The sequence below is a fragment of the Nicotiana tabacum genome, chromosome 2, assembly GCF_000715075.1.
Source record: "Nicotiana tabacum cultivar K326 chromosome 2, ASM71507v2, whole genome shotgun sequence".
In the NCBI taxonomy this organism is placed as follows: domain Eukaryota; kingdom Viridiplantae; phylum Streptophyta; class Magnoliopsida; order Solanales; family Solanaceae; genus Nicotiana; species Nicotiana tabacum.
In genome coordinates, this window is record NC_134081.1 from 77,393,941 (window position 1) to 77,466,029 (window position 72,089).

Here is a 72,089-nt window from a genome sequence, read left to right on the forward strand (position 1 = left end):
TATGACATGATGTTGTATGCCGAGCTAGCTCCTAACCGTGTATCACACGGGGCTTCACGTGGACAATAGTTTATACGTATATACATAATTTTAAAACTTTTATTTGTTGGTTATTTTAGTTTAATAAAAAATAATTGTTAACTAAAATAAGATATAATAATATTATCACTCTTGTTGCTTTTGTATATTATTTTGCTTGAAAATATATTATATTACCGTACGTGGTAGAGTTGAAAAAGTTCCTTCCATTATTCACACAAATCCTTCTATGATCGTATAGGCTGCCTTGATCCCTATGATTAATGGAAGAAACACTAAACTTATTCCAAACTTCTCGCTGGCTGATGAAAATAAATAATTATCGGAATATTTATTTATGTTACTCCCTCCGTTTTAAATCAGATGAGATACTTTCCTTTTAGTATGTTCTAAAATAAATGACATATTTTTAAATTTAGAAATAATTCAAACTTTAAATTTTTTATTTTACTCATTTTATCCTTAATGAGAAAATTTTATAATCACACAAATATCATGGTTTCACACAGCTTTTACCCCTTAAGCTTTTAATATCACAAGTTTCAAAAGTTTTTTTTTTCTTAAGCTCTGGACCGAGTCAAACTACCTCATCTAAATTGAAACGGAGGGATTACTTCGTTTGCATTATATTGGTTTGTACACGAATGCATGAATAGCAATTCTTTAGGTGTATTTGCATTAGATTGAGTGCTTTCATACCCGGTAAAACTGAATAGAGTTCTTTTGCTTGGATCAAACGAAAAGGAAAGAAAACAACTGCTAAACTTCCATGCTTAATTCAACAAGATTATACCTCGTTACCTGTAGTTACTTAATTCAACTAAGTTTGTAAAGAAAATGGCTCAACTAATTAAAATAAACTTCAGGTTGATGCTTATAAATTATCTGGTATTTGAAACTTACTTGATTCTATTAATTAAAATTTGGTCGAATAAGACCACTATAAAAAATAAATAATTCCTCACCAAAACATTCTCCATCACCCTTACTTGGTGGTTGATGTCTTTGTTTTAAAATCTTTATAGTGCAGAGAAGCTGCTAAAGTCGTAACTGTGTCCTTTCGCAAAAGCCACGAGCGCCCTTGCTTGTTGTCTAGAAAAGACAAACGAATGAATAGTTTAACAATTAGATTTATAGGTTTTTTTATTTATTAAGGCTTTATATACGTCAGTTACTGAATCATCACCTCGTCCTCAACTATTTCTTTTTTTTTTTTTTTCAAAATCTACTGCGTCCTGTAATTTAAATCAAGTCAAGAAATAGAAAGAAAGAAAAAAGAGAGAAAAAAGTAACTTAGTGAAGACAGTTTTTTCCAATTTAAATCTATTTAACACGTACTGTTCTTCATCTGTCGCTTTATCATTCCTTTATTTAACATAATTTTGGTTATTAGGTCAAATAATTAAATTTAGGAGATTAAGGCCACAAGCAATATGATTAAATCAAATTTAGTTCATCCTCCCCTTAAATTTGAAAAATTATCATTCTCCTCATCCCCCTCCCCCATTTTATTCTATACAATGTCTATTTTACCCTTATCATTTTCAATTCCTCTATGTAATACTCTCTTTTTTGTATATGCTATTTTTTAAAATGATTTTACCTATAATTATGCTATTTTTTAAAATGATTTTACCTATAATTAAAGTATTGTTATACCTCATCATAAATTATAATTCAAATTTATTAAAATTATAAATAAAATGATTCTTTAAAAAATTTATCACAAAATTTACCATACTTCTAGGATTTTTATTTTAATATAACACATTAAATATATATTTAAGTTATATCTTTCGGCGGTAAATAGATAATCTTTCAGAAGTTCGTTATAAAATCTACTTTTATTTTTAATAATTATAAATTTTTGTATTACCTGCATTGAGTATGTGTTTATAAGGTTCTCATTGTTTTTTTCTTAATTGTGTAAATAGATTTTTGAAATTTGATTGCTATTAATTATTGATCAGCAAATTATTTGATTTCAATTTTATTTTGCTCATCCTTTTCATTATTCAACGTCATTAATTATATGCTTGATTACCATTTTTTATTTTTCTCATTTTAAAAATAAAATTTAGTTATCATATAGGTAAGTTCATGGCATAGATATTAGGGGAAAAAATTCATGATACTAAAATGGAAAAAATAAAGAAGGAAAATTTAAAATGCAAAAATCTTCCATTAGAATATGTTAAGCAATACGAATTAAACTTTCCACTCAATACGAAAATATGTTAAGCATCCAATTTGTCCTACTTTCCTTTTACTTGCTAGCTGCTGCCATTAGAATAATCAAAAATCTGTTAAGCGGACAATCTTTCCCAACTTCCTTTTTACTTGCTCCAAGTAGAATACCCGAAAGAATGACAAAAGAAGGAAAAGGAAACAGAAATATCTGCTATTATTTTTTGATAACCATTGTTGTTACTTAATTTTTCTACCTCTAATTCTTCTTTTTTCTCTTTGTTATAAAATAAAAGGTCGATACTATACTTTAACACTTCCAAAGTCAATGGAGAACTTACCTGGAAATTAGTTAGGATACACACAAACACACACACATATATATAGCCCATGATTGCGACCTTAGGAAGTTCAAAGATTCACCTTTTGATTACTTGATGAGCCATGATATTGAGATGATTGCGACCCTTAGGTTGTTCAAAGATTCTTTTAGCCAAGTATCTTCAATTTATTACTTATCATTTATACTTAGCAAGAATATTTGTGGAAATAAATACAGAACTGATCTTTCCATTGTAGCATAAATCATGAATAATGGATAGTAATATAAGTATTTACAAATTTCTGTACATAATGTTTTTGAAGTAAATACATAATTACATTCTTACACACATAATCAAGAAACTTTGGAAGGAATTTGAAAGCAATTTTGCAGCATAGTGTATGGGCAAAGATAGAGCTGCAGTTCCTATAGAGATGGACCACTGTTTCATTCCTAACTTTTTCCAGTGAGCAATCTTTGACATGATCTGGATCAGTATAACTTGCAAAGCAACAGTAATTCCTACAATTACTACACCAGCTACAAAAAAACATTTTCTCCACTGATTTCTTCTGATATTCCCTTTGAAGATACTTGTCTTTGTGATCTCAATGGCACTGATGATCAACACAAAAACTTGGCATAGTACGTAAGAATTGAAGATCATGGTTCTCAACAATGTCTCATCGAGGCGAAAAATCACCCTTCCCTTCATGCTAAGTATCAACAGAAGTGTAACTTGAAACATAGATTGAACAGCTATGTTCATTAACATATTCTTGGTTATAATAGGTGCACCCGTACCATAATTAGTCGTCGGCTTAGAACAGTTCATCATGACTTGATGAAATTCCAAAGACTCAGGCTTTACGGCTGATGTTATGATTGCCAAAAACAAGGCACCAAGAACTTCCATTATTAGATTTACCCACAACAACTGAAATGGTGTCAATTGTTCTTCACTCGCGGGATTGAAAATTATGAGAATAAAACTTGAAGTGAATGCAGAAATATTGAGTATCAATTGCAACTGTATGAACTTGTCAATGTTTGTGCAAACATACCTGCCCAAGATTAATATGGCTGGGATCATACCAAAATTTGAGTCCACCACAGTAATATCAGCATCTTCCTTAGCTAAGTCCGCACAGTTTTCACCAATAAAAATCCCAACGTCGGCTTCTTTGAGAGATGGCAAGTCTCTAATGCATGTACAAGTTGCTGCCACGAGCCCGCAATTATTAGCTCTTAAGCAATGTACCAAGAGGAGTTTATCAGCAGGAGTGCTATTAGCCAATACTTTGATTTTGTGAGACATACTTATTTGGGCTTCCTTGAGGCTGCTTCTAAATTCAGCAGCTTCAATTATGGCTCCTTGTAAGTCTTCCTCAATTCTTAGAATTCCAGAATTAAGAGCCATCAATCTTGCAGTATGCAAGTCTTCATCCACCATTAATTTGATCTCAACTCCTGATTCTCGACACATTTGAATCGTTTGCCTCAACTCGGGTGGATATGGATTCTTTAGTACTACAATGCCTTAAAAGCTCAAGCCATCTTTCGCGAGCTCAAAGAAGAATAATTCACCTTCTTTTTCGGTATCAACGGGGCTTTCTTCTTTTGGTTTTACTTGTTTATAAGCAAAACCAAAGCAGTACACACCGTCGGATACTATTCTATCGATTATTCCATTGAACAGCTTTCTTTTTTCCTCATCTAGGGTTTGCATGGTGCCGTTAATGTCATAATAGTGAGAACACATAGATAGAACCAGCTTTGGTTCTCCTTTCCAATGCACATGCATAAATTCTTCACCTTCTTTGTTTCTCTTTATTAGCAACCCGCATAGTCCTTTGCTAGGATACAAATTATAACGGCTTAGGATTGTACAACTTCCGTGCAATTCATCAATATCACCGCCAAGCACTTTCTCAGCCCAAATAAGAAGAGAATCATCATTGACACCACCAGTTATATTCATGCAAATTCCTTCGAGTAAGGCATTCAGGACTTCCTCAACAGAATCTGCATGCAGTGGTGGAGCCAAGAATCTTAATAAGGGTATTCAAAAATTCTCTACCTAGCTAGAAACTTCCTTTATAAAGGGAATTCATCAACAGTTTATATACATAAAATAGAAAAGTTTTTACCCTATATACTTGCACATAGTAACTTCTAGATGATGGGAATTCAACTGAACTATCTACTTACCTTCAGCTCCGCCACTATCTGCAGGAAGGTTCAAAATTTTCTCGAAACCAATCCATAAATCCGCCATCATTTTATGCTTCACAACCAAGTCAAGTGTTTTGCCGAGGCAGAGGGTGGTAACAAGGGCTACATTAGCGTCCGTCGGAAGCTTATGAACTATGGTTTGATGAGCCTTTTTCATCTCCTTCGATGCATATAGAAGAATAATGAAAATGCCTAAAGATAATCCATCTTTTAATGAAAATAACAATATGCAAAGCATAGCCACCAAACCATTAACCTTATTGGTGCCACCTCGCTTCCTCCTCATGTATTTTGTGGCCTCGTTCATTATTTCCTCCACTGTGTTCTTCATACCCTTAGGATCTGGATTGCGATCCTTATCACAACACCATGATTTCCACAAGAAACATCGGAAAACTTGCACGACAAGAATGATCAAAGAGAGACTCAACCATAGTTTCTCCAAGACTGAGCTCATCTCATCAATTGATCGATGAAGCTTTGACATATCATCATGTTGGGAACTTGCCACCAGTTCCATCAACTTGCATCTTTCAGTGTTTTTGCCAACTGCAGTCACGAGAAACTGGCAGTTGCCTTCCACTAAGTTTGTACCAGTAAACAACGAGGGGTGTTCTGAAAAGTGTTCATCGATTAAACCATCATCGAGCTTGAATGAGTTGCCATGAATGAGAATCCCATCAGCCGGGACCTCATCGCCTGTTTCCAAGAACAAAATATCACCAACCACCACTTCAGAAACTGGAATTTGTAAAATCTGGTGGTGTCTAAGAACCCGGACTACCTTTTTCTGCTTCGCCATTTTCTTCTTCATCCATATGGCCTTGAAAAATCTATAGGTAACGCCAAAATTAACAACAATCATTATTGGCAGAAAGATTAATAAAACATCAAATAATCCTTCTTGGAGACCATTCATCTTAATCCCTATCACAAGAGAAAGTGCGGCGCAACAAAGAAGAAGAATAACGGTAGTGTCTTTGAATGCCTCAAGTATCAGTTGATGGAAACCTTTGGTGATGAAAGAAGGTGATCGGCCTTCTGAGTTTGTATTGGAACCAAAGGCTTTGCGGCGACGATAGAGATCGTTTGAATCTCCTGATATGCCGGAATCAGTATTTGTTTCCAGTGCATGAAATAGGTGTTGAATAACAGAAGTACTTTGACACATAAAGCCCTTATTATTAGAGTTGTTCTCGACGATATGTGCTAATTGCTTTACACTAATGGAGAAGTTAGAGACGTTCTCATCGTCAATGGGAGTTGAAAGACAGGAGGACTCGGAGTTTATCATTTGCAACAATCTAGTCTGGACTAAGTGGAAGCAGGGAGGATTTTAGGAAGATAAATTAAAAATGGAGTTTTGTCTTATTGAAAGATCGATTCGTGGTGTATCAGATAGGAAAAAGAACGATTTATTTAAAACCAATGAAGACTTCTGGCTTAGGGAGGAAAGTTACTTTTCATAAATGGAAATGAGACGATATTAATTGAGACTGAGAGTAGGTACGAGAAGTTATATTTATACTAAACAAACCATAGTTTAGGTGGTATTGGCACTTTTTTTATTACCAGCACATTTATATACTATTCCTACCTATAAACAGTCTACTAATGGCAGAGAAAAGGGGAGAGCCAATTGGAGGACTGTATTTGGGTAAAGCGCGCTTGCAAGCTAAGAAACTTACAAGGAAAAACATCATTCCTAGAAACGCCGACTTTCTCTTAGCTTTCAGTAAAGACACGTTGCTAGCAAGACTAGAAATTTCTACAAAAAAAAATCTATATCTATATATTAATATAAAGCAGAGCAATAAAAAAGTGATGTGACACCTCTATATAATCAAAAAGCTATTTATCTTTTTTCTCATTTTTTCTTTTTTTCCCTTCATTTTGCGTGTTCAATATCTGTTTTCTACTTCCATAACGAAGAAATGCAACGGTTATTATAACGGTGCATGCAAATATTACTCCATATAATTTAAGAGGACGCCATTCAACGGTTAGGAAATGCTTGGCAACTGACAATCATCATATTTTTTGCTAAGTTCTACGATAGTCTTCTTTGAAATACCAAGCCACCAATGCTATGTACGTGTTGTTTGATTGTATTAAATATTTAAAAGTTAGCAGTTCTTTTATCGATAGTGACAAGCTTTTTCAAGTGCCGTTGTTCAATTTTAATAAATATATAATAGTTTTGATTGGTAATTAATTTAATATGTAATGGTATGTAGTTTATTCAATTTATAAACAAAAGTTTTCTATTTCACTATGTTGATCAGTGAGATGTAATAATATGGATGTGTTTGTTTCCTCAGGATTTTGACTGCAATGACTATATCCAGGTATGAACAAAATTCACGGTTGAATATATCAGGCTTTCTTCCTCCATTCTTTTCACCAATTATGTTTAAGAATTCAAAAACGCTCTATTAAATATTTTTCGCTTCCTTATAATGAATATTTATTAATATGTAGTTAATATTGCCTGAAATTCAGGGTGTAAGAAAATTTCAAGAGCGTTTAGCGCTATATGAAAAACAAGGTTGAAAAAGCTCTACTTTCATGGAGGAAGTCCGAGGGGACCGAAAAGTGAAGTCGAAGAAGTTGAGATATCTTATTCCAATCTCTTAGAGATGTTCTAAGGAGGTTGGTAGTGATAATATATCGAAATACACATGAGTTTGAAAGAATTGTCAACTTATTTACGAAATCAGAATTTGAAATTTATGGGTTCGAGATTCTAAACTTTTTAAGTTATTGAATTCTAAATTACTAATTTGTATATATTAATAAATTTCATAAGATAAATAAATGGTTTGGACCAAAATTACTGGATTCGACGAACCCGTACCGTCTATTCTCGGTTCCGCCCCTGCTTATCTATATTCTGATCAGTCGCAAAAATGGTGAAAAGTTTAGACTTGGAATCTGCAGATATGAAACATTCAATAAGACAATAATAATACTCCTACGGAACTTGATAGTAATTCGTTTGCACGAGAAGAAAGTAATGATAAAAGCAATAACAACTAAAAAATGTTCAGGCAACAAGTACTACTCACAATAGGTAAAATTGAATCCTTCTTTACGTTTTTGTTTTAATTTTCAAATACAATTTAACAATGTTTGAGCAAGATTTGTAATTCTACTTTATCAAAAAACGGGTCCTTCAATGACTTTGGAAATTGCAATTATTAATTAAAAGTAAAACTCTTTTTCAACTGCGATAGGATACCATTCCGAAGCAACTAATAAATAGAGTAGGCAAAAATAGGCAACTATAAGGATAGAAGAAAAATAAAGGGGAAAGCAGGAATGAAGGGAAGAGAAGGATAGATAAAAAGAATAAATGTGTAAATTTGGGTTTGATAATTGGTTCTGTCATTGACGAAACTATTTTTCTAAATAATATACATGTAACCAAATTATTTACTAAGCAGGATAATACAACTATCGTAGAGTTTCTAAAACAATTTAATAATTTATTTATTCATATGTATGTCTTGCCTTTTATTTATTGTTTTGTTTTGAGAAATTTATGTGTTCAGAAGAAGTTTTAAGTTAATAAGAAATAGATGTATAAAGTAATTTACCATATTATGCACAAACATAATTGAGGGAAATGGAAAGGATTTGAAAGGACAACGGATATGGAAACGCATTGATAGCGATAGAAGCATAGGGTGGCCGGTGATACCGACATTTATAGTCTGTTTGGCCAAGCTAAAGAAATCAGTTTATTTTGAGAAATATTTTTTTTCAAAAGTATTTTTAAAAAAAATATTTTTGAAGAGTAGCAGTTTGTGTTTGGCTAATCACTCTGAAAAATACTTTTGAGCAATAATTTGTGTTTGGCCAAGTTTTTCAAAAAATACTTTTAAGTATCAAATTATCAATAAGGACATGAATAAATTTACTTAATAGTTAATATTATAAGTAAATAAATAATCTTAAAAATTTGTTATTACATGCAATAATTAAATCTTTTCATTTTATTTAAGTAAAATATGAAAATAAAATTTAAAAGTACTTAATTCTTTTAATATAAGTTAAATATATTAAAAATCATCCAACAAATATAAAAATATTCACCCCTAAAGTCACTATATATTAGAAAGCTATCCTAAAAATAACAAGAAATATTTTATATATTAATATCCTAAGTATTAGATTTAACAGTTATTTTGTTATATACTATATTTTGTTAAGGGTATTTTTGGTAAGAAGAAAAGTCAACTGTTTTTCTGCTTTTGGTAAAAAGCGACTTTTTTCTGCTTCTTCCCCAAAACACTTTTTTCCCCAAAAAAGCTTGGTCAAATACCTCAAGTTTGGCAAAAAAAAGTGTTTTGGAAAAAAAAAAAAGAATATTTTTCGCAAGTTTGACCAAATAGACTATTAATAAGCTCTTTTCCAATTTGTTCAATACTATATCTTCCATGCATAACTCTTCTAGAATTGTTTTGACAAAAGTAGAATGGTGGTCCTTGGGCAATCTCGACTGTTCAAATCCAAATGGTCCTCTCTTCATACAATAGACAACAACATATTTTCATATTTTCATATTTTTCAAAGGAAAGTGTACGGGTTGGTTTACACTATAAGATATTCATTGAAAAAAAATTCCAAGACGTAGGGCCAAAAGATGTGGAAAATCCCGTCAAATGCTGATTAACTTTCCAATTCTTAAATCCATGGATAATTTCCCGGAAGCTACACATAATAGTGACAAAGAGTTTTCAAGTTGAATTCCATGGGATTAATTAAGTTACAAAATTAAAACACAGGCCAGCCGTCCAGACCTGCATGAAATTATCGTCTTGTACATGTTTAAACACCTGATCAACTTAATTTGTTGATTTTGTTTCTTTTTTCTTTATAACTTCTGTTTATTGAGTTCGAGACTTTGGTCAATAGAACAACAACAACAATAACAATCCAGTAAAATCTCACTAATGGGGTCTGGAGAGGGTAATATGTACGCAGACCTTACCCTTACCCGAAGGAGTAGAACTTTGGTCAATAGAGTGCTAAGTATAAAGAACGCGCAGAGTAGTGTTGAATTTTAACTGAATTTAATTTCCTTGCCTGAAAGGTAGTACTTGTTGATTCAATATAAGTTAAAGTAACGTAGACTGATGTATATATTATATACAGTATATACTAGACCATGCGTGCATGTCATAGTCATTAATTTAGTCATACCCCAAGTAGCAAACCTTTTATCATACGTGGACCTATAGTCAGAGTGACGGTTATTTCAACAAACCTAGTCCACCAACTCGTATATCAAGGGAAATATATAGTGCTGCACTCCCAAAACAGCTCGTAAAAAATCATATATACTCAGCAAACTCCCCCTTAATTAATTGCGTCAAAGCAACGACAACAGCATCACAAATATTAATGTAAGAGAATACATTTGAACTCTCTTTAAACCACGATTAATTAGCTTATCGATAATAGAATACAAGTTAGCTTTGCTAACGTACGGACTAGAGCTTTATTTACACGAAAAATTAGTTGCATTAACTAAAGCACGCGCTCTCTTGTAATCACACCTAAAGCTTTGTTTCTAAAAGTTCTCTCGTTTTGCGTCTTATCATCATAGACCGATTAGCAGACAACTTCTTCTAAATTAAGCATGTGATGTTATGAACATGTGCTAAATAGCCTCTTGAAGGACATGGATGAAAATTTAATTAGCAAATTATGTACTCCACATAAAAATAGGAGTAGGAGCATGTGAGGCATGAATTAGGTGAGGCGAATAATAAATACTACATATCGGATAAGGATAGGCAAAACTAGGTAGAGGCTAGCACTGTTGAGTGTTCTCTGGTATCCTGTTTCTCTTATATTTCCTCTTAGCTTTACTGTTATATTACTGAGATTTCCATATTGTTCAATCATTGTTCGCATTTAGGTATTTGTTCTTCCTTATTGCCTTATGCATTGTGGGTTTGGTTACATGTAACATTTATATTTAAAAATAACATATGTAGGTTGGGTGTAGTGAATCCATGCTATATTGAAGTGGATAATAGGAATCACACACATAAATATAAGAGTTCATCTACGGACATTACAAATATTCCAAAACTAGAAACCAAAACTTCTTAGGGAAGAAGAAAATAAAAAGGGAAAAAAGGAGGGAGGTTCGATATCTAACAAACTAAGGCAAATAAAATAAACCAACTTCCTAGCATAGCCCTAATAGAATATGTCCTCTACTATATATAGTACTACTTTCAACTAGGGTCCCAAATGTAATTTGACAGAATCCCAAATGAGTCCCACATCGTGGCTATATTTGTAACAATATACCCCCATCGACGGACGAATCCACCACTTCAGAGAGGGGTATACCTATGTTCAAATTTCTTAAATTAGGTTAAATATCCGATCCTGCCACCCGCAGTCGTAAATTAGATAAATGTGCCATGACTAATAGACTTTTTTGAAAGCTTTTCTCGTGTGTAAATTCAAGTTGGAATTTATCTTGAACTTTGTTTGACTTCCCCTTTTCTTTGGGCTTCTCATTTCTTTTTATCCCAGTCATTTCCCTTTTTGGATGCCTCCCAATTTTTTATTTGTCGTATTTTTATTTTTTATATTTTTTTTCTCTATTCTATTATTTTATATGTGGTCTCTAGCAAGAACACTAAAAAAACTCCAAAACTTTAAAACTATATAAAGCAAACATTCCTCTTAATCTTAAATTTATGATTTTTCTTCTTTCAAATCCGAAAAAACTTGGGTCTTAATGGGAATTTTGGATTGAGATAAAAAATATTTCAACTTTTTTTAATTATATCATATATTTTTTATTATAATAGTTATTAAATATTATTTAAACCTCTTTTATTAAATTATGATGAAAATTTCGTAAGCATTGTTTAAAAAACATGAGATTTATGATTTTGATTTTTGGGAACTTGTGATTTATTTAATTTTATACTTATGGGGTATAATTTATCTATTGAAGATATTTTTTTTAATTTTCTTATTCTGGTTGATGTAATTCCCTTATTGAAGATGCTATATTTTTACTATACAGAAAAAGATGTAAGTTTCTAGTGAACGTATTGATTTAACTTTTGTTGTTATAACAAAAGTGTTATTGCTTATTTAAAATGCTAATTACGTTTGTTTTTTGATATTTAAGATGTAATTTTTTAATTTTCAAATAAAAAATACCTATTAGGTTGATCCGAATAAACTCAAAGAAACAGAATAAATATTCCTAACAAATTTCGTATTAGTCATTACAAGGTATACATTAAAGAAAATTATGGCACCAGTCACCTTCAAATCCTAGATCCACCTCTGCCCTATCCTTAATAAGAACCTTGTGATCAGGGTTCGAGTAGAGCAATATCAATACTACATCAATGATTGTCACGGACGCAACCCAAAGTAAAGTTGATAAACATTCTACATGGATTTTAACAACAATAACTGTAAACGTCTTAGCAAAGTTAATCATCCCCAACCGTGGATAGGACCTTAAGAAGCATCGTGTAACAGCCAAATATACAGCTAAGTTTTCAAACATAATTTCTGGAGGAACTTCATTCTGGTCAAGATCATAGACAACACCTTCTTTACCAAACAATAAATATGTTTGAAGATTACTGCAACTCTTTTAAATATTTCCAAACAATAAATATGTTTGAAGATTAAATGGTTTGTAACCCCTACGTTGTACTAGCGATGATATTTAGGTGTTGTTATGGTAGGTGAAGTGATCTCTGTATTCTAGAGTATCATAATTCATTAGTACAGTGGAAGTTATCTGTTTATGTATTATGTTTTCTTGTTGCGTGACAGGAGGAAATCCAGAAAAAACTGGCTATATTGTCATGCGGGCTGAGGGAATATACGATGTTGATGCAAACACTTCTATTGACCAACTCTCTGAAGATCTCAATATTAAAATGCCTCAGGTATACTACTCTTTTAAGAGCTAAATTTGAGGAAAAGCCCAAAACCATACATGATTTTTGGCTTTAGACTCAAAGTCATACATATTTATCTAGATATCCAATAGTAAATATACATAAATGGAACGAATTTATCATTTGCAACAATCTAGGAAAAAGAACGATTTATTTAAAACCGGTGGACTTCTGGCTTAGTGAGGAAAGTTATTTTGCATAAATGGAAATGAAACGATATTAATTAAGACTTTGAGTAGGTACGAGAAGTTATATTTATACTAAACAAACCATAGTTTAGGCGGTATTGTCACCTTTTTTTATTACGAGAACATTTATATACCATTCCTACCTATAAACAGTCTAATAATGACAGAGAAAAGGGGAGGGCCAATTGTGGGACTGTATTTGGGAAAAGCACGCTTACAGGCTACGAAACTTACAAGAAAAGCATTATTCCTAGAAACGCCGACTTTTGTCGTAGCTTTCTTTAAAGACACGTTGCTAGCAAGACAAGGAATTTCTAACCAAAAAAAAAATTAAAATTAAATACATTTGGAGGAATCAGCATCTCCAATTATTCTCCATATACACACTAAAAATAAAAGTACAAGGGGTGAATTGTAACCGATTTAAAAATCGTAGTTGACTAAGTGTGAGTTTAGTCGACTAGACTTTGTGTAGTGATTGATTTATGTAAAGATAAACTAGATGAGCAAAAGGATAAAGAAGACACAATAATTTTTATACTGGTTCAATACCGGTGTGGTACCTACATCCAGTTCCCTTGGGTCACAAGAGTTCTCTTAAATCTTTGATAAATGTTTACAGCAGTGATGGTTTTAGTTCGTTCACCACCAACGATATACATCGACAGTAATTCTTTCCAATGTTGACACAACTCTCGTTTTGTGTTCTAACTCTTCCTATCTTTTGTGACACTTTTAGACCCAAGAATACAGTGTTTGTACTGTAAACTAGAAATGTTTAGAAACAAATGATGTAATTGCGTAATCGTCTTCTTGAGTTTACTAGTCTTCTTATATGAGAGTTTTGAGTAGCCGTTGCAGATTGACCTTTGATTGAGGCATAGAATATTATAAGAGATTTGACCCAAGGGGTACCTCCGAACCCTGCACAAGAGATGGGCTGAATTCGTTTATGTCCTTCCCTCTCATATCCATAATCAAGGGAGTGATTTGTGGTTTGATTTGATTGATCAATTTTTAGTAACTCCAAATTCTAAATCAGTCCTTGAAGTAGGGCCTAATTTCCTTTAGCGGTTGCACTTGATATGTTTCCTTTTTGATAGCCTCGACGTCCTTTGATTTAACGTCTGGACTTGATTTTGTTTCCTTTTTGATGGCTTTGGTTTCCTTTGATTTAGCATCGTTCTTGTTGCCTTTGATCTCGTTTCTTTTCTGATGTCCTTACCAAAAGGACTTCCTTTGAAGTAGTATTGCCTCCTAATTTTCTGCAATTAAATAAATACAATTAGATTTGCACTATTGTCATCATTGAGATTTAGGTGTAACAATCTCCCCTTTTTGATGTTGACAATTAAATAGAGTAAATATAGTATACTTCCCTTTCATAACTTAAGATGACTGCTCCCCGTGAGTTGTTTCTTTGGTTTACTCATCACTGCCCCCATGAGTTGTTGCTCTGGTTTACTCAATCATATTTTGTCCCACTTTGACATCATCAAAAAGAAGAAAAAAACAAGTGCAGACAAAACAAACGTAATAATATAGATAATAAATAAAGTAGTTAGGGTAGCAGAGGTTATGCCTTCATCAAAGGCACATATTGATGGTTCTTACAGACCAACGCAAAAGTAGTTCACAAAATAAAACAAGCAACGACAAAAAAATATTTTAAATACACACTGTCTTAGTTCTTCCCCAGAACGCACTTCAGTGTATTGATCACTTTGGTGGAGAAAGAGTCATAGGAGGTTTTAACTTCTTTGGTGATTTTGTTCATTTTTTTGTCATAGAGTTGAATGCCCTGATTCCTTGCCTCCTCGTAGATCCAATGTCCATCTTGAGCTTAGCCATATCTGTAATTATTTCTTTGTTGACTTCCCTGATCTTGTCCACCTGTTCTTTCATTGCAGTGAGCAGGATTTTTACCCCATCTAGACTTTGCTGAATCTACTGTAGATTGTTAGTGGCAGTCAACTGAGGCTCTATTGGTTCAGTAGGTGCTTCGACCTGTACTGGAGCACTTTCAACCTTGGCACGTTTGACCCAACTATCGTCACTTAGGGTGTAACCCATCAGAGCAAAGGCTGTCTTATCATAGGTACTAGTAATGTGCTTAGGCGAGAAATGTGCCAAGTCAACCTTCATGACTTCAAGAATATGTGAGATGAGCAAACCATGGGGTAAACAAACAGTAGAAGAGGATATATCCCTGATACTTTCAAGCATATACTAACGAATCCACACAAACCAGTCAAGCCTTTTATTGTTCACAAGACAGTAAAGAACAAAGATATCTCTAGTAGTCAAGGTGCCGAGGGACCCAGTTCTAGGAAGTAAAGTAGAAGCTATCATGTGGGCTAAAACGCGGTGTTCAAACTTGAGATTTTTAGGACCAATGTCAGGAGGGTTTTCAGACAAAAGATTTTGCCTCTTCTAAAGAAACTTCAAAGTCTTTAGGCCCTGAATTTTGCACAAAAACATCATAACCATAAAACTTAGCAGAAAATATTTTCTCAAATTGATAGGAATCAAGAACAATCCGAGTGCCTAAAACCATTGACTCTAAATCATCTTTGTCATTAATAAACTGATTTTCATAAAACATCCACACATGCTCTCCATACACATAATTTCCAATAGTATCAAACATAGGAGAAAGATGTTAAAAGTCAAAAATATCAATCATATCACAGTGCAAATTTTTCATAAGAGAGAGACTTACAGAGCGTCCATAATCCATAGATTTAGACTTGTAGGACTCAAACCTTGATTTTTCACTTGGTCCGTAGAAGTTCAGTTTGTCCTGTGGCCCAAAACCTGTGCTTTCCACTTTCCCTTTCTTGCATGCAGGCTTTTTGGTGGGTTTGCTCCATAGGCCTTTTTCCTACCTTTTTCTGGCTAATAGGAAGATCCTCCGATGAGTCACTTCTTTCATTATCGGTTTTGTGGAAGTCAGAATCGAGGGATGATTTAAGGTCCACGGTTTCTTTAGGGTTGTGGGTTTTCTGAAATCGTCTGCTTCATCTTGTGGCAGTGGAAGATGAGAGGTTTCTCTTTGCCATGGTATAGAAATTTTGTGAGAAGTTATGGAGAATGAGAGGATGGGGGTACTTATTTAGGAGGAAATGTCAGGTTTAGAAGGAAGTGACACTTCTGAGGAGTTGCTTCGGTGGTACCAATGGAAGTGTAATAATAATACTCATATCAATTTAATACACTCATCAATTAAGCAAACTAAGAAAGGAAGTAAAGTATTTTATAAAGATACGAAAGATTTTTTTACATAATAGAAGTAATACCAATCTTTTTACGTAGTAGACAAAATCTTTTTTCCAAAAGAGATTTTGTAAAAATATCAGCAAATTGAGACTCAGCACTAATGAATTCTAACACGATATCACCTTTTGTAACATGATCACGAATAAAATGATGCTTAATTTCTATATATTTTACCCTAGAATGATGCACATAATTTTTTGACAAACATATAGCACTTGTATTATCACAGAATATAGGGGGTAGAGGTAACATGTAAGGGATAAATCATAATCGAGAAGTTGATGCATGATCCAAAGAACTTGTGTACAACAACTTCCAACAGCTAAGTATTTCGCTTCAGTAGTTGACAAGGCAACGCAATTTTATTTCTTGCTATGCTAGGAAATTAGAACATTTCCCAACAATTGGCATGCGCTACTAATACTTTTCCTGTCAATCCTATCACTTGCAAAATCTGCATATGAAAAGCCTTTTAAAACAAAATTGTTAGAATGAGCATACCATAATCCTAATTCAGTGGTCCCAAGGAGATATCTAATAATGCGTTTAACTACAGTAAGATGGGATTCTTTTGGAGCCGACTGAAATTTTGCACACTTACATACACTGAATATTATATTTGGTCGACTAGCAGTGAAATATAATAAAGATCCAATCATTCCTCTATACATTATTTCATCAACACTTTTTCCATTGTTTTCTTCATCAAGCGTAGTTGTTGGACTCATTAGAGTCCCAATGGACTTTGCATTCTCCATACCAAACTTCTTTATAAGTTCCTTGGTGTACTTGGTTTGGCTAAGAAAAATTTCTTAGGGAGATTGTTTGATTTGCAGTCCAAGAAAGAAAGTTAGCTCTCCCATCATGCTCATTTCGAATTCTCCTTTCATAATATGAGCGATTCTTTACATAAGACAGAGTTAGGGCTTCCAAAAATAATATCGTCAATATAAATTTCATTAATAAGATTACCTGAATTTGAGTGCTTAATGAACAAGGCTGTGTCGATATTACCTCGTTTGAAACCTTGATTTAGAAGGAAGGAACTTAGTCTTTCATACCTGGCTCGAGGAGCTTGCTTGAGTCCGTATAGAGCTTTAGACAACTTGAATACATAGTTTGGGAAGTTGTCACTTACAAAGCCAGGAGGTTGTTTCACATATAATTCTTCAGAGATGTATCCATTCAGGAAGGCACTTTTTACATTTATTTGAAATAATTTGAATCCTTTATGAGCAGCAAAAACAAGTAGTATTCGAATAGATTCTAATCTTGCTACAGGTGCAAATGTTTTATCGTAGTCGGTTCCCTCTTGCTGAGAGTAACCTTGAGCAACTAGCCTTGCTTTTTTACGAACTACTTGACCAGACTCATTCAACTTGTTTATGAAAACACATTTAGTTCCTACAATGGAAGCATTTGATGGTTTTGGAACCAAATCCCACACTTTATTTCTTTCGAATTGATCAAGTTCATCTTTCATAACTTTGACCCAATAGTCGTCTTTAAGGGCTTCATCAACCTTTTTTGGCTCAAGTTATGATATTAAGGCCATGTGAGAATTGAGCTTCTGAGATCTTCTAGTAGTGATACCTTCATGTGGATTTCCAATAATGAACTTATAGGGATATCCAGGTTCACTTTTTCATTCATTTGGAATATTTGTGATTGGCTTCTTTTCCACAGTGGTTGACTGTTCAGTAGAAGATGGATCCTAGATTTCAATATACTCCTCAGTTGACTGATTCTACTGATTGGTCGACTGATCGTGACTGCCTTTTCCTATAACAATAGAATTTGGGACAATAGAGATTTCCTCATCTTCAGAAAGTTTTTCATTCCTTGAGGAAGGGTTAGTATCCACAAAAATAACATGAATGGATTTTTCAATGCATAAAGTTCTTTTATTGTAAACTCTATATGCCCCACTTGAGGGAGAATATCCAAGAAAAATACCTTCGTCACTTTTAGGATCAAACTTACCTAAGTTGTATTTTCCATTATTGTGAATGAAGCATTTGCATCCAAATAGGTGGAAGTAACTATTGTTGGGTTTCTTACCATTCCATAGCTCACATGGAGTCTTTTTAAGAATGGGTCTAATTAGACATTTGTTGATAATATAACATGTTGTGCTTACAACTTCTGCCCAGAAGTGGTGAGATAGAGAGTTTTCCACAATCATGGTTCTTGCCATGTTCTGCAAATTTCTGTTTTTACATTCTACCACTCCATTTTGTTGAGGTGATCTTGGCGAAGAGAAGTTGTGAGAGATTCCTTGATCATTGCAGAAGTTTTCAAATGCTCTGCTCCCAAAATCTCCTCCATGGTCACTTATAATAGTAGAGATGTAGTATCCTTTATCACGTTGTACCTTCTTACAGAAGACTTCAAAATTTCTTAGAGCTTCATCTTTATGATTCAAGGAAAATAACCCAAGTGAAACGAGAAAAATCATCTGCGATAACAAAAGCATATTTTCTACCACCAATACTAGCAGTTCTAGTTGGACCAAACAAATCCATATGCAAACGCTGAAGAGGTTTAGTAGTAGATATAATGTTTTTGATTTTGAAAGATGAACGAGTTTGCTTTCCTAATTGACATACATCACAAATATGATCTTTTGAAAAATCTAGTTTGTGAAGACCAATGACAAGATCGCGTTTAAAAGGTTTTTGAATAGTATACATGCTAGCATGGCCAAGCTTTCTATGCCATACCCAGGGATCAACATTCATAGAAGCTAGACAAATTTGATTACCAAGACTATCTATATTACTGATAGTATAGACATTCATGTCTCTATTTTTAGAAAGAATAACTTTACCTAATTCATCTTCAATAAACCAATCATGAATTTTTAAAACGAACCTCATAGTCATTGTCACATAGTTGACTGATACCGAGAAGGTTGTAACCAAGTTCATCAACTAGGTATACTTCTTCTACGTCACATGTTGAGTTGAGAGGAACTCTTCCAACTCCAATTACATTTCCTTTTGATTTATCTCCAAACGTGACAGTTCCTCCTTCTAATTTGGTGACCGTCTTGAACAGTTGTTTGTCTCCAGTCATATTTCTAGAACATGCGCTATCAAGATACCATTTTCCTTTTTTATTCTTCTTGAATTGTTTCTGCAGAAAAAGAAAAATTACTTGTTTTTAGGTACCCAAGCTTGCTTGGGTCCTGAATGGTTAGTACTAGCTTAACTAGAGGGCTTGGGTCACCAGATCCATCTCCTGTTGTTCTTGAACCTGCAATGGTTAGAGGTATGACCAAGTTTTCTACAATAGAAACATGAGGGGTTATTAGAGTTTTCAGAGGCTTTTTCTCCTCTGATTCTAAACATGCAATGGTTAGAGATGTGCCCATTTTTACCACAATGAGTACATGAAAAATGATTTCTAGTTCTAGGTGGAGGATTATGAGGAACAAACTGATTTGATCTAACTGAGCTATGACTAGTGGATTTTCGTAATCCATTCAGTTGAAGTTGAAGTTCATTAACTTTATCTTAAAGCATATCTCTCTCAATTTCACATAATTCAAACTTCAAAACCCATTCCTTCTTTTCTCTTTGGATTTTTCGAAGTTCATTCAGAACTTTCTCAATATATGCAAAAGCAATGTCAATAAATTCTTGAAGTTTATGACAGTTAAGACATGTAGGAAGACACACCTCACTTCTACCTATAACTACCCGATCGGTCATTTTGAGCATTTACACTCCTTTCAACTATTTGAAGTCTTGAATAACTTTCTACGAGGTATTATCACTTGTGAGAATTGTCGATTTTGGTTTTAAGGTTTTTCGGAGTTAGCTTGGAAGAATGAATTTCATGTTGGAATTTAAGTTAGAAAAGTTGACCGGATGTGGACTTATGTGTAAACGACCTCGGATTTAAATTCTGATGATTCCAATAGCTCCGTATGGTGATTTTGGACTTTGAAGCGTGTCCGGAAAAATATTCGGAGGTCTATAGTAGAATTAGGCTTGAAATGGCGAAAGTCGAATTTTTGGAAAGTTTGACCGGGGGGTTGACTTTTTGATATCGGGGTCGGAATCCGATTCTGAAAATTGGAATACCCCCGTTATGTCAATTGTGACTTGTGTGAAAAATATGGATTTTTTTTGGAAAACTTGTATTTTCATATGGAATTAATTCCAATAAATTTTATTGACTGAAACGAATTATTTGTGACTAGATTCGAGGCATTCGGAGGCCGATTTGCGAGGCAAAGGCATAGCAGAGTACAGAATTTTACGTTTTGAGGTAAGTAATAGTTTTAAATATGGCCCTGAGGGTATGAAACCCCAAAATTTTGTGTCATGTGATTATGTTTTAGGTGACCCACATGCTAGGTAACGGGCGTGTGGGCGTGCACCGAGGGGATTGTGACTTGGTCCGTCCCGTGGAACTGTAAAGTTAAATAACTTGTTAGCTATATGCTCTCTATGTGTTGAAGAAATTTGACTGTAAATCATGTTAGAAATCATGCTTAGGCTATGTGATGGTATTGTTGGGACCCACAGAGATCGCGTGCTTGTTGAATTATTTGCTAATTGTTGTCTTGTACCCAGTCATGATTTTACTTGCGTATCATACCTCATTCTTTCTTGATATTTGTTGATACATAATGTTATCTTTGTTTGGGTTGATCTTTGTGATTTTCGAGAGCCCGAGAGACTAGAGAGGTTGAGGACTGAGTAAGGTCGAGGGCCTGTCGGTGAGGTAAGGCTATTATAGCACGTGAGTTATCTGTGCAGGATATTATAGCATGTGAGTTGTCCATGCAATACGTGAGTTGTCCGTGCGGATTATGGCACTTGGTTGTAGGAGCCCCTCCGGAGTCTGTACACCCCAGTGAGTGCGGGTACCTATTGAGTGTGAGTGCTGAGGGCTGAGAGCCGAGTGATTGAGTTGTTTTGATGAGTTGAGTGACTGTTTCCCTGAGAGGTTGTACTTGCTTTTCATTTGTTGTTGCAGTTAGTTGCTATCTGTCATTGTTGTGAAATTCTCTTAAAGATTTTATATCCGGATTACATGAACTTGAACTGTATAAAATTAATTTGACTTAAACTGCTGGATTTGAAAGCATGTCTATTCTTTGCTGGAATTACTGAAAGTGAACTATAACTGTGTAGCTCGTCACTATCTTCGGTTCTTTATTTATTATTGTTACTTGCTGAGTTGGTTGTACTCATACTACACCATGCACTTAATGTGCAGATCCAAGTATTTCTGGACATAGCGGGTGCTAATTATCTCGCACAGTTGATTTTTCGGAGATTTAGAGGTAGCTGCCGTATTTCGCAGACCTTGTCTCTCCTTCCATATCTCTTTGTTTACTGTATTTGATCTCAGACTATTATTAACCGTATTTTTCCAGACTTGTATTCATATTAGATGCTCATGTACTCAGTGACACCAAGTTTTGGGGAGTGTTCGTATCAGTATTTGTGGGATTTTGTATAGTATTTAAATATTACATTTTCAAACTTAAGAGAAATTATAGTTTGTTGAGATTATCGACTTTCCTAGTATCGAGATAGGTGCCATCACGACAGATTGAGATTTTGGGCCGTGACAAGTTGGTATCAGATCTCTAGGTTACATAGGTCTTACGAGTTATGAGCAGGTTTAGTAGAGTCTTGCGGATCGGTATGGAGACGTCTGTACTTATCTTTGAAAGGCTACCGAACCCTTAGGAAAATTTCACTTTCTTGTATTCTATCGTGCGGAATTGATTCAACTTAAAACATAACTCTTTGAACTCCTTCCACGCATTCGTATGCGCACATGAGTGCTCAGTATCAGCTGTGCATCGCCGATTTGTGATTCCATGAACGATGTTGGAGATGTGTATTTCTTGTTCTGGTGATGGGCCAGTCTGGAGGACTTGAGGCTAGGTTTAGACTACAGCTTTGGCTTGGTAGCTTCAGTTGTAACCTGTACATTTGGACTCATATGTCCAGTAATGTCCCTACGAGTGAAATTTGTGGCTCGATGAGCGGTGGAATGGCTTTGTGATGAGTATGATGTAACTGCGGGATGTGTTAAGATGATTTGGATGTTTTTTTATTCCAGCTCAGTATGATTGCGAGACTGTGCACGGGTTGCTACGATGGTTCTGCATTGTTATCGCACAATATTGGTGTAATGGTAAGGTGCTCGTTATATGTTGAGGCAGTGAATGGCTCAAAGAGAGGATTTCTCAGTGCATGATTAAGGGGTTCAACAATTAATTCCAGCGGAGGAAAGACAATCTGGTTGTTAAAGTAACAAGACTTGGTATTTGCGAGCATGGTCGAATTTTCATTTTGATGATGTATCGCCGTCTTTGTTTTGAATGCATTATGGTCCGCCGGTGTTACGGTCTTCTTGGATTTTGCCTTTGGGGCAGGGTGTTATAAAATGGTGCATGAAGGGTGGTTGCCAGAGATAGCTGTGTGCAGCAGTTCAGAATCGAATGGGTATTTCTAATGTTGATGGCTCGAGAAAGATGTTCTTTGAAGAGTCTTAGAGTCGGTAACAATTTATTGGTTCAGGTGCTATAGAGATGCATTTTGATTTGATGCAACAGTTGGACAACAAATTATGAGGGAAGACATGACGGGAAGTGTTTCGCGGTGGTTGAAGTACTAGCAGGTCAAGTGGGAGAAGTAGAGGTTAAGAAATTTCTTAAAGGAGATTGTTTAACCGAAGTAACAGTGGCACATTAGCATATGGATTCTGTGGTAGGGTAGTCGCATGCCTTGAGAAAGTGTAGAATGGTTTGGAATCGTGATAGAATATGATTTGGCCTACGTACTTTATTTGGAGTGATGGTTACTGTAAGAAGAAAGATTGAATATGACTTGAGTTCGGAAGGCATTGTTGAACTTTCAGTTAATGTCAATAGGGAAAGTGTAAACTTATACAAATGGTGGGCGAGCATGAGCTCAGGAGAATTTATTGATCACGTAGTCGTTGAACCCAGTGCATCGTCGTTGGAAGATGTTGGTAAGTAATTCCACAGGTGGGTTATCTCTGGTGAGCAGTTAGCAGTGGCGTGATGTTGATGAAGCTTCTGCGAGGAATATTACTTGCTACCCAGTAAGAGGTCGAGTGTGTGACTGTGGCTGGTGATTCAGAATGTTCATGAAAATATTAACAAAAGACTTCGAGAAGTTTGGCAGGTTAACGGTGCAAGATCTTGGTAATTGAGAAGGAGAAATACTTGCGGGTTCTAATTTTATATAATTGCAGCTTAAGCCTAAGTGGGGAAGCCTGCTATTGACAATTTGATTTCATGGTTATGTGTTAAATTTTAATTTTGGTCTGAGGCATACTTGTTGTTTAGTTATGACTTACAGAGGTGGAGATTGAGGATGACCCGGGTAAGTAAATTCCTGGATACGGGTTATATTGCACTTTATGAAAATATGAAAATTATGGAATGATTAAGTTGTTATTTTGGAAGATATAGTGCACACGAAGTATGAATTTGACTGGCCATGTTAAGGCAAGGTTACTTATTTGAGTGTTGATTGTGCTAAATGAGCACATGTCTTTAGGCCCATTTGGGGAGGAGTAAATTAGATTTGAGCAGAGTGGATGACTCTCGAGAGTGTTCTAATGGAATCAAAATGTATATGTGGAAATTGATTTTTTTTTTAAATTTATATATCACTAGAATCAGTTACTTACATTGGATGGTATCAGGACGTGCGATAATTCTGTTTTACTATGGATTCTACATTTCAGTATAAGAAAGAAAAGAGGAACAATTTTAAATTTACATAAGGTATTTTCTGAGTGAGTGTTACGGTTGGGGTATTTATGAAGGTGCTTAAGAAGAATACAGTGGCTTATGGGCCTTAGGGCGATGTGGTTTTATGTTAGGATGTCTTGTAGTGAGCTTTGGGTAAGGATAATAGTGTTTTGACAAGGATAAATATCAACATGAGGGTGATTCAGAAGAAACTCGGTGAAAATAGGACAAATGGGTAACGTGCTGGATCAATATGGTAATGGTATGCTATGTTCTTTTGGTTCTTATGATGATGTGGGGCTTTACGGGTGTTTTGTGGCAATACTCTCGGATTTGGCAACTTGTGTGGCTTGGTGGAGTTAGATGAATTCAGTTCTGATAGCTTGCTTATGTGCATATGGATTTCAAAGTGTTCATGATGGTTTCTATCATGGTTTGACCGGATATTTTCTACCGATGTATGGAACGTGTTGTGTATTGTGATTTCCTCCTGGAAAGAAGCAAGAAAGAGGTTTCTAACTAATAAGGTATGTAATTTGCTGGTGACTCAGTGTTGTTAATGGATTCGTGTGCTTGTCACATGATGGCATAATAGATGTGTTGTGTTGTGCGGGATTAGGATTTACATGTACAAGGTGACAGTTCAGTCTTGAAGAGAAGGTAACGAATGTTGGACAACATGGTCAGTTTCAGATATTTCGATGAATGTTATAACTGCTCGGTAATTCCTGAGAAGGGTGAGCATTTTAGAAGGCGCATTGTGTTTTGACTTACGGATGTTCATCGGTATTGCAGTACTCACCTGGTTGATAGACTGTTGATATTCAAATTATTGCTATGTGGCACGGAAGAATTATGAAAGTATTCCTTATGGAAAGATCGTGAATGGAAGATGTGTTAGTCATTCTAGTGCTGGAGTTGGGATCAATTACGGTGATTCATGTGTTGGATGAATTTGGAGACTTGGAGTTCTCAGAAGTATATTGTTTCGTGTTGCGGCCTGTTTGAGGTGAGTATTTTATTTTAACTCAGTGGAGGTACTAGTTGCGTTAATTATTTGTGATAGCTACGCGCTATAAGTGTGCATATATGTGAGGTTTGAGCCAGTGTGCGGGCATCGGGGCAAGTATTCATACTCGAAAGAATGCTTAGGCTATGATATGCCTAGACTTGACTGTTAAGCATAAAGTTATAACGTTTCTAGTGTTCGCACCTTTGTTGAGAACTATCTGGGCTACATTTGAGGTAACAAAGAGGCTAATTCCCCAGAATAAACGGGGTACTTACTATTTCCGTGTTAACTTGCCGATTTGAAGTGTGATAGCATACTTTGCACATGCTTACGCTATGGCGTGTTATTTATACCAGTACAAGAGCATAAGAATCTTATTTCATTATCATATACATGTGTACTTGTTTAATTGCTCATGTATGATATGCTGGGACTGGAGGCCTGTGACCATGCTAGGCGATTTATATTATTGGCACGTGAGTTGTTTGTGTCGTGTGTGGGAATTCTATTTCCATGATAATTTATCTGATTTATTAATTTCCTTCCTCTACAATTGTGCATGCGCCTACAGTTATCCTCTTCACGAAATTTGAGGAGTTGGTTGTAACATTGTGGTGGTGGTGGTACTTGTTGAACTTGCAATACGGTTCTCTTCCTTGAGACATCTCCCATATTTGTGTACACGGATTGCGCAATTGTGGCTTGAGTTATATTGATGTGGCGCGTCTGTGTATAGTTGTGTTTAATAATATAAGGTTATTGGACCTAGAATAGGTACTATCAGGCTTGATTATGGTATATTCGGGAGGATAATATTGAAAGTCGGCTTAGGAGAGGATTATGGTTCTGATTGGGGCGAGAGAGCTCCATGGCTAGTTGATCTGATGAGTGATTATGAGTTTTGATTGTTTCTTTCATCGGTGGCAGTGTACGAAGGTTTTGGAATGAGGTTTGGCTGGATATGAGGTTTAATACTTGTACTTGGTTGGTTTGGAGTAATTACTGTGATCGAGAATGGTGCTGCGAGTATGCGAGTTGTGTAGTATGTTATGTAATTATATCTGGGGTTATGGTTATGGCTTGATACAACTTTCCTCAAACTTATAAGGTGTATAGATGTGAGACTCTGGTCTTGTAAGAAATTATGGATGTTGGAAGTTTGGGTTCTAAGTTTTACGGACTAAGGTTAACGTAATGATCTTCAATTGTGTTGTGTTGTCAGGTCTATGGATTATAGTGGCATGGGATCACCCCCAGGTATGTGCATGGTAAGGAGGAACAGTGATCCTTTGAAGCTAGATTGAGATTTAGGTAATGGGCCATCAGACAGAGACTGAGTTGGCGGGGAGGCCGGCTCCACCGGTTGGTTGCCGAAGTCCACGGGATTTGACTCTAGGGAAGCTCATTCCTTGGATAGATCATAACTTATACAAAGGACAGTCTCTGTAAGAAGGACCAAAGCGCACTGAAAGAACCTACCGATTCTTGCCAGTCATAACAACCAGAACGGAGCTTTCCCCTTAAGACTGGACCCTTCGTTCGGAACTGCCCTTTTCCTTTCCAAAGTGGAATTCCTCCTTGCTTTCCCCTTTGACCCCTGCCAACTCCACTTTTGCTGTTACCAGGTGGAATGATTCATTTAACCTCGGCCCTAATACTACTACTTGTATTTCCTTTACTACTCTTTTTCTCTCCAAGCTTATGAACAACTCTTGGCACGTTCGAGGACGAACGTATGTTTAAATGAGGAAGATTGTAATGACCCGACCGGTTATTTTGAGCATTTACGCTCCTTTCAACTATTCAAAGTCTTGAATAACTTCCTACGAGGTATTATGACTTGTGTGAATTGTCGGTTTTGGTTTTAAGGTATTTCAGAATTAGCTTGGAAGAATGAATTTCATATTGAAATTTAAGTTTAAAAAAGTTGACCGGATGTGGACTTATGTGTAAACGACCTCGAATTTAAATTCTGATGATTCTAATAGCTCTGTATGGTAATTTTGGACTTACGAGCGTGTCCGAAAAAGTTTTTGGAGGTCCTTAGTGAAATTAGGCTTAAAATGATGAAAGTCGAATTTTTGAAAAGTTTGACCGGGGGGTTGACTTTTTGATATCGGGGCCGGAATCCGATTCTGAAAATTGAAATACCTCTGTTATGTCAATTATGACTTGTGTGCAAAATTGAAGGTCAACCGGACGTGATTTGATAGGGTCCGGCGTCGTTTGTAGAAATTAGAAGCTTCAAAGTTCATTAGGCTTGAATCTATGTGTGATTCGTGTTTTTAGTGTTGTTGGATGTGATTTGAAGATTCGACTAGGTTCGTATGATGTTTTAGGACTTGTTGATATATTTGGTTGAGGTCCCGGAGGGCTCGGGTGAGTTCCAGGATGGTTTCAGATCATTTTCCTTGTTTTGCAACTACTGGAATTGATATCTGGTATTGTTCTTCGCGAACGTGAAGGGTCTCCCGCGTTCGCGAAGAAGGAATTTTGGGCTGCTGGGATTTACCCATCGCGAACGCGAGCAAGGAGACGCAAATGCGAAGAAGAGACTGAGGAAGCCTACGTGAACGTGAGTGGGCTGACGCGAACGCGAACGCGAAGAGGAAAGGGTGTTGGGGCCTGCCTGGCATTAAGCCTTCACGAACGCGGCTCGTGTCTCGCGAACGCAAGGGCAGAGGTAGGAAGGCATCGCGAACGCGATGAAGAGGTCGCGAACGCGAAGAAGGAAGCTTGGCAGCACATTTTTGTGCTTCGTGAACGCGATGAAGGCATTTCTGGGCAGAATTAAAAGTTCCAAAACGGGATTTTGAGTTCATAACATAAAATCAAATTGGGAGCTCGATAAAAGGCGATTTTGAAGAGATTCTTGCGTCGGTGTTTGGGGTAAGTGATTCTTATCCATTTTTGGATTAATTTCCATGATTATGACTTTGAATCCATCATTTAATGGGTGAATTAAGTTGAAAATTTTGGAAAACTCTCTCAATTTAATTTGAAGATTTGAAGGTCGAGTTGGGGTTGGATTTTGGTAAAATTGGTATTGTTAGTCTCGTGGTTGGGCTTTCGGATTTTGTAACTTTTGTTGTGTTTCGAGACGTGCGATTTTTGAGCTAAAATTCGAATTTTTATGGAAAAATTGTATTTTCATATGAAATTAATTCCAATAAATTTTATTGACTGAAACGAATTGTTTGTGACTAGATTCGAGGCATTCGGAGGCCGATTTGCGAGGCAAAGGCATAGCAGAGTAAAGAATTTCATGTTTTGAGGTAAGTAATAGTTTTAAATATGGTCCTGAGGGTATGAAACCTCGGAATTTTGTGTCATGTAATTATTTTGGAGGTGACGCACATGCTCGGTGACGGGCATGTGGGCGTGCACCGAGAGGATTGTGACTTGGTCCGTCCCGTGGAACTGTAAAGTTGAATAACTTGTTAGCTATATGCTCTCTATGTACTCAATCATGATTTTACTTGCGTATCATACCTCAGTCTTTCTTGATATTTGTTGATACACTATGTTCTCTTTGTTTGGGCTGATCTTTGTGATTTCCGAGAGCCCGAGAGACTAGAGAGGTTAAAGACGGAGTAAGGCCGAGGTCCTGTCGGTGAGGTAAGGATATTATAGCACGTGAGTTGTCCGTGCAGGATATTATAGCACGTGAGTTATCCGTGCAACACGTGAGTTGTCCGTGCGAATTATGGCGCTTGGGCTGTAGGAGCTCCCCCGGAGTCTGTACACCCCTAGTGAGCGCGGGTACCCATTGAGTGTAAGTGCTGAGGGCTAAGAGCTGAGTGATTGAGCTGTTATGAAGAGTTGAGTGATTGTTGCCATGAGAGGTTGTACTTGCTTTTCATTTGTTGTTGCACTTATGTAACGAATCGGCCGGTCGTTTCGAGAGTTATAGCCCTGTTTCCCCCATTTCTGCTTCTTTATGTGTTGTTTAGCTGTATTGTGTTGTACGGGTTGGTTGGTTCGGGTCCGGAGTGGTTTCGGAGTGGAATGAGACACTTAGTCTCTAAAGTAGAAGCTCAAGTTGGAAAAGTCAACTGGATGTTGACCTATTTGTAAACGATCTCTGAATTTAATTTTGACGGTTCCATTAGCTTCGTTAGGTGATTCATGTTTTCATGCTCCGGAAGTATATTGGAGATTCGTCCTATGTTTTTTACTTCAGCACGGTTCAGTTAAAGGGTAATATGACTTATGATGTGGAGTCGGTGGCTATTTTGGATTGGCAAGTTCGAAGGATAAGGTCAAAGGACATAGCTTCAGTGAAGGTGCAGTGGAGAGGGCAGCCGGTGAAGTAAGCCACCCGGGAGACCGAGCGAGAGATGCGGAGCAGATATCCACGCCTATTCGAGACTCCAGGTATGTTTCTAGACCCGTTCGAGGACGAATGGTTATCTAAGAGGGGAGGATGTAACGACCCGACCGGTCATTTCGAGAGTTATAGCCTCATTTCCCCTATTTCTGCTTCTTTATGTGTTGTTTAACTGTATTGTGTTGTATCGGGTTGGTTGGTTTGGATCCGAAGTGGTTTCGGAATGAAATGAGACACTTAGTCTCTAAAGTAGAAGCTTAAGTTGGAAAAGTCAATCAGATGTTGACTTGTGTGTAAACGATCTTGGAATTTATTTCTGATGGTTCCACTAGCTTTGTTAGGTGATTTTGGACTTAGGAGTACGTCTGGAATGTGATTTGGAGGTCCGTAGTAGAATTAGGCTTGAATTGGCGAAAGTTGAAAATTTGGCAATTTTGATTGGCAGTGGAAAAATTTGATATCGGGGTCGGAATGGAATTTCGAAAGTTGGAGTAGGTTCATAGTGTCATTTGTGATGCGTGTGCAAAATTTGAAGTTATTCGGACGTGGTTTGGTTGGTTTCAGGATCGGTTGTCAAATTTGGAAGTTTAGAAGTTCTTAGACTTGAATCTGAGGGTAATTTGGTGATTTGATGTTGTTTGATGTGATTCGAGAGCTCGATTGAGTTTGTATGGTATTTTAGGACTTGATGGTACCTTTGGTCCAGAGGCCTCGGGTGTGTTTCGGGGTGAGTTTAGAGCGAGTCCTGGCATTTCCGGAACTCACGTATGGTTTTGGTGCTTTAAATTTCGCGGACCTCAGTAGAATTTCGCGGACCTCAATAGAATTTCGCGGACCTCAGCAGAATTTCGCGGACCTCGGCAGAATTTCGCAGACCGCATAATTTTGCCGCGGCCGCACTCCGGGGAAAGGTTTTGCAGATCTGCTGGTCCGACTTCGAAAGCCTATATCTTTTGATATACAAGGCATTTTGAGATGATTCAGAAAATAAAGTTGTAGCCCTTCGTGTCTAGTTTCCAGAAAGGTAAAGAAGTCATCATTTGGACATCTGTAGAGAAAGGTATGGTCAAATTACTAAAGCATGGCAGTGCAACCAGCAAAAAGTGCGGCCGCACCATTTTTTCTCGACCGCGGGACCTGGGAGGCATGGCCGCACTTGGAATTTCGCGGACCGCATAGTGGGAGTTCAGAGGGTGCACTATATAAATGGAGTTTAGGGCAATATTTCGCATTTTGGACCTAGGAAGCTCAGTTTGTGGCAATTGTTCGTGGGTTTTTCAAGAAATTCATCGGGGTAAGTGATTCTAACTCGAATTTGGTTAATATACATGCATCAATGATTTCATCATATGATTAGTACTTTGAGGTGGAAATTTGGGAAAAATTGTAGAAACTTTATAAAATAATTTTATGGGATTTGAATGTTGATTCGAAGTCGTATTTGAGTGAAACTAGTATGGTTGGACTCGTGAGTGAATGGGTGTTCGTAATTTGTGACTTTTACCCGATTTCGAGTCGTGGGCCCGGGGTCCGGGTTTTAGCCAATTTCGGGTTTTGGCCTAATTTTGTAGTTTTTCTTGTGGAATTCATTCCATTAGCGTATATTGATGATATTGTAGTGATTGTGAATAGATTCGGAACATTTGGAGGCCGAGTCAAGAGGCAAGAGCCGCGGAGTAGGGACTTGATCGGTTTGAGGTAAGTAACGATTGTAAATCTAGTCTTGAGGGTATGAAACCCCGGATTTCGTATCATTCTACTATTTTGAGGTGACGCACATACTAGGTGACGGGCGTGCACTGTTGGGAATTTTTACTTGGTCTGTCCCGTAGCAATTGTAAAGTTGCATATTTTGTTGAAACTATATGATACTTATATGTTTTAGAAAGAGTTTCTATAAATTGGGATGAATGCCATGTTTTGGGCCTTGTGCGAGTGTTGTTTGGACCCTTAGGGGCCTTTTCTTACTATCCTCTCACTGTTTTCAATTGAAAATCTATACTCAGGCATGGTTATACCTGTTTACTGCATAACTCAGTTTTATTACTCTAGTTTGATGCATATAAATGTTGTTTTGGGCTGAATACCCTATATTTACTGAAATGTTCGAGTGGGTCGAGAGGTTTATGACTCAGTGAGGCCGAGGGCCTGATTTTGAGGATATTTATGGGATCGGGCTGCACGCCGCAACATGTTTGATATAGGCCGAGGGCCTGATTGAATTATGCCATGATTTGGCTTGATATAGCACTTGGGCTGAAGGAGCCCCTCCGGAGTCTGTACACTCCCCCCAGTGAGTGCAGGTACCTACTGAGTGCAAGTGCCGAGTGCCTAATGACTGGGAGGCATGAGTGATGGTAAGGTATGCCCGAGGGGCTGTTTACGAGTGATTGTGAGGTATGCCCGATGGGCTGTATACGAGTAATTGTGAAGTATGCCCGAGGGGTTGTTTATTATTTCATCATTTTTGCTCACCTTGCATTGAGCCTTTGTTAGAAAACTGTTGAAAAATATCTTTAAATGATTTTACCGGAATTGGGTTTAAATAAGATGTTTTGATTCAAACCCTGATTTAAATGCATGTGGTATTTTACTTAGATTTCATGATATGAACTTTATATGCTTATTGCTCGTCACTGCTACTCAATCTTTATTTATTGTTGTTACTTACTGAGTTGGCGTACTCACGTTACTCCCTGTACCTTGTGTGCAGATCCAGGTGTAGCCGGGCACGGTAGCGGCTGTTGAGTAATTCAGTTGCAGATTTTCTCGGGGATAGCAAGGTAGTTGCCTGGCGATCGTAGCCCTGCTCTTCTCCCTCTTATCTTACTTTAGTTGTATTTTGTTATTTTCAAGACTATGTTAGTCTTGATATTGTCAGACAAATTGTAGTAGATGCTCATTACTAGTGACACCCCGATGTCAGGCTTTTCTTTTTTACACACTTTTATTTTGATTTGAACTCCTTTACGAAGGTTTTTATGTTAAACAACCTTGAGATTATCTTTGAAATGAAAATATCGGTTTGTTTTGAAAATGAGTCGTCTTGCCTAGTTCCACGATAGGCACCATCACGACAGGGGTTAGTTTGGGTCGTGACAAGTTAGTATCAGAGCCTAGGTTACATAGGTCTCACGAGTCATGAGCGGGTTTAGTAGAGTCTTGCAGATCGGTATGGAGACGTCTGTACTTATCTTCGATAGGCTGCAGAACCTTTAGGAAAATTCCACATTCTTGAATTCTTATCGTGCGAATCTGTTGATTCTAGTAACTAAACATATGTTGTTTCATTCTCTCACAGATGGTGAGGACTCGTGCTACCATTCAGGAGGACCAGCCACCAGTAACTCCATCCAAGGCCGTAAGAGGTCGAGGCTGCGGTAGAGGACATGGTAGGAGCAGAGGTGCAGCCCGTACAGCAGCTGGGGCAGTATCTGCAGATCCACCAATTGTCCCAGATCAGGACCAAGTTCCAGTTGTTGATGCACCAGCTCAGGTGCCACCTGTGCCTATTGTGATTCCAGGCCTTCAGGAGGCCCTAGCTCAGATTCTGACAACGTGTACTGGCCTTTCTCAGGCGATCTCTATCACGACGGCCGCAACCACTTCTTAGGCCGGGGGAGGCACTTAGACTCCCGTGGCTCGCACACCCGAGCAGGTTGTTCAGGGACTTCAGACACCGGAGGCACCACCAGCCCAACCGGTTGTAACTACATAGGATTATGTGGTTCCTGCTATGCCTGAGGATGATCAGCGTAGGTTGGAGAGGTTCGGGAGACTCCAGCCACCACCTTTCAATGGCACAGAGAGAGAGGATGCTCGGGATTTCTTGGACAAGTGTTAGAGGATACTCCGTACAACTGGTATTCTAGAGACTTGTGGGGTCTCATTCACTACTTTTTAGTTTTTTGGGGCTGCACTCAGATGGTGGGAGATTTACGAGAAGCGTTGGCCTGTTGGTGTAGCACCCCTTACTTGGCAGCAGTTCTCCGTGGTCTTTTTGGAGAAGTTCGTTCCTTGATCCCGCAGAGAGGAGCTGCGCAGACAGTTTGAGCAGCTTCGCCAGGGTGATATGTTTGTGACACAGTATGAGTTGCGGTTCTCTGAGTTGGCCCGTCATGCTATCTGGTTGGTTCCACGGACAGGGAGAGGAGCATAAGTTTTATTGATGGTCTCACTTTTCATCTACAGTTGCTTATGACCAGGGAGAGGGTGTCTGGTGCTACTTTTGATGAGGTTGTTGACATTGCTCGGCAGATTGAGATGGTTCGCGGTCAGGAGGGGGTTGAGAGGGAGGCCAAGAGGCCTCTTGGTCAGGGTAGATTCAGTGTTGCTCCTCATGGGGGTCAGTTCCAGCACGACAGAGGTCGTCCATTCAGGCAAGCTCAGTCAGCTCGTCCATTTCACCGTGGTGTATCATCGGGCCATGGTTCTCACAGTTCTCATCAGGGACACTCATCACTCGGTGCCCTTCCAGCTCTGAGTTTGTCCCGTGTTCCACCAGTTCAGGGCTCCTCTATGCCAGGTTCTTCTACTAGTTATCCCGGTGTCCGGGGCTCCCTTGAGTTCCCAACAACAGCACCAGGGAGTTGTTTTGAGTGTGTTTAGTTTGGGCATATGTGGAGGCAGTATCCTCGACATCATGGAGGTCTATCTCAGCAGAGGAGTCAGCTTTCGACTTCAGCACCAGTTACTTCACCACCCGCCCAGTCAGCTCGGGGTGGAGGTCAGTCAGCTAGGGGTCGCCCTAGAGGGGGAGGCAGATCAGGAGGTAGCCAGGCCCGTTTCTATGCACTCCCTGCCAGACCATATGTTATTGCTTCAGATGCTGTGATTACAGGTATTGTCTTAGTTTGTCACAGAGATGCCTCCGTATTATTTGACCCTGGTTCCACGTATTCATAAGTTTCCTCGTATTGCGCCTATTTTTTGGATATGCCCCGTGAGTCTTTAGTTTTATCTATTCCTGTGGGCGATACTATTGTTGTGGACCGCATATATCGGTCATGTGTGGTGATTATTGAGGGTCTGGAGACCCAAGTGGACCTTTTGATGCTCTGTATGGTTTACTTTGATGTGATATTGGGTATGGATTGGTTATCTCCATGTCATGTTGTTCTACATTGTCATGCAATGAATGTGACATTGGCGATGCCGGGATTTCCAATGGTTGAGTGGAGCAGTTTTGTAGATTATGTACCAAGTAGGGTAATTTCATATTTGAAGGCTCAGTGTATGGTTGAGAAGGGTTGCCTATCGTATTTGGCATTTGTGAGGGATGTTAGTGCAGAGACTCCTGCCATTGATTTTGTTCCGGTGGCACGTGATTTTCTGGATGTGTTTCCTGCAGACCTGTCGGGCATGCCGCCTGATAGGGATAATGACTTTGATATTGATTTGGTGTCGGGCACTCAGCCCATTTCTATTCCACCGTATCGTATGGCATCGGCGGAGTTGAAGGAATTGAAAGAACAGTTTCAGGAACTCCTTGATAAGGGACTTATTCGGCCTAGTGTGTCACCTTAGGGTGCACCGGTTCTATTTGTGAAGAAGAATGATGGTTCCATGAGGATGTGCATTGATTATTGGCGGTTGAACAAGGTCACAGTCAAGAACAAGTATCCTTTGCCTCGTATTGATGATTTATTTGACCAGCTTCAGGGAGCGAGGGTGTTCTCCAAGATTGAATTGAGGTCCGGTTATCACTAGCTAAAGATTCGGAATTCGGATATTCTTAAGATAGCTTTCAGGACCCGATATGGCCCTTATGAGTTCTTAGTAATGTCTTTTGGGCTGACCAATGCCCCAGCAGCGTTCATACATTTGATGAACAGTGTATTCTAGTCCTATTTGGACTCATTCGTTGTTCTATTTATTGATGACATCCTAGTGTACTCTCGTAGCCAGGAGGAGCATGCTTAGCATTTGAGTATTGTATTACAGAGATTGAGGGAGAAGAAGCTTTATGCAAAGTTCTCAAAGTGTGAGTTTTGGCTTAGTTCAGTAGCATTCTTGGGACACGTGGTGTCCAGTGAGGGTATTCAGATGGATCCATAGATGATAGAGGTGGTGCAGAGTTGGCCTAGACCGTCCTCAGCCACGGAGATTAGGAGATTTCTTGGTTTGGCAGTTTACTACCGTCGCTTTGTGGAGGGATTTTCATCTATTGCTTCGCCCTTGACCAAATTGACACAAAAGGGTGCTCCATTCAGATGGTCGGACGAGTGTGAGGAGAGCTTTCAGAAGCTCAAGACTGCTTTGACCACATCTCCAGTGTTAGTTCTTCCATCAGCTTCAGGTTCTTACACCGTGTATTGTGATGCCTCGAGGATAGGCATTGGTTGTGTTTTGATGCAGGATGGTAGGGTGATTGCCTATGCTTCGCGCTAGTTGAAAACCTTTGAGAAGAACTATCCTGCCCATGATCTTGAGTTAGCAGTCATTGTTCATGCCTTGAATATTTGGCGTCATTATTTGTATGGGGTTCATTGTGAGATCTATACTGATCACCAGAGTCTGCAGCATCTGTTTAAGCAGAAGGATCTTAATTTGCATCAGCGGAGAATGTTAGAGCTTCTTAAGGACTACGATATCACTATTTTGTACCAATGTGGTGGCCGATGCTTTGAGTCGTAAAGAAGCGAGTTTGGGGAGTTTAGTATATCTCTCAGCAACAGAGAGACCTTTGGCATTGGATGTTCAGGCCTTAGCGGGCCATCTTGTGAGATTGGAAATTTTGGAGCCTAGTCAGGTATTGGCTTGTGTGGTCTCCAGGTCTTCTCGTTATGACCGTATCAGGGAGCGTCAGTATAATGACCCCCACTTACTCGTTCTTCAGGATAGGGTCCGGCGAGGTGATGCTAGGGATGTGACTATTGGTGATGATGGTGTGTTGAGGATGCAAGGCCGGATATATGTGCCTAATGTAGATGGACTTCGGGATTTGATTCTCGAGGAGGCCCACAATTCGCGGTATTCCATCCATCCGGGTGTCGCGAAGATGTACCAGGATTTGAGACAGTACTATTGGTGGAGACGGATGAAGAAGGATATTATTGGGTTTGTGGCTCGGTGTCTCAACTGTCAGCAGGTCAAGTATGAGAATCAGAGACCGGGCGGATTGCTTTAGAGGTTAGATATTTTAGAATAGAAGTGGGAGGGGATCACCATGGACTTTGTAGTTGGGATCCCACGGACTTCGAGGAAGTTCGACGCTATTTGAGTTATTGTGGATCAGCTGACCAAGTCTGCGCACTTCAGAGTGGTTGGCTGAGATTTATATTCGAGAGATTGTTCGCCTGCATGGTGTCCCAGTTTCCATCATTTCTGATAGAGGTACTCAGTTCACATTGCAGTTTTGGAGGGCCGTGAAGCGAGAGTTGGGTACTCAGGTTGAGTTGAGCACAACTTTTCACCCTCAGACGGACGGGCAGTCTGAGCGCACTATTCAGATATTGGAGGACATGTTGCGCGCTTGTGTCATTGACTTTGGGGGTTCATGGGACCAGTTTCTGCCACTCGCGGAGTTTGCATATAACAACAGTTATCAGTCGAGTATTCAGATGGCTCCATATGAGGCTTTATATGGGAGGAGGTATAGATCTCTGGTTGGATGGTTTAAGCTGGGTGAGGCTAGTCTCTTGGGTACAAACTTGCTCCAAGATGCGTTAGATAAGGTGAAATTGATTCAGGAGCGGCTTCGCATGACGCAGTCTAGGCAGAAGAGCTATGTGGACAGGAAGGTTCGTGATGTATCTTTCATGGTTGGGGAGAAGGTTTTGCTGAAGGTATCACCCATGAAGGATGTTATGAGGTTTGGGAAGAGGGGTAAGTTGAGCCCCCGGTTCATTGGGCATTTTGAGGTGCTTGAGAGGATAGGGGAGGTGGCTTATAAGCTTACTTTGCCACCCAGCTTGTCAAATGTGCACCCATTATTTCATGTTTTCATGCTCCAGAAGTATATTGGAAATTCGTTCCACGTTTTGGACTTCAGCACGATTCAGTTGGAGGGTGATATGAAGTATGATGTGGAGCCAGTGGCTATTTTGGATCGGCAGGTTCGAAGGTTGAGGTCAAAGGACATAGCTTCAGTAAAGGAGCAGTGGAGAGGGCAGCCGGTGAAGGAGGCCACCTGGGAGACCGAGCGGGAGATGCGAAGCAGATATCTACACCTATTCGAGACTCCAGGTATGTTTCTAGACCCGTTCAAGGACGAACGGTTGTTTAAGAGGGGGACGATGTAACGACCCGACCGGTCGTTTCGAGAGTTATAGCCCCGTTTCCCCCATTTCTACTTCTTTATGTGTTGTTTAGCGGTATTGTGTTGTATCGGGTTGGTTGGTTTGGGTCCGGAGTAGTTTCGAAGTGGAATGAGGCACTTAATCTCTAAAGTAGAAGCTTAAGTTGGAAAAGTTAACCGGATGTTGACATGTGTGTAAACGATCTCGAAATTTAATTCTGACAGTTCAATTAGCTTCGTTAGATGATTTTGGACTTAGGAGTGCGTCCGGAATGTGATTTGGAGGTCCATAGTAGAATTAGGCTTAAATTGGCGAAAGTTGGAAATTTAACAATTTTGATCGGCAATGAAATTTTTTGATATCGGGGTGGTAATGGAATTCCGGAAGTTGGAGTAGGTTCGTAGTGTCATTTTTGACGTGTGTGCAAAATTTGAGATCATTCGGACATGGTTTGGTTGGTTTCGGCATCGGTTGTCGAATTTGGAAGTTTAGAAGTTCGTAGGCTTGAATTTGAGGGTAATTTGGTGATTTGATGTTGTTTGATGTGATTCGAGAGCTTGATTGAGTTTGTATGGTATTTTAGGACTTGATGGTACCTTTGGTTGAGGTTCCGGAGGCCTCGGGTGTGTTACGAGGTGAGTTTTGAGCGAGTCTGGACATTTTCGGAACTCAGGTATGGTTATGGTGCTTTGAATTTTGCGGACCTCAGCAGAATTTCGTGGACCTCAGCAGAATTTCGCGGACCTCGGCAGAATTTCGCGGACCGCATAATTTTGTATCTCTTCGTGTCTAGTTTCCAAAAAGGTAAAGAGGTCATCATTTGGACATCTGTAGAGAAAGTGATGGCCAAAATACTAAAGCCTGATAGTGCAACCACCAAAAAGTGCGGCCGCACCATTTTTTCGCGACCGCAGGACCTGGGAGGTGCGGCCGCGCTTGGAATTTTGCGGACCGCATAGTGGTAGTTCAGAGGGTGCACTATATAAACGGGATTTAGGGAAATATTTCACATTTTGGACCTATGGAGCTCGGTTTGTGGCGATGTTTTGTGGGATTTTCAATAAATTTATCGTGGTAAGTGATTCTTACTCGAATTTGGTTAATATACATGAATATATCAATGGTTTCATCATCTGATTAGTACTTTGAGGTGGAAATTTGGAGAAAATTGTAGAAACTTCATAAAATGAATTTATGGGATTTGAATGCCGATTCGAAGTCGGATTTGAGTGAAACTAGTATGGTTGGACTCGTGAGTGAATGAATATTCGTAATTTATGACTTTTACCCGATTCTGAGTCGTGGACCCGGGGTCCGGGTTTTAGCCAATTTCGGGTTTTGGCCTAATTTTGTAGTTTTTCTTGTGGAATTAATTCCATTAGCGTATATTGATGGTATTGTACTGATTGTGAATAGATTCGGAGCATTTGGAGGCCGAGTCGAGAGGCAAGAGCATCGCAGAGTAGGGACTTGATCGGTTTAGGGTAAGTAATGATTGTAAATCTAGTCCTGAGGGTATGAAACCCCGGATTTCGTATCATTCTACTATTTTGAGGTGACGCACATGCTAGGTGACGAGCGTGTGGGCGTGCACTGTTGGGAATTTTGACCTGGTCCATCCCGTAGCAAATGTAAAGTTGCATATTTTGTTGAAACTATATGATACTTATATGTTTTAGAGAGAGCTTCTGTAAATTGGGATGAATGCCATGTTTTGGCCCTTGTGCGAGTGTTGTTTGGACCCTTAGGGGCCTTTCTTACTATCCTCTCACCGTTTTCGATTGAAAATATATACTCAGACATGGTTATACCTGTTTACTGTATAACTTAGTTTTATTACTCTATTTTGATGCATATAAATGTTGTTTTGGGCTGAATACCCTGTTTTTACTGAAATGCCCGAGTGGCTCGAGAGGTTTATGACTGAGTGCGGTCGGGGGCCTAATTTGTGAGGATATTTATGGGATCGGGAAGCATGCCACAACATGTTTGATATAGGCTGAGGGCCTGATTGATTTATGCCATGATTTGACTTGATATAGCGTTTGGGCTAAAGGAGCCCCTCCAGAGTCTGTACACATCCCCAATGAGCGCAGGTACCTAGTGAGTATGAGTGCCGAGTACTGAGTGACTGGGAGGCATGAGTGATGGTGAGGTATGCCCGAGGGGCTGTTTACGAGTGATTGTGAGGTATGCCTGAGGGGCTGTATACGAGTGATTGTGAGGTATGTCTGAGGGGATGTTTATGATTTCATCATTTTTGCTCACCTTACATTGAGCCTTTGTTAGAAAACTGTTGAAAAATATCTTTAAATGATTTTTCCGGAATTGGGTTTAAACGAGATGTTTTGATTCAAACCCTGATTTTAAAAGCATGTGGTATTTTACTGAGATTTCATGATATGAACTTTATATGCTTATTGCTCATCACTACTGCTTAGTCTTTATTTATTGTTATTACTGGCTGAGTCTCCATACGCACATTCCTCCCTGCACCTTTACGATGGTTTTTATGTTAAACAGCCTTGAGATTATCTTTGAAATGAAAATATCGGTTTATTTTGGAAATGATTCGGCTTTCCTAGTTCCACGATAGGCGCCATCACGACAGGGGGTTAGTTTGGGTCGTGACAACTTAGTTGCTATCTCTCATTGTTGTGAAATTCTCTAAAAAAAATTATATCTGGATTGCATGAACTTGAACTGTATAAAATTAATTTGACTTAAACTGCTGGATTTGAAAGCATGTCTATTCTTTGCTGGAATTACTGAAAGTGAACTATAACTGTGTAGCTCGTCACTATCTTCAGTTCTTTATTTATTATTGTTACTTGCTGAGTTGGTTGTACTCATACTACACCGTGCACTTCGTGTGCAGATCCAGGTATTTCTGGACATAGCAGGTGTTAATACTCTCGCACAGTTGATTTTTCGGAGATTTAGAGGTAGCTGTCGTGTTTCGCAAACCTTGTCTCTCCTTCCCTATCTCCTTGTTTATTGTATTTGGTCTTAGACTATTTGTCACAACCCAAAATTTCCCACCGACGGGACCGTGATGGCGCCTAACATTTCACTTGCCAGGCAAGCCAACGTTAGAAAATCATTAAACCAATTCCTTATTTCCATTCATTAATTAACAATAATAAACTATGATGAAATCTAATAAGTGCGGAATATCGTAAAACTGTATTAATTACTACCACCTAGATCTGGAGTCATAATTTACGAGCATTCTAGAATTTACTACAAATAATAGTCTAAAAGAAATACAACTGTCTGAATAAAAGAAACAGTAGAACCGAAATGATAGATGGGGACTTCAAGGTTTGTGGACGCCGACAGATCTACCTTGAGTCTCCAGACAGCGAACCAATAGCAAAATCTCGATCAACCAGAGCCGGTATCAAAATTTGCACAGAAAGTGCAGAGTGCAATATCAGTACAACCTACCCCATGCACTGGTAAGTGTCGAGCCTAACCTCGACGAAGTAGTGACGAGGCTAAGGCAAGGCACCTACAAATCGACCTGTACAATTCAACAATGTTTATACAAATAACAGAAATGAAGGACTAAACATGAAATGTCAGGAGGGGAACATATTGAGGGGAATACAAGATAAAGAACTACAACAGAATGATCACCGGAGCAGTCAATATACCATGAATCAACATGAATAATGAATACAGTAAAGAAAAATGCACGGCATCACCCTTTGTGCTTTTACTCTCAATCTCACCATAAAATTAATAGAAATGGCACGGCATCACCCTTCGTGCATTAACTCTCATATCATGGCACGACATCACCCTTCGTGCATTAACACTCACAATATGGCACGGCAACATCCTTCGTGCATTAACACTCACAATATGGCACGACATCACCCTTCGTTCATTAACACTCACAATATGGCACGACGTCACCCTTCGTGCATTAACACTCTCCCTTACCATAATGCAATGCATAAATAACAATAGGGAGATAGAATAACAAGTACAAACCCTACTTCAACATTTGGTTCCATAATATCAGTCTCAACTTTGAAATAAAAACTCAATTATCACTAGAAAATCCGTAAACATGATAAGAACGATAAATTGAACAACACTAGTATAACACGTAGCAATTTGGCATAGGAAAAAGACAATATAAGAAAAACAGAGAAACATGGAAAACAAGTAAATTGGCGGCGCATAAGTACTCGTCACCTCACATATATGCCGCTCACATGAATTTCACTTAGCAAATAATCTAAGGTTCCTAATTCCCTCAAGTCAGGGTTAGACACAACACTTACCTCACTCCGAAGGCCACTTAATTCTCAATCACAACTTTTCCTTTGGAATTCACCTCCAAACCACTCCTATCTATTCAAAAATGACTCAGTAATTTCAAATATTTCTAAAGGAATCAATTATATTGCATAAATTATATTTCCCAAAGTTTCCTCCAAAAAGGCGAAAAATTGACCCCCGGGCCCGCTTGATCAAAACCCAAGGTTCAGACAAAAATCCTTTTATCCATTCAGCCCCGAGCCCGAATATGTAATTAGTTTTGGAATCCGACCTCAAATTGAGGTCTAAATCCCGAAATTCCCGAAATCCCTATTTTCAACCCTAACCCCTAATTCTACCTTGAAAACTCTAGATTTTAGGTTGAAAAATCAAGAAATATAATGGGTAATTGAAAGAAAATAGTTTAGAATCACTTACCAACAATTTGGGGAAGGAATGACTCTTGAAAAATCGCCCCTCACCATTTGGTTTTTGAGAAAAATGAGTTGTTTGGCAAAACTCCCGTTTTGGGTACTGTTAAGTGCTGGGCGACAATGTGCATCGCGTTCGCGAGGCCACTGTCGCATTCGCAAAGGGTTCAGACTGCCAAGCCTTTGCATTTGCGAGACCCGGCTCGCTTTCGCGATGGTTACTCCCCCCTGGCCTTCGCGTTCGCGAGATGTTGCTCGTGTTCACGATGAAGGAACGACCAAAGACCCCCCCCCCCCCAGGTCCACACATGCTTCGTGTTCGTGTTGAGCCGGTTGCGTTTGCGACTAGGCCTTCACGTTCGTGAAGAAGAAATCTCAGCCTCATCAGGTTACTCTTCGCGTTCGCAAGAGGACCTTCGCGAACGCAAAGAAGGATATGACAGACACCAGAATCTGCAGAAACCAGATTTTTTCCCAAGTCCAAAATATCTCGTGGCCTATCCGAAACTCACCCGAGCCCTCGGGGCTCCAAACCAAACATGCACACAAGTCTAAAAACATTATACGGACCTGCTCGCACGATCAAATCGCCAAAATAACACTTAGAACTCTAAATTTAGCACCAATTCAAATGAAATTCTCAAGAACACTTTAAAACTTCTAATTTCTCAACTAGACGTCCGAATCACATCAAATCAACTCCGTTTCTCACCAAATTTCACAGACAAGTCTTAAATATCATAATGAAACTGTACCGGGCTCCGAAATCAAAATACAGACCCAATACCAAAAATGCCAAGCATAAATCAATTCTTAAAAATAATTAATTTTCAGACTTTTAATTTTCATCAAAAATTCATAACTTGAGCTAGGGACCTACCGAGACCGTCACAATACGGATCCGGGCCTGTTTACCAAAAATGTTGACCGAAGTCAACTAAAATCAATTTTTATGGCAAAAATTCTTATTTTCATTAGTTTTCAACATAAAAGCTTTCTGGAAACCTACCCGAACTGCGCACGCAAATCAAGGAGGGTAAAAATGAGATTTTAAGGCTTAAGAGCGCAGATTCGAGTTCTAAAACATACGATGACCTTTTGGGTCATCACAATCTCCACCTATAAAATAATCGTTCGTCCTCGAACGGACATAGAAAAGTAAATGGGCTGGTGAAAAGATAGGGATATCTACTCCGCTAACGGCAAAAACTGATCCCAAGAACCTCCAAAGTCAATAACACATGCGCAGAGCATATCCTCCAAGATCTGAATATTATGATCGGACTGCCCGTCCGTCTGAGGATGAAATGTTGTGCTCAACTCAACCCACGTACCCAACTCACGCTGAACTGCCCTCCAGAAATGATAGACACGGGCACACCGTGAAGACGGACGATCTCACGAATATAAATCTTTGCTAACCGCTCCGAGGAATAGGTAACTGCCACAGGAATGAAATGCACTGACTTAGTCAGCCTGTCCACATTGACCCAAACTGCATCGAACTTCCTCTGAGTTCGTGGGAGTCCAACAACAAAGTCCATAGTGATACGCTCCCATTTCCACTCAGGAATATCTAACCTCTGAAGTAAACCACCAGGTCTCTGATGCTCACACTTTACCTGTTGGAAATTTAGGCACCGAGCTACATAGGCAACTATGTCCTTCTTCATTCGCCTCCACCAATAATGCTGCCTCAAGTCCCGATACATCTTGGAGGCGCCCGGATGAATAGAATACCGGGAACTGTGGGACTCCTCAAGGATCAACTCACGAAGTCCATCCACATTAGGCACACAAATAGGACCCTGCATCCTCAAAACTCCGACATCTCCAACAGTAACCTGCTTGGCACCACCGTGCCGCACTGTGTCTCTAAGGACAAGTAAATGAGGATCATCATTCTGCCAATCTCTGATGCGCTCAAATAAAGAAGACCGAGCAACTGTACAAGCTAGAACACGGTTGGGCTCAAAAATATCTAACCTCACGAACTGGTTGGCCAAGGCCTGAACATCTAATGCAAGCGGTCTCTCACCAACTGGAATATATGCAAGGCTACCCATACTGACTGACTTTCTACTCAAAGCATCGGCCACAACATTGGCCTTCCCGGGATGATACAATATGGTGATATCATAGTCTTTCAATAGCTCCAGCCACCTCCTCTGCCTCAAATTGAGTTCCTTCTACTTGAACAAATACTGCAAGCTCCGATGATCAGTGAATACCTCACATGGCACGCCGTAAAGATAGTGCCTCCAAATCTTCAGCGCGTGAACAATGGCTGCCAGCTCTAGATCATGAATAGGGTAATTCTTCTCGTGAACCTTCAGCTGCCATGAACCATATTCAATAACCTTTCCACTCTGCATCAATACCGCACCCAGACCAATACGAGATGCATCACAATATACTGTATAAGATCCTGAACATGTGGGTAACACCAATACCGGTGTCGTAGTCAAAGTTGTCTTGAGCTTCTGAAAGCTCATTTCACACTCGTCTAACCACCAGAACGGGGCACCATTCTGGGTCAATCTGGTCAACGGGGCTGGTATGGATGAAAACCCCTCCACAAATCGACGGTAATAGCCTGGCAAACCCAGGAAACTATGGATCTTTGTAGCTGATATGGGTCTAGGCCAATTCTGGACTACCTCAATCTTCTTAGGATCCACCTGAATACCCTCTGCTGATACAATGTGACCCAAGAAAGCAACTGAACTCCACCAAAACTCACTTTTTGAGAACTTAGCATATAACTAGCTGTCTTTCAGAGTCTGAAGAATGATCAGAAGGTGCTGCTCATGTTCCTCGTGACTGTGGGAGTAGATCAAGATATCATCAATAAACACAACCACAAAGGAATCCAGGTAGGGTTTGAACACCCGGTTCATCAAATCTATGAATGCTGCCAGGGCATTTGTCAGCCCAAATGACATCACTAGAAACACATAATGCCCATACCGAGTCCGAAAAGCTGTCTTAGGAATATCAGATGCCCTAATCCTCAACTGATGGTAGCCAGATCTCAAATCAATCTTTGAAAACACCTTATCACCCTGAAGCTGATCAAATAAATCATCAATCCTCGACAATGGATATTTGTTCTTGGTGGTGACTTTGTTTAACTGCCGGTAATCTATACACATCCTCATCGATCCATCTTTATTCTTCACAAACAACACAGGTGCACCCCAGGGAGAGACACTAGGTCTAATGAATCCCTTATCAAGCAAATCTTGCAACTGCTCCTTCAATTCTTTCAACTCTGGCGGGGCCATGCTATATGGCGGAATGGAAATAGGCTGAGTGCCCCAAGCCAAATCAATGCAGAAATTAATATCCCTGTCGGATGGCATCCCCGGTAGGTCTGCAGGAAACACCTCTGGAAACTCACGAACAACCGGCATCGAATCTATGGAAGGAACCTCCGCACTAGAATCGCGTACATAAGCCAAATAAGCTAGACACCCCTTCTCGACCATATGTCGAGCCTTCCCATAAGAGATAACCCTGCTGGCAGAATGGCCAAGATTCCCTCTCCACTCTAATCGAGGCAACCCTTGCAAGGCTAAGGTCATCGTCTTGGTGTGATAATCTAATATAGCATGATAAGGTGACAGCCAATCCATACCCAGTATGACATCAAAATCAACCATGTCGAGAAGTAGAAGATCTAAAAGAGTCTCAAGACTCCCAATGGTGACCACACACGAATAATAAACACGATCTACAATAATAACATCTCTCACTGGTGTGGACACATACACAGGAGCACTCAAAGAATCACGGGGCATAACCAAATAGGAAGCAAAATAGGATGACACATAAGAGTAAGTAGATCCCGGATCAAATAGAAATGAAGCATCTCTACTACAAACTAAAATAGTACCTGTGATAACAACGTCAGATGACTCAGCCTCAGGTCTGGCTGGGAAAGCATAACACCGGGGCTGGGCCCCGCCACCTTGAACTACGTCCATGGGACGGCCTCTAGCTGGCTAGTCTCCACCTCTAACTGTCTGGCCCCTACCTCTGGCTGGCTGAGCAGGTGGTGCAGCAACTAGTGCCGGAACCATGGCACGAGAACTCTGATGTTGTGAGTTGCCCATTGCCCGAGGGCAAAATCTGGCAATATGCCTCGGATCACCACAAGTATAACATAACCTTGACTGTTGTGACTGTTGACCCTGAAACTGACCCTGTCGACCTGAATAACCACCCTGATAACTCTGAAGTAGAGGTGCACTAATAGGAGCTGGTGGTGCACTGTAGGATAGCTGGTTGGAATAATGCATCTGAGGGCCACGACCACCTGAGGCACTGTGGCATGCCTGGAGCACTGAATGAAACAACCTGGGAGGATGGCCTCTACCAAAAGTACTCCTGCATGTAGATGAGGCACCGCTGAACTCACCGGAATGACGAGGCCTCTTGTCAAACCCCTGACCTCCCTGAGTAAGAACCATCTCGACTCGTCTGGCGACATTAGCAGCCGCTTGAAAAGAAATCTCACTCCCAGTCTCCTTAGCCATCTGCAATCTGATAGACTGAGCAAGTCCATCAATAAATCTCCTCACCCTCTCTCTCTCTCTCTCTCGGTGGGAAGAAGAAGAATAGCATGACGGGCCAAATCCACAAAACGAGTCTCATACTGAGTAACAGTCATACTGCCCTGCTGGAGACGCTCAAACTGATGGCGACGCTCCTCTCTCAATGTGATAGGCAGAAACGTCTCTATGAAGAGCTGAGAGAACTGGTCCCAAGTAAGAGCAGGCGACCCAGCTGATCTGGTCAACAAGTAATCTCTCCACTATTCTTGGCAGAACCAGTCATCTGAAATGCAGCAAAATCGACCCCATTGGTCTCCACTATACCCATGTTCCGTAGAACCTCGTGACAGCTGTCAAGATACTCCTGGGGGTCCTCTGAAGGAGCACCACTGAAGTGAACAAGAAAGAGCTTGGTAAACCTGTCCAATCTCCATAAAGCCTCAGAAGACATAGCTGGCCCATCTCCGACCTGTGCCGCAATAACCGACTGAACTAATCTGATTGGCTGAGCTGCTGGAGCCTGATACTGGGGAGCTATCGGCTCCGGAGGGGGAGTGGTAAGAGTGTGGGTTCCTCCTCTAGCCTGAGAGACTGCTAGTTCCATGGGAAATGCTCTAGTCTAGGCCACACTCTCCATAAGGCCCACCAAACGGACCAAAGCGTCTTGAAGTACTGGGGTAGCAATGAACCCCTCCGGAACCTGAACTGGTCCGATAGGAACAGTCTGGGCTAGAACCTCCTCATCAATCTCTATCTGAGGTTCTACTGCTGGGGCTGCTGATCGGGCCCTAGGTTGAGCCCTGCCCCTGCCTCGGCCTCTGGCACGACCTCGACCTCTGCCCCGTGTAGGAGCTATCACTGGGGGCTCTGGCTGTTGCTCAGCTGAGGAAGCGGTACGTGTTCTCGCCATCTGCGAGAGAATAAGAGTAGAAGAGTTCAATCAGTATTGAGAAAGCAAAATCGAACGACAAAGAAGAATAGAAGTAAAACTTATTCCTAAACTTCATAGCCTCTAGAAGATAAGCACATACGTCTCCGTACCGATCCTCCAGACTCTACTAAGCTTGCTCGTGAATCGTGAGACCTAGGCAATCTAGTGCTCTGATACCAACTGTCACGACCCAAAATTTTCCACCGACGGGACCGTGATGACGCCTAACATTTCACTTGCCAGGCAAGACAACGTTAGAAAATCATTAAACCATTTTCTTATTTCGATTCAGTAAATAACAATAATTAACTCAAATGAAAAATAATATGTGTGGAATATCGTAAAACTGTATTAATTACTACCACCCAGATTTAGAGTAAGAATTCATGAGCATTCTAGAATTTACTACAAGTAATAGTCTGAAAGAAATACAACTATCTGAATAAAAGAAACAGTAGAACAGAAATGATAGATGGGGACTTCAAGGTCTGTGGACGTCGACAGATCTACCTTGAGTCTCCAGACAGCGGACCAATAGCAAAATCTCGATCAACCAGAGCCGGTATCAAAATCTGCACAGAAAGTGCAGAGTGCAATATCAGTACAACCGACCACATGCACTGGTAAGTGTCGAGCCTAACCTCGACGAAGTAGTGACGAGGCTAAGGCAAGGCACCTACAAATCGACCTGTACAATTCAACAATGTATATACAAATAACAGAAATGAAGGACTAAAAAGGAAATATCATGAGGGGAACATACTGAGGGGAATACAAGATAAAGAACTACAACAGAATGATCACCGGAGCAGTCAATATACCATGAATCAATAGAAGTAGTGAATACAGTAAGGAAAAATGCACGGCATCACTCTTCGTGCTTTTACTCTCAATCTCACCATAAAATTAATAGAAACGGCACGGCATCACCATTCGTGCATTAACTCTTATATCATGGCACGGCATCACCCTTCGTGCATTAACACTCACAATATGGCACGGCATCACCCTTCGTGCATTAACACTCACAATATGGCACGGCATCACCCTTCGTGCATTAACACTCACAATATGGCACGACATCACCCTTCGTACATTAATACTCTCTCTTACCATAATGCAATACATAAATAACAACAGGGAGATAGAATAACAAGTACAACCCCTACTTCAACAATTGGTTCCATAATATCAATCTCAACTTTGAAATAAAAACTCAATTATCACCAAAAAATTCGTAAACATGATAAGAACGATAAATTGAACAACACTAGTATAACACGTAGCAATTTGGCATACGAAAAAGACAATATAAGAAAAACAAAGAAACATGGAAAACAAGTAAATTGGCGGTGCATAAGTACTCGTCACCTCACATATACGCCGCTCACATAAATTTTACTTAGCATATAATCTAAGGTTCCTAATTCCCTCAAGTCAGGGTTAGACACAACACTTACCTCGCTCCGAAGGCCACTTAATTCTCAATCACAGCTTTTTCTTTGGAATTCACCTCCAAACCACTCGTATATATTCAAAAATGACTCAATAATATCAAATATTGCTAAAGGAATCAATTATATTGCATAAATTAAATTTCCCAAATTTTCCTCCAAAAAGTCAAAAAATTGACCCCGCGCTTGCTTGGTCAAAACCCAAGGTTCGGACAAAAATCCTTTTACCCATTCACCCCCGAGTCCGAATATGTAATTAGTTTTGGAATCCGACCTCAAATTGAGGTCTAAATCCCCAAATTCCTAAAATCCCTATTTTCTACCCTAACCCCTAATTCTACCATGAAAACTCTAGATTTTAGGTTGAAAATTCAAGAAATGTAATGGGTAATTGAAAGCAAATGGTTTAGAATCACTTACCAACAATTTAGGGAAGGAATGACTCTTGAAAAATTGCCCATCACCGTTTGGTTTTTGAGAAAAATGAGTTTTTTGGCAAAAATCCCGTTTTGGGTTCTGTTAAGTATTGGGCGACAGTGTGCATCACGTTCACGAAGCTACTGTCATGTTCGCGAAGGGTTCAGACTGCCAAGCCTTCGCATTCACGAGACCCGGCTCGTGTTCGCGATGGTTACTCCCCCTGGCCTTCGCGTTCGCGAGACGTTGCTCGCGTTCGTGATGAAGGAACGACCAAAGCTCCCCCCCGCCCAGGTCCCCACATGCTTCGCGTTGAGCCGGTCGCGTTCGCGAAGGGTAAATCCCCCATCACTTCGCGTTTGCGACCAGGCCTTCCTGTTCGCGAAGAAGAAATCTCAGCCTCATCAGGTTACTCTTAGCGTTCGCGAGAGGACCTTCGCGAACGCGAAGAAGGATATGACAGACACCAGAATCTGCAGAAACCAGATTTTTTTCCCAAGTCCAAAACATCCTGTGGCCTATTCAAAACTCACCCGAGCCCTCAGGGCTCCAAAACAAACATGCACACAAGTCTAAAAATATCATACGGACCTGCTCGCACGATCAAATCACCAAAATAACACCTAGAACTCTAAATTTAGCGCCAATTCAAATGAAATTCTCAAGAACACTTTAAAACTTCTAATTTCTCAACTGGACGTCCGAATCACGTCAAATCAACTCCGTTTCTCACCAAATTTCACAGAGAAGTCTTAAATATCATAATGAAATTGTACCTGGCTTCGGAACCAAAATACGGACCCGATACCAAAAATGCCAAGCGTCAATCAATTATTAAAAATAATTAATTTTCAGACTTTTAATTTTCATCAAAAATTCATCACTTGAGCTAGGGACCTCCGAATTCGATTCCGGGCATACGCCCAGGTCCCATAATTTGATACGGACCTAACGGGACCGTCAAAACACAGATTCGGGCCCGTTTACCAAACATATTGACCGAAATCAACTAAAATCAACTTTTAACGCAAAAATTCTTATTTTTATTAGTTTTCAACATAAAAGCTTTCCGCAAACCTGTCCGGACTGTGCATGCAAATATAGGAGGGTAAAAATGAGATTTTTAAGGCTTAAGAGCGCAGATTCGAGTTTTAAAACATAAGATGACCTTTTGGGTCATCACAATATTATAGACCGTATTTTTCTAGACTTATATTCATATTAGATGCTAATGTACTCAGTGACACCAGGTGTTGGGGAGTGTTCATATCAGTATTTGTGGGATTTTATATAGTATTTAAATATTATATTTTCAAACTTAAGATAAATTGTAGTTTATTGAGATTATCGGCTTACCAAGTATCGAGATAGGCGTCATCACGACATGTTGGGATTTTGGGTCGTGATAGTACCTTAGTCTGCCATGAGACCAAGTTTACCTGAGTTTTCACCGCGATTTCTTCGTGATCAAATTCTTCTTCATCACTCCAAGCTCCAAAGGATTTCTTCTTTTGAAAGTTCCTGCTGAGTTTCTTTTTCAGTTCAGGGCATTCAGCTTGAATGTGTCCATGTTTTCCACATTCATAGCATCTTCCATCATTTTTGTAATTATCATTATTCATCCTTCCTTTTCTGAAGTTTGATTTACCTCTCCTGCTATTTCTGTTTTTTCTCATCATGTTTGTTACAACTTGAGAGAGCATAACTATGTTTTCATCTTGTTCTCATCCTTCCTCTTCTTCTTCATTTTCTGGTTCAGCCACAGTTGCTTTGAATGCAACTGTCTTCTTCTTTTTTTGTTGAGTCTACCTGTCTGAGTGTGTTTTCTCAAATGCAATTAGATCACCTCTAAGTTCATCATAGGATATTATGTCAAGATCTTGACATTCCAAAGCAATGATTTTGGGTTGCCAAATCGTGGGAAGACTTCTTAGAATTTTTCTGACATGTTCTCCGCTTTTGATTGGTCTACCAAATGACTTTAAGTCTCCAAGGATTTTGCTAAACCTGGAGAAAATTTCCTCTACTGATTCTTCATCCTTCATTTGGAATAATTTATAGTCTCGAACTAGGAGATTGATCCTTGTTTCTTTCAGTTTGTTGGTTCCTTCATATGTGACCTCCAATTTATCCCACATTTCCTTTGCAGTTTTATAGCTTGATATCTTTTCATATTCTTCTCCACTTATAGCATTGTACATCAAATGTTTTTCTTTACCATTCATTATTATGATGGCTGATTGTTCTTCAGTGTAATCATATAAATCAAGAGGATCAGTTGATACTATGACTTGACCATTTTCATCTTTCTTTGGCGGGATTGGAAAATTTTCCTTTTTGATCACACGCCAAACTTTAATTTCATATGACATAGTATATGTCTCCATACGTACTTTCCAGTGAGAAAAGTGTTGTCCGTTGAAATACGGAGGTCGTACCTAAGAAGTTCCTTCTTGCAATAGTGCTCCAACGACTGTATTTTATCCCATGATTTTTTCCTCATTTGTTGTTAAGAAAAGTTCGCGAGCCTAGATCTGATACCAATTGAAAGTACAAGAGGGGAGTGAATTGTAACCTATTTAAAAATCTTAGTTGACTAGGTGTGAGTTTAGTCGACTAGACTTTGTGCAGTGATTGATTTATGTAAAGATAAACTAGATGAGCAAAAGGATAAAGATGAGCAAAAGGATTGATTTATCACTAACTTGTTTGATTCGTTATTTCATAGTAAAAATCGAAAAAAGGCAGCTAACGATGTCAATATCGCGCACAATGTTGAGGCACACGAAAATCTGCCTCAACATGAGGATTCAATCAGCGACACTCGCATCGAGTGGGATGTATCAACTCTGGTACATGGCGGACAATATACCTGACATGTGAAGGAATGACTCCCGATGACGAGCATGTTGCGGAAATCGTAAGGATCCTAAGAAAACAACAAAAAGCCATCACACGCCATCTCTTAAAGTAGGACCAGGTAATGACGGAATTAAAGCAGGCAATATCATGCGCTACCAACAACGCAAACGAAAGAGACATAACTCCTCTCAACTTTCCTAAAAATCAATGCTCAAAGAGTTGATAATAACACCCCGAGGGGTGAGGTCAGCTTTGACGGAGCCGGGGGGTCCGGTAGCGAATTCGGTAACATAATAGTAATGACCCCTTCAAAGACGAATTCATGAGATTCATGTGAAAAATGAACGAGCGGATGGATCAGAAAGCAAAAGATTTCCATGCTTGAATGGACCAAATTTCGGGCGCAACACTAGTGTTGAAGGGCCCAGAATCGAAGAAGTACACTCAATTTCTATTTAAACCAAGCGCAGCACCAGAATTGATTCTGAAACGATTCAAAATGCTAGACATACCGAAGTACGATGGTACTTCTGACCCTCAGAAGCACATCAAAACTTATACAACGAAAGTAAAAGGAAACAACTTGGCTCAACATGAGATTGAGTCGGTTCTACTGAAAATTTTTGGAGAAACCCTCACAAAGCGGGCCTTGAAATAGTATTCACTTTTACCCGAACATTCGATTAATTTTTTTGAAATTCTCCTAGATTCTTTCATCAAGGCCCATCCCAGGGCCAGAAAAGTCCAGGCCCGGAATGCGGACATATTCAGAATTTTGCAAAGAGGGTCCAAATTGTTGTGGGAGTTTGTGATAAGGTTCCAGAAATAAAGGATATTGTTACAGGTCGTGCCAGATGAATGGTCAGCTGAGGTATTTACTAAGGGTTTGAACCCGAGAAGCTCCGATGCCTCCCGAAAATTAAAAGAAAGCATGTTCAAGTTCCAAGCAATCATATGGGTAGATGTCCATAACCATTATGAATCAAAGATAAGGATAGAAAATGATCAACTCGGGTTCCCAACATCAACAAAGGGTCGGGATCGAGACAAAAATATGGACAAATTCAAAGATGATTTTGAGGCAGATTGTCGATCTTCTAAGGGTCGATTATTACCATATGAGAGAGCTGAAGGATGCGAAAGTAGAGGGTTCCGGTCCACGGATAGGTTTGCCCCCAATAGAAGAACTGACCATGGTCGAAACAGCAGGTCATTGCTGGACAAAGAAGTATTGGGTTCCAGGGATTTCACTTATCCCTAGTTGTCAGAATATAATTTCAACGTTAGCGTCGTGGATCTGGTATCAGCCATGAGAAATATCAAAGATGCACCAATCCCGAAGCCAATTAGATCTGATCCTAGCCAAAGGGATCATAACTTATGGTGTGAATATCATGGGACCCACGGCAACCGAACTGGGGACTACCGATATTTGCGCGAGGAGGTGGCAACGCTGCTAAAGAACGGCCATCTCACGGAGTTCTTGAGCGATCTGACCAAGAACAATTACATCCGCAGCCGAGACACCGTAGAACCCTCAAAGATAGGGGAAGACTGTCCTCGACTAACCATCAACATGATTTTGGGGGGAATGAGATTAACGATGTAACTTTCTCGGCACACCGACAAGACAAAAGTATCAGTGACTCACATCAAGAGACTCTAGGAAGTGGCCGAAAATGACATCACTTTCATGGAAGAAGATGCTGATGGACTTCTCCTGCCGCATAATGATGCCCTGGTAATTTTCCTTAATGTTCTAGATTTAAAGATTAAACGTGTTTTGGTTGATCCAGGAAGTTCAACCAACATTATTCAATGGAGAGTTTTGGAACAAGCCAAATTAACCGGAAGCATCGTTGCGACCACAAAGCTCCTCGCTGGGTTCAATCTGGCAAGAGTGACAACCCGAGAGAAGATCTTGTTGCCCACGAATGTCGAAGGGGTCACAAAACCCATCGTATTTGAAGTGGTGGAAGGTGACATGGGTTACAACATAATCCTCGGTAGACCATGGTTGGATGAGATGAAGGTTGTACCATCACCTTATCACTAATTGCTAATATTCTCAACCATAGAGGGAATCAAGCAGATAAGAGGAGATCAGCCAGCAGTAAGAGGAATGAATGCAGTGTCATTCTCCAGAAGTGAGGGGAAGGAACCCAACAAATAGCAATTATAGGAATCGACGCCTACTCCCGGGCCAAGCGAAGATGATAAAGATGAGGGAGCATCGGAATCCCATCAGGTACCGATATACTATGAGGTACCATAAGAGACAGACTCAACCAAGTCCACGACAGAAGATCTTGAACAAGTATCTTTGTTTGAGCAATTCCTGGAGAGATATTTTCACTTGGGAACCAGACTCAATCCCGAGCTCAGGTTAGGGTTCATTGATTTCCTTAAAACTAATGTTGATTGTTTTGCATGGTCGCACTCGGATATGACAGGTATCCCACTAAAGTGGTCATACATATATTGAGCTTATATCCAAGCATTCCTCCGGTGAGGCAAAAGAAAAGCCTAATAGTCAAGGTCAGAAACATGTTTGTTAAGGAAGAGGTAACTCGATTACTTGACATCAGTTCAATCCGGGAGGTAAAGTATCCCAACTAGCTAGCTAACGTAGTTGTAGTTCCAAAAAAGAATAACAAATTTCGAATGTGCGTAGATTAAAAGGACTTAAATAAGGCGTGCCTGAAAGACTCGTATCCACTACCAAACATTGATCAATTTATTGATGCAACGGCCGGACACGAGTTGATGAGTTTCCTCGATGCCTTTTTTGGGTACATTAATCAAATTAAGATGAACCCAGAGGATCACGAAAAGACTTCATTCATACCAAACTTTGGCACATATTTTTACAATGTGATGCCCTTCTGGCTTAAAAACGCCAGAGACACTTACCAAAGGCTCGTGAACAAGATGTTCGAGAAACAAATAGGTAAAACAATGGAAGTTTACATCGATGACATGTTGGTAAAGTCTTTGCATGCAGATGACAATTTAAAACACTCCGGGAAACCTTCGATATCCTGAGGAAGCATAACATGAAACTCAACCTCGAAAAATGAGTGCTCGGGGTTAGCTCTGGTAAGTTCTTGGGTTTCTTAGTTTCATAAAGAGGAATTGAGGTAAATCTCGACAAGATCAAAGTCATCAAGGACATCCCAGACCAGCTGACAAGCGTGAAAGAAGTCCAAAGGCTAACCGGGAGATTGGCCGCTCTAAGCAGGTTTATTTCTCAATCTTCAAAATAATGGCATCACTTCTTCTCTATTCTTAAGAAAATAACAACTTTGAATGGACTCCATAATGCCAACAGGCCTTAAAAGACCTGAAACATTATTTATCAAGCCCTCCGCTACTATCAAAATCGGGGAAGGAGAACAATTGTTGATATACTTGGTGGTCTTGGAGGTAGCGGTAAGTGCCGCTATAGTCCGAGAGGATGAAGGTACACAATCTCTTGTCTATTATGTTAGCAAAATTTTGTCAGGAGCGGATACTCATTATCCACACCTCGAAAATCTGGCCTTAGCCCTCGTAGTCGTCTCTCGAAAGCCTATGCCTTATTTTCAGAGTCACCCGATAGTCGTTATGACAACTTTTCCCCTACGGAATGTCCTTCACAAACCCAAGTTATCGGGTCGGTTGGCCAAATGGGTAGTTAAAATTAGTGAATTTGACATTGAATATACGCCCAGGACTGCAATCAAATCACAAGTTTGGCCGACTCTGTGGCCTATTTCAGTCTTGGGTAACTGCCTTTGGAAGAAAAAGAAGTGGTGATGGTGTCTGAAACGACATCAGGAGTTTGAACCCTGTTCACGGATGGAGATTCCAATGTGAAAGGGTCCGAGCTCGGGGTGGTCTTGATCCCGCCTTCGGGGGAAAACCTGAGGCAGGCCATAAAAACTATTATGTTGACTAACAATGAAGCCAAGCATGAGGCTTTGATTACAGGACTTGAACTGGCCCGTAGGCTTGGCTCTAAGGTCAGCGAAATCAAATGTTATTCCCAACTAGTAGTAAATCAAGTATAAGGAGTTTTTATCACAAAGGAAGAACACATGCAGCAGTGTGTGATTAAAGTTCAAGCTTTTCTCACACGATTCAGGGAGTGGTCGATCACACACATCCAAAGAGAAGAAAACGTAGAAGCAGATGTATTGGCCAATTTGGGGTCGTCCACGGAGATGAAAAGTTCGGACTCTGGTACTATCGTTCAACTCATACATTCGGTATTAGATGTGGATGACTATTGTGAAGTAAATACAACTAACCTAGTCTGGGACTGGAGGAATGAGTTCATCGATTACCTTCAGCATGGCAAGTTGCCCAAAGACCCGAAGGCATCCCGAGCACTGGGAACCAAAGCGGCTCGCTACAACCTCTGGGGTGGACAGTTATATGAAGATCATTCAAAGGCCCGTTGGCCCGATATTTAGGAGCCTCAGACGCAAACTACGTAATGAGAGAAGTACATGAAAGAATTTATGGGAACCACTCCGATGCAGATTCGTTGGTGTTAAAACTTGTAAGGGCAGGATATTATTGCCCCCGGATGGAATAAGATACAAAGGCATTCATTCAGAAATATGGCAGGTGTCCGTGCCACGCACAGTTGGTGCACCAACCTGTGGAACTCCTGCACTCGGTATTATCCTCGTGGACATTTATGAAATGAGGGATGTATATAGTTGGGCTGATGTCGCCAGGTCCCAGAAAGGTAAGATTTATTTTAATTTTAACTGATTAGTTCACTAAATGGGTTAAATCGGGTCCTTACCAAAAGATCGGTGAGCGCGAGGTAGTCGACTTCCTGTGAGAAAATATAATTTGTTGATTCAAAATACCGAAGAAGATTGCTTGTGATAACGAGCCACAATTCATAAATTTTAAAATCATAAAATTTCTTGAAGACCTAAAAATTAAAATAATTACATATTCACCATACTATCCGAGCGAAAATGGGAAGGCGAAATCAACCAATAAGGTGATTATTCATAACCTTAAAATGAGGTTGGAAACAGCCAAGGGCAAGTGGCCCGAAGAGTTATCGGGCGTGCTTTGGGCTTACCAAACGATGGGAAAATCAAGCATGGGAGAGACACCTTTCTCTCACATATATAGTGCGTAAGCTCTAATCCTGGTAGAAGTAGGATAACGGACCCTGTAGTACTTTCGGGCAAACAAAGAAGCAAATAATGAGGCATTGCTGGTCAAATTGGAGCTGTTTGATGAACGCAGGGACTTGGCGCACATAAGAATGGTGGCTCAAAAACAAAGGATGGAAATATACTATAATCGGAGGGCCAATCTCCGATACTTTAAAGTGGGAGACTTGGTTTTGAGGAAAGTGACTCAGAACACTCGGGAGATCAATGCTGGAAATCTAGGTCTGATATAGTATAGCCCTACCGGATTTCAGCTATCACTGGGAAGGGACAATACGAATTAGAGAATCAAGATGGAATCAAAATGCCAAGCAACTAGAACGTGACTCACCTCAAAAGGTACTATTGTTGATGGGTCCTGATTATACCGAAAGTATCTTATGTACTCTTTTTTACTTCGTCTAGTTTTTGTCCAAATTGAATTTTTCTGGAAAGGTTTTTAACAAGGCAGCAACGGAAAGCATACTACAAAGGAAATGTTATTAGCAGAGTTAAGACCTTTAAATGACAAGGCACTGAAACAGCAAGCCACTATGGGATGGTTAGATAACCTTTGGCTCGATGGCAAAGTTCCTAACGGGAAAGCTGTTCATAAGTATTTTTCCTCAGAGGAGCAAGACTTCCAGTGTTCCAATTCACATATTTCACATTCGAATACTAGGGGGAATAGTATGAGAATACAGCAACATGATTTCCACAGAAATCGGGATTGCTATACCCAGGAACAATAATGTCTTATGGGGACCAGGGACTACACAACTAGCCCCGTAGAAACAAGTTGTACAAATTAGCCACATGCATTGGCAATTTATTTTCTTTCAACAAACGAATGCTTATGTACTTTCAAAGATATAAGGAATAAAATGAACTCCTGTTATTTTTATCTTGTTTCTTGTCCAAATAATGAATTGATTTTATCATTTGAAAGTTAACTAAAATTTCAAATGCTAGTGCTGGAATGAACATGAGACGTCCTCTTCAAAAGCACCGTAAACATAAGAGGGACCTCTCTTATTAAACCCTCATAGTAAAGGGTTGGTTTCGGAAGAGTTTATGCTAGAACCCAAAAGCTATCGGAAGAAAAAACACCAGAAGCCTTACTTAATTCGACACAAAAAGAATGAACTTTGTGCAATGCTTAAATAAAAGGTCCTTTTTACTTATCAAACATGACAAGCAGCATAAGTACAAAATACAAAAGGAAAACAACAAAAGAAAAAAAAATCAAAAAGGCTAAACTTCATCGCCGCTAGAACTCGGGGGAAGAAAGGCATCTACACCCCCGGGTGAAATAGGCGGATCTGCCGTCGGTGCAGGATCTTGGCCTTCAATTTAATTCTCTTCAAGTTCCTCCTCAGTTCCCAAAATCTCAGAACCGGCGCTAGAAGAGTCAATTGCATCAGGCAGAGCCAGGAGACATTCTAGAGCAGTTAACTCCAGCGTTCGGGCCTTGACGATCTCATCATTGACATTAATAACGCCCGCTTTGGCCTCTTTCATGGTTTTCCCCCTCATATGGTACATAGAGTATATTGTTTCAATAATGAGGGAATCCCCTTGGTGCTGAAGTTTTGCTTTAAGCATATAGGCAATCCCGTTCGGATCTCATGGCACTAACGCTAAGATCAAGATCACGGATTGTAGTTATGCGAACCTTATTTTGATCCATGATCATCTTATACCTATCATCCTTCCGGGCCCACTTATCCTCGGCAATATAATCCTCTTCAGCTTAGGAGTTCAAAGCTACCTCCAAATTATTTGCTCGTTCAATAGAGCAGACTCGCGCTCGGTAGCAGCAAGAGTAGCATCTTGAGATTCAACCCACCTAGCCTTTACATCCTAAAGTTGTGCATGTAGTTGAGTGCATTCTTGACTATGATCCATCACCTCCTGCTCACACTGTTGCAATCGGGCTTCAAACTCGGTCGCTGTAGCAGGTTTTGCCTCTGACACCGGGAGACGCGTGATGTGTTGATTCCTCTCGGCCAACAGTTGATCACGCTTAGACATAAGTCTCTATTTGTTAAGGATCAATCTCTGAAGGCTCTCAGAAGCGAGAAAGTTGTCCTGCAAAAACAAATATCAAAGTCAGAAAACCTATTGTAACAAACGAATAGAAACAAGAAGTAATATGAACAAATAGTATCGTTGTTGCATTGTGCATGGAGTTATTTAACATACACTCCCCTGAAAGAGGGTGTATTTTCTTCTTATTTTTTTCTGAAGCCAGCGGCTTCAGGTAGTTGGCGAGCTCCACCGGCCTGGACAATAGGTGGCACTCCTTTGAGACCGAGAGAGAGACACTTCTACTCCCTTAGGGATCTGTATAAGGGGGTAAATAGTTTTCCCCCAAACTCCCATGGTCAGGGGGCTGGGGAGGAGGGACATCCTCCACTCGGACGTCTGCGGCCGGTGAAGGAGATGTAGCAGTTGCTAGTGATGAAGGCACAACTGGTGTAGAGGGAGATGAAGTTGATGTTGTTGTAGGTTGAGAAGCAGTTGCAAAAGAGGCAATGTTGTTTATTGGTTGCTCAGCAACCAAAGGCAGAAGAGGCCCAGTATCCGACCTCATTAGACCAGAAGCAACAACAGGGATCGGAAAGGGAGAATCAACATTCTCCTCTAAATCCATTTCTTCCTAGAGCGCTTGGACCTCGCCCTCGGTTGGGGTTCTAAGCTCTCTAGATTGAGTGTTCTATTGAGCTGACGAATATTGTTATCTCCTTTGGAGGAAAGCCTCTTTATCACTAGCTTCTTCGTCATTGTCAATAACTATAGTGGCTACGACTAGCTCGGGTGTGGCCTTCTTTACTTTATTATTTTTACCCCCGGCTGAGGAAGAACGTCGCCTTTTTGGTTGATTATTCTTTAGCCGGGGACGCCTAGAAGAAGCACCTGTATCGAAAACAGACCCGAGGGCACCGCTCCTAGTGAGACCCTCCTACAACAACCTCACAGCCTCTGCGGAATCGGCCAAAACCTCCTCTTCAGGACATGAAACAGAACCCTGCGGGAGACCTGAAAAAAAAAAGGTAGGGTTAGCAGGTTGTTTTATGTACAAAGGTAGAATGAAAGGAAGAGTCAATTTACCATGGTTCTTGGCCCTCCACCTATAAATCGGAGGCCAATTCCTTCCACAGGCGGGTCTCTAGCGTAGTGATGTCTAGAATCTTCTGAACCCATCGGCCCATGCCTTTAACCCTTGGTTATGTCCATCGAGTAGTTGAAATAACAAAATAAAAAGGGTTAGCAATGACATGGAACATCCTTTTTCGGAGAAAAAGATAGATTTTGAACTTACGTGAACGATTCCAGGATTTCGGGAAAGATGAAGTTGTGTACAGGATAATATCCCTCGTAGCAATGATGACAAATCCCTACATCTATCCACGGTCATTGTCATCATCCATACTGGTAAGCAAAGCATGGTGGCCACGCTTGCTAAGGTTTATTACTCCCACATAGAAGATTTTTGGGGGAGTAGAGGTTCATCATATGTTCCAAGGTTAAGGTCTCCCTCTTCACTTTTACAGAAGAGCCTACTTGTGCCAAGCAGACTTAATACCGATGGCAGAATTCCAAGATCACGGGGCCAAGTCCCCCGTTAAATGAGAATGAGCCAAAAGTGAAGAGGTACGTATAAACATACGTAAAACCCTTCTTAGTGAAGGTCACCTGCTCCACCAGGTCAGGATCAATGATATTTAGGGCATGACAGTCATAATCGTCCTTCACAATAGGAATACTAGAAGGGCGAATAGAAGAAGTATATTTACCAATAGCCCAAGTCTGAGGGTTTGAAGTGGGGAACTTCTCTTGGAAGTCGTAGGCGGTGTTAAGATGTTTAGGTATGATGGTGCTCACCGTGGAAGGATCAACATCAATATTAACTTCGTTGTCTTTGCTCATCTTCCCCCCCCCCCCTCCCTCTTCAGGACATGAAACAGAACTCTGCGGGAGACTTGGAAAACAAAAAGGTAGGGATAGTAGGTTGTTTTATGTACAAAGGTAGAATGAAAGGAAGAGTCAATTTACCGTGGTTCTTGGCCCTCCACCTATAATCTGAGGCCAATTCCTTCCACAGGCGGGTATCTAGTGTAGTGATGTCCAGAATCTTTTGAACCCATCGGCCCATGCCTTTAACCCTTGGTTGTATCCATCGAGTAGCTGAAATAACAAAATAAAAAGGGTTAGCAATGACATGGAACATCCTTTTTCGGAGAGAAAGATAGATTTTGAACTTACGTGAACGATTCCAGGATTTCGGGAAAGATGAAGTTGTGTACGGGATAATATCCCTCGTAGCAATGATGACAAATCCCTACATCTATCAACGGTCATTGTCATCATCCATACTGGTAAGCAAAGCATGGTGGCCACGCTTGCTAAAGTTTATTACTCCCACATAGAAGATTTTTGGGGGAGTAGAGGTTCATCATATGTTCCAAGGTTAAGGTCTCCCTCTTCACTTTTACAGAAGAGCCTACTTGTGCCAAGCAGACTTAATACCGATGGCAGAATTCCAAGATCACGGGGCCAAGTCCCCCGTTAAATGAGAATGAGCCAAAAGTGAAGAGGTACGTATAAACATACGTAAAACCCTTCTTAGTGAAGGTCACCTGCTCCACCAGGTCAGGATCAATGATATTTAGGGCATGACAGTCATAATCGTCCTTCACAATAGGAATACTAGAAGGGCGAATAGAAGAAGTATATTTACCAATAGCCCAAGTCCGAGGGTTTGAAGTGGGGAACTTCTCTTGGAAGTCGTAGGCAGTGTTAAATGTTTAGGAACGATGGCGCTCACCGTGGGAAGATCAGCATCAACATTAATTCCTTGTCTTTGCTCCTCTTTGGGCCTCCACCGAAGAGAAGACCTGAATTCTTGGAAGATTTAGTGGGAGAAGCCATAATGATAAGGAGATGGAAAAGGTTTTTAAAAAGGATCAGAGAGAGATGAAAGCAGAAGGAAATTAAGTGCAAAGAGGTTAAGAAAGTTTATGAAGTTGTTAGAAGTGAAAGAAGAAGAATGAGGCGTATAAGTAAAAGTATAGGCGGCTAAAATCGTGGTTATGATTACCTCGAGAACCGCTAAAAATATTGCTAAACCGTGGGGTAACACGTGTTCAGGGTATTAAATTCAAGGAGACGTGCGTCTTATCAAGCGTCAGACACTGTTCAAAAGGGTTCAAAAAAATTTCCGCAAAGAAAGGATTCTTCACCAACTTCTCGATGACACAAATATATGCCACCGAAAAGCAGGAGGACTATCTATAGGGTAAAATTGGTTCGTATTAAATGATCTAATAATAGCATGTCGCGTGATTGAATAATAGAGTGCCACATGGAACCGGAGACAGGTGAAAGATAAATCATGTAAGAATTAAGACCGGGGATGATAGTTAAGGGAGAACAATTCTCGGGAGCAGGACGAATGTTTGCCACCAGATATCATTTAATGAAAAATATTCCCTAGTATTAAATGGGCAGCCATTGTAGAGAATTTTGGCATTCATAGCCTACCGTTACATATTTTTCAATGGCCCTCATTACTGTCATTTAAGGGGGGCTTGATCCTAAGGTCTTATTTCCTATGTATAGCTATAAATAGAGACTTCAACAATCATTGTAGGAGACACGAAATCTCTGAAAAAACTTATGTTATACTTATTCCTAAGAAAATAATACAACTTTATTTTCTGTATATTGCTCTTACTGCTGTCCTCGAAAGCATTGCTTCCGGAGCCAAGCTTGCTATTTGCTTTGATTCTAACGCTAAATCTTATTTTCAATTTAATTTATTTATCATTTTGGATCAAATCAGTTTATAGGTAAACAATCGTGAACACTAAGGTTATAAAAAAGAAAAATGACAATCTGCGTGCTTTTTGTTACTTTGCTCGAAAAAGTAAATCTGATTAGGGATCGAGGGAAATGATAAGGATTTGCCATGAATAAAGGGATTGTGGAAAACATTGATAGCGATATAAGCATAGGGTGCCGGTGATACATTTAATAAACTCTTTTCAACTTTATTCAATATAATATCTTCGATGCTTAATTTTTTTTAGAGCTGTCAATATAGGTCGGGGCGGGTTAGCCCAGCACAGTCCATGTGGACTTTAGCAATTGACGGGTTGGACTGGACAAGCCCACCATTTTGATGGGTCTTATAGTGGTCAGCCCACCCCAGTCCTATGTGGGCCGTGGGCCCCCATGGGTCGGCCAATTATTTTTTAAAATATAATTTTATATTTTTTCTTTAAATTATAACCTAAAAAAGCATAAATATTTAAACGTTAAATATATCTTATTAGAAAATTTTCGCAAAACTTAATAACATTTTATATTGTTCCAATATATCACAATAAACATTAAAAGGGTAAAAGACAACTATATTTCATTCACTAAAAGTCAAAACACAAAACAAACTATTCAAAAGCGTCCATGACGCTTATGGGATATCCAACACATCATTTTCATCAAACACATTTGAATCCGCTTGTGACACGGTTAATCTTAACATCTTCACTTTCATCTACATTTACAATTCATATGCAATTTAATTAGTTAAATATTAAGAATAATTAAATTTTAAAAACTAATAATATTCAAATTCACATAAAAAAAAATATTACCAGTTTGAGTTTGGAAAAAGTTGTGCAGCCAATTTCGAGTAGTAACAAGTGTTTAGACATTTTCATGATAGATGCAACTTCTGTACTTTGTCAAAACACGCACACCAATGCTAAATGTTAATTCCGATGCTACAGTGATAATATGAATACTAAGTACATCACGCGCCATCACTGAAAGATCGGGATATTTCTAAAATGGTCTTTCCAATACATGACAACATTTATCTCTTGGAACTTCTCAAGATCAAGCTTTGGTTCCTTTGAGTAAAGATTCAATTCTGATTTTTCATCGCTAGAGGCAGTATACGTTTTATATTTCATATATTTTATTTATTTATTAGGCCCACGACCCGGCCCGATCCAGCATCACGGGCCACGGGCTTACTCGGGCCGAGTTTAAAAGTTTCGTTTTTAAAAGGGTTCCAAAAACGCTAGTCCAATCCTGCTAAATCACAGGTTAAACTAAGCTGGCCCAACGGGCTAAGCCCATATTGATGACTCTAACTCGACTAATATTATTTTGACAAACTTAGAATGGTTGTCCTTGGGCAATCTCGACTGCCCAAATCCAAATGAAGAGGGAATAGACAAAGGAGAGTGTACTGGGCGGCTTAGACTTTAGATATTCAATAACAAATTCCAAGATGTAGCGCCGAAAGATGTGGAAAATCCCATCAAATGCTGATTAACTTTCCAATTTTGAATCCATGTACCATTTCCAGGAAGCTACACTAAATAACAAACGGGTTTCAAGTTGAAATTCCACGGGATTAAGTTACAAAATTAAAATACAGGGTCTACGTACTCCACCAGTCTTGGATGAAATTTTCGTCTTGTGCGTGTTTGAACACCTGAGATCGACTTAATAATGTTGATTTTTTTTCTTCTTCTTTTCTTTTTTCTAAAAAAACCTTTTGTTGATTGAGTTTGAGACTCTGGTCAATCAAGTGTCACTATATAGAAGTCTAGCTCTCTACTTAACCCCCACCCCCACCCTACCCCACCCAAAACCAGAAAAAACAAAAACCAAACCACAACAGGAGTTGACTGTTTGGAAAAGTAGTGTTGAATTATAACTCAATTTCCTTGCAGGAAGGATAGTACTTGTTGATTTTGTATAAGTTAAAGTAACATAATGATGAGACCTCACACCACAAGTAGGAAGGGTAGAAATTTCTTGCCGCAATGCATGTGCTTGTGTGTGTTGACCTCAAAATTGAAAAAGAATTACAAAAAGACAAGGATTGATAGTTAATTCTAAAGCGTGCACGTTAAGGCCGGTGAGCAAGCTGTGTGAAGAGAGAGACCAAATTATGTTGAAGATTGTCATGGTCATTAATTAGTCATATATATACCCAAGTAGCAAACCTTTAATCATATGTGGACCTATAGAGTGACGGTTATTTCAACAAACCCTAGTCCATCAACTCCTGATGCAGTATATCAAGGGAAATATATAATATGTTGTATCAAAGAAAAGTCCAAAAACAGTTTATAAAAAACCATAGTATATACGCAGCACGCACTCCCCCCCTCCTCTTGCGTCAAAAGAGAGTGCAAGCAATGACAACAGCATCACAATTAATGTGAATGCATTTGACCTCCCTTTAAACCACGATTAGCTTATCGATATATAGTAGAATATTAGACACTTGAAATTAGCTTTGCGAATAGACTAGAGCTTTATTTATACGAAAAATAAATTGCAACTAAAGCACGCGCGCTCTTGTAATCTCAACTAAAGCTTTGTTTTACAATTTCTCTCGGTTTGCGTCTTATTATCATTAAACTGATTAGCAGACGACTTGTTCTAAAGCATGCGATGTTAAGAACAAATTAAATAGCCCCTTGGAAGGCATGGGTGTGAAATTAGCAAATTTTGTTTTGTATGGGACAAGGATATAGGAGCATTTGAGCATGAATTGGGTGACGCGAATACATAAATAAATAGGAGTAGGATAGGCAAAATTAGGTAGGCTAGAGTTCTCTGGTATTCCGCACCCCCTTTTTGTATCTCTGCTTCCCATCCCCTTAGAATTACCTGCAGCTTTACTCTTATATTACGAAATGTTTTCATATTTTTCTTCCATCTAAAGCGATATTAAAGTCAGTGGTTCGTATTTGGGTATTTGATCTTCCTTCTTGCCTTGTGCATCATAGCTTTGTTACATGCGACATTTGTATTCAAGAATAGAAATCTTTACACAAATAGCCATCAGATTTTACTCTTTACTTTTTCTAGCCGGTACACAGGGGCGGATCCAGCTTTAAGGGTATGGGTTTTCGTGAACCCAGTAGTTTTGTTCAAATCCTGTATTTGTATTAAAGATTCACTAAATGTCTATAAATATTTGACTGGAAACCCAGTTATTATTATATATATAACTCGAGGTCGTTGTAGGAACCCATAACCTTATACTATATATACATCTTATATCGATATATATATATATATATATATATATATATATATATATATTCGCCGGCTATTTTTAATTTAAGTAATTGAATCGGCTGCTATTTAGGTTAATTCTTCTTAAGAATAACATGTAAAATAGATTTTGGAACCAAATGAAATAGATGAGGCCCAAGCCGACCTTGGCCCACTAAGTAATGGGCCAAAACTTTTGGAAGTATGAACAATTTCTTAAGGAATTTTGCTTAGCTATCTTACTTTTTAAACTTATTTACCCTCACTATTGAAGTTCTAACTTAATTATAAGTTAAAATATAATTTATCAATTATATACAAATTAGTATTAGATGAGTATCTCTTAATATTAGGGATTTAGTAGAGAATATCAGTTATCTCCTACATAGATAGCATATACATTTGTAGCTTATTTCTCTCTATCGCTTTCGCTCTCTCCCTCTCTGTCTCTTTCTACTTCTCTATACTTTCCTCGGTGCTCTTTTTCTTCCTTCGATCTTCTTTGCTTCTTTCTCTTTTCTCATCTCCTATTTTTTTTTCTTCAGAAAATTCATCAATGGATTTCAATTGTTTGACTATGAAGTTTTAACTCAGCAATTTTCTTTCATGCAGTTGGTGTTTGAATTAAAATTGTCAATCAATAAATTTTGAAAATATTTGACTCTCCACCATTGACAATCATTACAAAGACAAAGGTAGTAGTAGTAACATACAATATACATACAAAATTTATTAAAGTTGCGTGCAAATTGCATTATGTTGTAGTTGTATTTTTTTATTTATTTGAATGTTGTATGAAAGTTAGAAACAAATTGTATATTGTATGAATTGTTGTATAAAATTTGTATTCAAGTTATAAATACTTTATTTTTACATAAATTATTGATATGTATCAAAATTGTATTAAAGTTGTATGAAAATTATAGTTTAGTGATTGTATTAGTTTTTGTATGAATATTATATAAAAATTATATTACACTTGTCCGATCAAATTGTGCCTTTGTCTTGATTATTCCCCAATTTCACCATAAATATTCAAAAATAAAAATTTCTCTCTTTTGGTGAAGTTTTAGTGACTTAAATATATACTCTAGAAGTGTATTTCACATGCATATCGAGACTAGAGACGAGGCTTTTGTTTCTTTAGAATGAAACTAAAGTGCATCAATATCCACTCGAAAAGGAGTTTATGAAGAAACTTTACTTTGGAGTCGATCCTCTTTTGATATTCCTATATGTTAAGACAAAATTCCAAAATTTAATCTCAATGTCAGCCATAAAGAAGAGGGAGGGAGGTTGTAATAGAAGGAGGAAAGATGAGAGGAGAGAAAAAAAAGGAAGAAGGATGTACCTGAAACCCTTACAGGATTTTTTTATTCATATACACTATTTGAAACCTTATTACGAAAAATGTCTATGTTTTGGTATTTACCCGACCTAAATACATTTTAGTTACAAAATATATACAATCCACATTAAAAGGCTCCCAATCTATTATTTGTGTCTTCAATGAAGGGATTTAGTTACACCCTTTTTCTTTTTTCTATCTTTCCCCCCTCTTACAACAAACAAGATTAGTGAGCACGACTGAGACATTTAAACTCTTCTGAACATGAAGAACATAAACATCAACAATCAAGAGTACAAAAATCTTAACCGAATACTGACAGGAGACCATGCTTAAACCCAATAAAGAAAACCTTTAATGGAAAAGGGCTTAGTTTTCATGCTTAAAATCACAGTGTTAATTCAGAAACCTATCTTTTGATGAAGAAAAGCATCTCTCCATATTGAACTTATATTTAGGGATTTAGAGAATCTAATCCCTCGGATCTCGAGTACCGTCACCCTCTCTTTCTCCCCATATCTCATCTTCTACTACTTCATGGTAAAATATAGAAATCACCACGCTTACTACTTCATGGCAAAATATACATACCCAAAATCCACCAGACTTTGATAGGAGAACTGCTTAATGATATAGAGAAAGATATGAAAACAACAATAAATCTTTCATCTCGCACCCAACATGCTAGATAAGGATTAAGATAAAGATCTTAGGGGGCATTGCTCCAGCATGTGCTACTCTCCTTTGGGCTAGAGGCAGAAAATGGCTAAAACAATAACAAACATGTACAGTATAAATGGGCATGGGTGAAGATTTATACAACTCACATATAATTCATTTACCCACCTCGTCACCTATACATCCACCGAAGGCAAGAGAAAACTTTATATGGGCAATCGTAATTTGGATATAAGCATATACTTAATTAGACTAGCACGCACAAACAAAACAAGAGATACCTATTAGTACAATTTTATAAAGCAATTGTGAGACAAGTAAATTTCTTTTGTGTATTTTGTTTTTGATTTAAACATAATAATTATATATTATACAGCTTATCTACAACTTTCATACATTATTTCTGCATAGTTACATACAACTACAATATCATACAACTAAAATATAATTTTTATACAAATTTTATACAATATGTCTTTTGTATATTTTGTATCTAATTTATACATAGTAAAAATAAATTTCATACAACTAATTATATATTATACAACTTATCTACAACTTTCATACATTATTTCTATCCAGTTATATACAACTACAATATCATACAACTGAAATACAATTTTTATACAATATTGTTCAACTTTCATACAATATTTAAATAAAAAAATATAAATAAAAATATATATATAAACAACAGAATATAATTTTTCTACAATTTTACTACAACTTTACTACAATTTCGTAAGTATAATTTATGTCATGTCGTCTTCTTCTTTTTGTTCTTCTTCTTCTTCGAGTTTCTATATGAAATTCAGCCAAAATCAAGTCTAATATTCACCAAAACTCCCTCAAAATTGAGATATAAATTCCAAACAATATTCTCAATTTTTTGCAACAACACCCAATCCAAATAAATAATAGTTTTTGAAAATCCAAATTCGAATTCAAAGCTTCAAAACTCTTTAATGGCTGTCAATGGTGAACACCAATTGTGCAACACCTTCATCTCTACATTTCTGTAATTTCAATAAGCATGGAATTGGTGTTCTCTTTCCCTTTGTTCTATATTACTGGAATTGGGGATTGAGAAATAGAGAGAGACGTAGAGAGAGAGAGAGAGAGAGAGAGAGAGAGAGAGAGAGAGAGAGAGAGAGAGAGAGAGAGAGAGAGAGAGAGAGAGAGAGCAGGAGAGGGAGAGAATAAGGATGAGAACGCAGGAGGGAGAGAGAGCGCAAGATACTCATTTAATTCCTAAAGTGTATATAATTGGTAAATTTGTATATAGGATGTAATTAAATTGAAACTTGAATAGAGAGGGTAAAAAAGTTTCAAATAGTATGTGGAATGTAAAAATTCCATCCCTTAATTGAAGACATTAATTATGGTTTGGGAACCTTTTAAGGAAAATGCATACTATTTATAAAGAAAACTCACTTAGCTCTAGTAAATAGGAAACTCTAGCTAGACAATCCGGGGAAAATAAGTTTGAAAAATAGCACATATACAAAAAAATCTAATTTCTTAAACTTCATTAAAGAAACTTCCTTGCTAACAAAAACACCAGACTTATTGTTTTAAATACACAAAGGCCGTGAGAATTGCTCTGAAGTTGCTCCATAAGGACTATGCCTTCATGCTAAATCATTATTTCCTTTTTCAATTTGTTGGTAAAAGCATCCATTTTCCAGTTAATGTAAATATTGTAGTTGTTGAAATACATAAGCCGATTACAATATATGAAAGGAAAACTAAGAATTTTATGATCTGGAAATAAAATAAGTATAAGTATACAAATCTAAAGATTTTAAGGAGGGAAAGCTTCAAAGTTGACAAAAATGGTAAAATGGCACTTTCAAATAGAAGTGTGGATGAAAATGAAATACGGGGCGGAGCTAGGCGTGCAAGAAATTTAACTGAATTCTCTTTGTCAAAAAATTATGTATATATATAAAGGGTTAAATTACTTTTCTTGTAAATATAATAAATATTGAATCACCTTAAATCTTATTTGTATGGTTACCTTTTTATATTCTAAATCCCTTAACCAAATTCAAATGAGAGACCCTACTAGTCCCCAATTGTGTCCGCAAAAGGGCTGCAAGTGCGAACACCACCTTATTCATAATTGGCTCAAAGCCTACAAATATTAGTATTTTGGTCATATGCCTGTCGGGCTGCTCTTTTGTGCACTCCTACTTTTGGAAATAAGTTGTTCATTGGCAGTTGGCATTTCAAACTTGAAAACTGTACACGTAAAATACGTTATGTCACATGGCAGAATGACACGTGGAACTTAAGACGATGGATAGTTAGAACCGAAGACAGTCATTTCGTTTGTCACTCGAAAAAATGACACTCGTAAAGATGCAACATATACCCTCCGATCAGTAGTATTTAATGGAAACTATTCTACAGCATTTAGTTCGCTGCCCGTTATATAGAATTTGTCATTTATGCTCACCGTTACACCTTCATCAATGGCCCTCATAATTGACATTAATGAAGAGCACGATCCTAGGACCTTGTTCCCTAGGCGTAGCTATAAATAGTGAGCTTTGTTATCATTGTAAAGCAGACGACTTTTCTCACAAATTTACGCTATAATCGATCAAAAGTTTTACATCAAAAGCTTTACATAATTTTACTTTCTTGTTCCTTGTTTTCATCACTGTTGTGCCCGAAGCTCTGCCCCCGGAATTACTATTTTTCGTGATTTTACGTTCATTTCAAGGCTAAGTATTACGCATTTCTTTAATTATTTTATTATTTCGGGATCAAATTAATTCACTTGTCTAGAAATCACATATAAATTTAATTGTGTCGTTTTACGGGTAAATAATTTGGCGCCCACCGTGGGGCCTAGACAATTGTGTAATTAAGTTGATCATTGCCTCTTTTACTAACGTGTTTTGATTATTTGTCTTAGCAAAAAAATCATAAGAAATGGCAGAAAATGGTTTTAACAACATACATAATCCTGAGGTTCAAGGAGAGCGGCCTCATCTCGAGGATTCAATCAGTGACACCCACAATGAGGGGAACGATTCCACGCCGGTCCACGCCGGTCCACGACAGGCTGTACCCACGACATATTCAGGAGGCAACTCCCAATGACGCTGAAGGGGAGCATGTTGTTGATGCGGTAAGGGTCCTACAAGAGCAAGAAGTGATCATTCTAGGCCACCTCACACGGCAGGATAATGTTATGATAGAGTTGAAGCATGCATTATTGGGGGCTTCCAATAACGCGAATAGACGAGGTCCAGTTCCTCCCTACACTCCCGCAAATCAAACAACACAGAAGGTTGACAACAATATCCT

At 39.0% G+C, this 72,089-nt stretch overlaps 4 protein-coding genes across 4 annotated transcripts; 1 reads left to right on the forward strand and 3 right to left on the reverse strand.

Moving 5' to 3' along the window:
- Positions 1 to 2,882: 2,882 nt before the first annotated feature.
- LOC107783435 (calcium-transporting ATPase 12, plasma membrane-type-like) lies at positions 2,883 to 4,001 on the reverse strand. The gene has a single exon (XM_016604403.2). The coding sequence runs from the start codon at positions 3,999 to 4,001 to the stop codon at positions 2,883 to 2,885; it is 1,119 nt and encodes a 372-aa protein (XP_016459889.2).
- Positions 4,002 to 4,088: 87 nt separating this feature from the next.
- LOC107783436 (putative calcium-transporting ATPase 13, plasma membrane-type) lies at positions 4,089 to 6,077 on the reverse strand. Its single transcript, XM_016604404.1, has 2 exons — positions 4,760 to 6,077; positions 4,089 to 4,573 (listed from the first exon to the last, which is right to left on the reverse strand). Exons 1-2 carry the CDS (start codon positions 6,075 to 6,077, stop codon positions 4,089 to 4,091), a joined length of 1,803 nt encoding a protein of 600 aa, XP_016459890.1.
- An 8,805-nt stretch (positions 6,078 to 14,882) lies between these two features.
- LOC142166947 (uncharacterized) lies at positions 14,883 to 52,009 on the reverse strand. Its single transcript, XM_075226875.1, has 7 exons — positions 51,432 to 52,009; positions 51,062 to 51,284; positions 19,446 to 19,472; positions 19,089 to 19,352; positions 18,355 to 18,672; positions 17,353 to 17,736; positions 14,883 to 15,164 (listed from the first exon to the last, which is right to left on the reverse strand). The coding sequence occupies exons 1-7, from the start codon at positions 52,007 to 52,009 to the stop codon at positions 14,883 to 14,885; spliced, it is 2,076 nt and encodes a 691-aa protein (XP_075082976.1).
- Positions 52,010 to 54,177: 2,168 nt separating this feature from the next.
- On the forward strand, positions 54,178 to 54,540 carry LOC107797042 (uncharacterized). Its single transcript, XM_016619884.1, has one exon. It carries the CDS (start codon positions 54,178 to 54,180, stop codon positions 54,538 to 54,540), a length of 363 nt encoding a protein of 120 aa, XP_016475370.1.
- The last annotated feature ends 17,549 nt before the right edge of the window (positions 54,541 to 72,089 follow it).

Bases quoted from the DNA above. Each gene is read 5' to 3' on its own strand.
- LOC142166947 (XM_075226875.1), bottom strand. From the start codon at position 52,009: ATGGAGACATATACTATGTCATATGAAATTAAAGTTTGGCGTGTGATC. The intron at 51,285-51,431 runs GTAGACTCAACA...GAGAAAAAACAG, and splicing joins GAGAAAACACACTCAGACAG to AAATAGCAGGAGAGGTAAAT. The intron at 18,673-19,088 runs GTTCGTTTTAAA...TTGTTATCGCAG, and splicing joins TATGTGACAATGACTATGAG to ATGATTTTTCTCGTTTCACT.
- LOC107783436 (XM_016604404.1), bottom strand. From the start codon at position 6,077: ATGATAAACTCCGAGTCCTCCTGTCTTTCAACTCCCATTGACGATGAG. The intron at 4,574-4,759 runs GTAAGTAGATAG...CACTGCATGCAG, and splicing joins AGATAGTGGCGGAGCTGAAG to ATTCTGTTGAGGAAGTCCTG.
- LOC107783435 (XM_016604403.2), bottom strand. From the start codon at position 4,001: ATGGTGGATGAAGACTTGCATACTGCAAGATTGATGGCTCTTAATTCT.
- LOC107797042 (XM_016619884.1), top strand. From the start codon at position 54,178: ATGGAAGAAGATGCTGATGGACTTCTCCTGCCGCATAATGATGCCCTG.